This window comes from Ceratotherium simum, chromosome 35 (genome assembly GCF_057802395.1).
Source record: "Ceratotherium simum simum isolate JZ-2026a chromosome 35, ASM5780239v1, whole genome shotgun sequence".
NCBI lineage: Eukaryota > Metazoa > Chordata > Mammalia > Perissodactyla > Rhinocerotidae > Ceratotherium > Ceratotherium simum.
The window spans coordinates 27954666-28026754 of record NC_141934.1 but is presented as its reverse complement, the minus strand read 5'-3'; the positions used below and the strand labels follow the sequence as shown (position 1 = coordinate 28026754).

The 72089-nt window shown below is 43.2% G+C and overlaps 1 protein-coding gene across 1 annotated transcript; it reads right to left on the bottom strand.

Moving 5' to 3' along the window:
* Positions 1-54016: 54016 nt before the first annotated feature.
* On the bottom strand, positions 54017-65313 carry LOC106801750 (transmembrane protein 132B-like). Its single transcript, XM_087423599.1, is given in 8 exon segments — positions 54017-54533; positions 55433-55629; positions 56372-56375; positions 58050-58316; positions 58403-58524; positions 60548-60642; positions 65152-65218; positions 65257-65313. Coding segments are annotated over 8 exon segments (1326 nt in total).
* Between the last annotated feature and the right edge of the window lie 6776 nt (positions 65314-72089).

Sequence of the window (72089 nt, the reverse complement as noted above, 5' to 3'; positions counted from 1 at the left end):
ATGCGTGGCTCCTTCCATTTTCCTCGCAGGCGTTTACATAAAAACCACCTAGCGCGACTGATCCTGCCTGGGCGCCTGCCTCTGGGAGGAAGCTGACTAACGTGAGTGCAACCAGGAGTGGACGGGCTCACCACTGCCTAGGGGTGGGCAGGATGCCATCCTGGATGGCAGGTAGGGCACGGAGAGTCTCTGGCTCAAGATGGTCCCTCATAAGCTAACTATTTCTCCTGTGGTGACGCCACAAAAGGAGGGGGACACTGTGGTTGGTGTGGTGACTCAGGCATTTGAAAGATGTGGGGAGAACTGTGCCTGCTCAGAGTAGAGTCATCTGACCAGTACTGAGCTGTGTTTGTGTCCTGTGGAGGGAACATGAGGGACTGAGGGCCACTAACACGAGCAGTCATGGGCTAAGTCTGCGTGATAAAGGACCTCTGAGCTAGCAGACCTGTCAAGCAGCGGGTTAAAGACCTGATTGCTAGAGTAGCAGAGATCCAGAGACGTTTGAATGCTCAGCCCAGGCAGGTCTGTTGTGCAAAGGTCAGGACCCTGTGGATGGAATCCTGGGCCCTGCAGCCAGGGCTAGAGACATCTGAGTGGAGGCCCCTGACGCTGTCGACTCTGAAGCGCACCCCTAAACTGTCTGGGATTTTAGAGGTGGTCCACTGTCCCCTCCTGAGAGGTAGCACTTTCACTGCTGTGCTGGAAAATGCTTCTCCTGCCAGGAAACAAGTGCCCCATCGGGCACTGCCCCACCTCCTCTCCCGACCGCCAGACTGTTAACTAGCATTAAATCCTGGCGTAACCCAGTGGGTATGTGCTGTGATTGATGAGGAAATACGGAGATTATGCACTGAAAACATGGCAAGAATTAGCCAGCATGTATTAGCAGGAGCTAGGGGAGTGCTTCTCGGGTTGGATTTTAAGAGTGATTAATCAAGGGGGCTGGGTGTTAAGACTAGATAAACAAACATCCGTTGTTGCCTGGGGGCACTTTCCCTCATGGGACTTACACCCTAGAAACGTCCCCAGGTAATGGGATAGATTCACTGCTGGGAAGGTTTTCGGGTGGCCTGGACAATACCTGGTTGATGGCAGAGAACAGAGGCTGGGGGACATGAACATGCTAGAAGGAATGTATTACATCCAGAAGACTCAGCAGAAGGTGACGTTTCTTGGGAAGGCCTACAGGATGGACCACGGAGATGAGAAATGTGCTGGTGTGAATATATTGGCATCACTGAGGAGGTCAGTGGCAGGCTCCTCTGCCAGCCAGGGCTGACACTAGGAGAGCTGGCCACACCAGGATCATTGGCACCCGTAAGGATGTGGAGTTGACCGCATAGGGGTGTGGAGTTGACACTTATAGGGTTGTAGAGTTGACACCCTTCGGGGTGTGGAGTTGACACTCACAGGGTTGTAGAGTTGACACCCTTCGGGGTGTGGAGTTGACACTCATAGGGTTGTAGAGTTGACACCCTTAGGGGTGTGGAGTTGACACCCTTAGGGGTGCGGAGTTGACACCCATAGGGATGTGAGGTTGACACCCACAGGGATGTGGAGTTGATACCCATGGGATGTGAGGTTGACACCCACAGGGATGTAGAGTTGACACCCATAAGGGTGCGGAGTTGACACCCATAGGGATTTGGAGTTTACACCTGTAGGGATGTGGATGCCTGGAAGTTGCACAGGTGGCTGCACTTTATCCCAGAAGCCAGAGGCTGCAGTTACCATAAAACCACCAGCAAGAGCGGAGGCCCAGCCCAGGGAGCCTGACCCACAGGGAGTTGTGGAGTGGATAGCAGAGCCTGGCATCCCCAGGGACAGAATAAATGGGCAGCCAACAAAACTGCTGCTTAACATCCATATCCCCAAAAGGCAAGAATAACGGAGCAGGAGTTGGAGGGTGGTTCCCCTCAAAAAGGCCGTAACCTCTTACTCAGTTCCCAGACTTGAGCCAGTTTGCAGATCCCGACCCCACTGAGTGAAGTTTGCCAGGTCCCCAGGAGAAAGAGAAAGGACCTTGTGGCGTTGAGGCAAATGTATGTCGTGAGATTCCTCCAACTCTCCAAAAGCATCATGACCATTTCCTCATGTGAGGGCAAAATGAGAAAGGGGATAGCCACATCTTTTGAAAACCATTGGGCACGGGGTCTGAATTGGCATTGATGCCCGAAGACCCAGAGTGTCATCATGGTCCAACCGTTAGAGGGGGTCCTGTGGGTGCCTGGTCGTACATGGATTCCTGGATGAAGTGTGGCTCACAGTCAGCCCACTGGGCCCCTAGACCTGCCCACTGGTCACTTCTCCAGTGTCTGAGTGTGTCATTGAAACTGGTGTCACTGGTATTGGGAGTAACCCCCACAGTGTGTCCCTGTCCTGTGTGGTAAGTGGGAACCTCTGAAGCTGCCTGCCTAGTCAGGGTGACAAATAAAAAGCAGAATCTCATCCTGGTGGGGGGGGGGTGTTACAAAAATGAATGACAGCAATAAAGATGTGAAGGAAGCACAGGTGGCCCCTTTCATACCACCGTTTGGTTTACCAGGAGCCAGCAGAGAGGAAGAGAATTCACTGCATAGGGAGGGTCCTGCTGATCGGCTGCACCCACCAGCAGTGTGACACAGGGCTGCTTTCACACACAGGGCAGGGAGGAATGCGTATGGCACCCAGGGATCCACACGGGTGCCTCTTGACACTCCCTGTCCCCTTGTGCCTGGGAATGGGCATGTGCCGCAGCCCCAGCCCAGACGTTCTAGTCATACTGACAGTGAGACCAAGGCCTGCCAAGGTGACAGCTGAAGGAGGCAGAGATTCAGGGTGGAGGGTGGAGGATGGAGAGGCTGCAGCTGCAGCTCTGCGACCAACAACAGCCGCTGGGGCTGCGGTTCGTCCCACTAACCTCCCTTCTGGGTTTTCCGCAGGAGAAAGTCCCGTGGGGACGAGGAGGAGACGCGCCCACATGTGCGTGGAGCAGCGGGTCTGTGCAGTGGAAAGGGCGGATTGTGGTGGCCGCGAGAAGCGCCTCAGCTGTCCGAATGTGGAAGGTGAGATAGAGCAGGGCCTTGCTGCTGTCCCCTGGACGTCACCACCAGGTCTGTGCTAACCACGCCTCCCAGGGGCCTCCCCTAAGGCAGGCTGCCTGGAGACTGGGGCTGTGATGGTGACTTTGGCTTAAGGCTTCCAGTTGACCTTTACCAACGTCCCAAACCTCATGGAACTCTAAGGCGCCTCCACCCACAGGTGCTTCCTTCCTTTTCTCACAGGCAATTGGACCTGCATCGAGGTTTGATGGCTTTTCCCACCTTCCGGGGTCCCTGCTGATTCTTCTCAACATTGGTTCCCCCAATCAACCTCTTGCTTGTCCAATCCCTTCTTGATTTCTCTCTCAGAAGACCCAGACTTACACACCAATGTCGGACGTTATAACACAGTTACGGACACCTAGGTACACTCCCAGATTCCCAAATCCTTCCTCTCCACTTGGAGATAACCACTTTTCCAAATCTGGTTTATCATTCTTGGTGGCTGTTTTAATTTGCAGCCAAGGGTTGTCTGCAGCACGAGAGTTTAAACACATCATCCACAACTCAAAGTGAGTATCCATAAAGAGGATAATTCACATTTAGACTTAGAGTTACTTGATATAATGGGTACCATTATTTCACACAAAAAAAACCTAATCTATTTCATTCCGTTTTACGTTACTTAGTCTAATAAACCCTATGCCACCAGCAGTGTTGACACATTGAACAGAAATCATATATAATTGGTCAATATTAAATTGTTCATGCATTTATTCTAAGTTTGGAAGCAGGCCTAGTAGCTACTTTTGTGTGGCCTTCTTGCGAATAATCCACCACTTGTAATTGTCATTGACTTCAGATGTGACAAGGTCTTTAATTCTATCACATGGCAAGGTTTGCCAAACACATAAAACTGAGTTTTCCTCCAATGACTGGGCTTGACAATCCTAACGTCAGTTACTGTTCTCCAGTGACAGACCATTGCCAGCAACACTTTTAATATGATCAAAGAATTAAAGACGTTATACAGAAATGAGCAGAGCTCAGAGGAAACACTAACATGCACGTTGGAGTCGCAGAAAGCTGCAAGTAGAATTTACATTGCTTAGTGCAACAAAAAATATGTTAGTTTGATTTCAGGTGTCATGAGCCTCACGCAACGATAATATTTTGGTGAACACTTTAAGTTTATTTTGTATCCAGGAAAGTGAATTGGAAAGTCTGGGTATTTAATTATTATAGTCTAAGCTTTTTGATGCATCTTCAGGGTTAACGGGCTGTGATAGCTTCTAGCCTTTCCTTCTAACGGGGGAGTCTTCAAGCCACCTTTGGGAGAGAGGCACTAACACCAGGGGTGCAGTCAGCGCTGGCGGACGTGCTGCAATTATACCACTAGGGGGCGCTGCAGTTCTTTGAAGTTTTGTGTAAACATCTTTAAAGTATTTGGCTGTCATATCAGCTCAGAGGGAAACATTTACTTAATCCTCAGAGAATGCTCGCAGCATTTCCTTAGGAAAACATTAGAAACTAACGCCGCTATTCTTTAGAAAACAGAATGTGCTCTGCTAGGATGTTTCGCTCGGAGAAACACCATTTTGCAGTAATTGAGGGACAGAGAATGTTTTCTCTTGGCCGTATTTGAATCCAACAATGATAAACTTATAAAATGCTTTTCACATTCGGTTTTAAGACGGACATGGGGGCTGGGAGGAGTTAATATCACCAGTAGTAACAGTCAGGCAATATGAGGCGGTTAGTAAATGACTCAACTTACTCATCTCCCACTGGAACAATGAATTCTAAGGTGATTTATATATGGCTTCTCATAGGGTCTCAGCTTTCCCCTTCAGTAACCAGCTCAGATACTCATCATGATTAGCCTTTTCCCTGACTTCTACTTTCTGAAATGACCTTCCAGAAAAACGAGCAGCATCCAAGTCCTTTCTCAGGCCCTGCCTTCTGGTAAACTAAGACCCAGCAAATTCAAGTTCTTTTCTCTGAATACCGATGCAAGGGCTGATTAGTGGGTCGGTGCCATTTTCAACATAAACCACTTGCACCGACTATAATTCCCAGCTTCAATTTCTTTAAAGTGGCAAGAAATAAAAGAATTTTGTGAAGCAATCTGAGTAAAGATTCCTTCTGCAATTTTATGATTTTTTAAAAAAAATTATGATCATCTATGTATATCTCAGTTGACAAAATAATTTTTTTGACAGTTTGTCTTTAGTTTTTCCAGTGCAGTCAATTTGGTTTTCAAAGAAATGAAATCCCTTATTCTTTTCACACTCATTCTTCATATCTGTGTACTATCTAATTATTTTATGCAATATGTAAATAACAAGTAGGCATCCCGAAACGTGTCTTCTACGTAGAGGAGATGAATGTGGGGGTGAGTGCAGGAAGAATTAGAGCAGATGAATAATCACAGAAGAGCAGCGAGGAGCCCTCACAATCACCCGGGTTCCAGGTAAAGGGAGGTAATTCGTCCCAGGAGGAAAGGAAAAGAACAGGTCAGGTTAGCTTCTGGAGCTAGATGAGAGGAGAGGGAATATGATTTTGTCCTCAGGGCAGGTGAAGGGGATGAGCCCCCTGGAGGATGACAACAAGCTTAAAATAAGCTGGCAATTTCCCTGGCAATAGGAGCAAACTGTGTGCATATTTATTTTCAAGTGAGCAATTGGGAATTTGGTTTCTTGTCTGAGTAGGAAAGCTGAGGCAGAGTTAAACTGATCCTCATCTAGAGAAGGGAAGTGTGAGCATTTCCCAGGTTTTTCCCTTTGTTAATAACCAAAACCTATTGAACAAAATCGCATGCATTTCCCCAGCTCAGACTCTCAGCTAAACGTGCCAGAGGAACACTCGTGGGTTGACGCCCGAATGTGTCTCTGGGGTCTTGTTTGCAGCAAGGGATATTTATGCTGAAACTACAATTTCTAAAACAGTGAAAAACAGAGGCTTGACTCAGGCTTGGGGTTTTTATTATGTTTAAAATTATCATAGTTTTAATAAATGAAACTGATACCTTTAGCTCTTCGTAGTGATTGCCTTAATCTGATAGACTTCTACTTGAATTCAGAGAGAATAACAACAGATTGCAAATTAGTAGTGTTGACAGATTAGCTGTTTTCCGCCTTTGAACTAACATGGTGATGTTGGAAAGTGTCTATGTAATGATGGGCAACGCCAATATCAAATAGCAAATTAGCAAAGAGAGGCCAGATTCCTTTGGCAGGTTCCACACTCAGGGTTGACAAGAGTCTTGTTATGCAAATAGTGCCCATCCCTGAGGGGGCTTCTGCTTTGAGCTGAGAAGGGAGCAAGGTAAGGGCACCTGTAGTTCCTGCTTTGTTTTCCTTGTGACTCCTCAGTATAACTTCTCTTTTCCAACAGCCCCTCAATTTCCTATACCGGAACTAACGATGGGAACTCTCAGTGCAACTGTCATGGCGCTAATACTCGTCTGTGCTTGGTGCACGGGCCCATGACCCTCGAGATGCTCCTGTAGGACAGGACCAAGCAGCTGAACATCATCCATTCCATTCCACGTACAAGGTCGTTCCTCTTTAGATGGTTCCTGGAATGGGATCTCTGTCGAGGTTCCAGCTTCCTGGACGGCCATGGTCTACACGTGCCTCACCTACATTCATGCTTCCTTCCAACTCTAAATCCCCTATATCCACCCAACAGAACCAAGAATTCCAACCACTATTACACACCTAAAGATGTATTTATTTTAATACATATAACTCTCAAGTACCGGTTAGTTGCCTGGAATTGGGCTGGATAGCTTAAGGAAAAATTTCCATCAAAATCCTCAAAAACTTCTCTCCCCACATATTATTTACCATGACTCTCTCCTTTAATTTTAAAACATAATTATAATAGATGGCAAAAATATTATAAATCAGAAACACAATCAAATGCTTAATATGAATGTTTTATATATTCAGTGATTGGATATGGATTGAGAATGTTTCAGTGAAGAAAAAAAAGAAATAATTTTGTACCCTAGAAAAGAATCTACCAGGCCAACTATATGTTTTTAAACTTTGAAAAAATAGGGATTCTGTTGCATTACACACACACGCGCGCGCACACGCGCACACGCGCACACACAGTGGCCAAGATGGCAGGCTGTCCACCAAACATTGCGATTTCCCTTCCACAGTATGGCGCTGTCACTGGAAGCAGCCACCAGGCAGGGACTGTATTGTCCTGTGTCTTGTTCTCAGTGATGTAGCGTGAGATGAGGAAGGTGCAGCATGGACCTCACATGCCAGGGTGCCAGGTCTCCGCACCCTCTCTGCTGGGGTGACAAGAATGAGCACGGGCATCACATGTTGAAGATGCAGAGCACACGCCACTTGGAGGAGAGCCACCTGATGATCGGAACAACTGATTTTGGTTTCACAGAAGCAAGAAATACACTTTTATCACGTTAGAGTCATTACATGGTTCTGGATTTGTTATAGCAGCCAGCATTGTCTCACCTAACACCCACACACACACACACACACACACACACACGCACACACGTTGGACATTTCTGTATTCCATAGGCCTAGGGAAGTCTAATGATCCATCTGTCTACCTATCTATCTACACACATACATATGCATATTTATATTTACCTATCCAGCAAATATTCACTGGATATTTGCTAGAAGCTGTGAATAAGACAGACGAGCTTTGGGAAAAGTCAGATCTAACCTTAGTAATAGCACTTGCTTTCATTGATATAACACCTGAAATATTTTAAGCCACTTTTGCTATCAACTTTTACTATTAATATTAACTATTTTTATTTTCACCTATTAGCTCATTGCTTCCCACAGCTCTCCTGTGAGCTTCTCAAGACTGGGATGGTTAATCGCATTTCCAGGTGTGCAACCTGAGCCCCGACAACTTGCCTGTGGTCACTCAGCTAGTGGTGGCTAAAGAGGAACCAGAGCCCAGAGATGCCGTGCTGTCTCCCCTACCCTGCTGCCTCCTGGAGTTTATCAAGCCCAAAGGAGACAGCATGTGCCAGACAGGACTGCACGATCTTAATCCAGACTGAGAATGTATCAAGGAAGCCATAGCAACAAATAAGTCAATAATAAAAATACAACCAATAGATATTAACTTTATTTCTCTTCTTTTTCCCCTACTGTAAATAAAAATCTTTATTTTCCTTTCTAATCTCTCACAGGGCTAGCTTAGTGTTCTGACACATCTGAAGGCTCCCTGCGTTTGTCCAATACCTCAAGTCATTTCTTTTCCCCCGCACCCTCTCCCCAACCCCCTCCAACCACAAGTTTCTCCCCTCCTCGGTCTGTGAAGTGTGAGCACGGCATCTGCATATTCATTCCCTTCTACTTCATGTTTTTCTTAGTTCTTTGAGTTGTCAATCTACAGTGAATGAGATGCAAAGAGAAGATATTTTAAATAACACCCTCTCATAACTGTCATCTGTCACCTTTAACTCAATGAAAAATAAATCAAACATGAAGCTTATGCATAATTGAAACTGCAGTGTAAAATCATATTGAAGGTCTTTAATGAATGTCAGTTTTGGAAACTAGAATTTATAAGAAGGTCCTATTAATAACCTGGTATTCCCATGAATGGTTTTACATTTTCAAATGTTTCAAGTAAATATCTTATAGGACATAAATAAAGTAGCATATTTTGGGAGAACTAAATAGTCAGAAACACTTATTGCTAGAACTCCCTTTCAAATAAAGGCTATTAAGACATTCAGTATACACTTCCAAACGTAAAGGCTTTTGGGGTGGGCATGGGGTTATTTGGTAACTTTAAGGAGATTTCTGAAAGTTGTAAAATTAAATTGAGAAAAATAAATCATTAGAATTTCATTAGGCAAATACATTTGAAAAAGAGCCTTCCTTTTAGCAATGCAAATTGCCATCCTATAGTGTTTTATCATTGCAATCCAGCTGTGGATTACCTGGGTCTATTTTCCATAATACAATGAGTCATATGAAAAAGTCATTATCCACCAAATGGAAACGAGTGGGCAAAGTAGCGTGTCTTCTTCGTCCTTGTACTGTGAGTGCTCTATTTCTGGAAGAAATGATGCACAGGGTGCAGAAAAAGAACCCCAGCACTGGACTCTCAAATTTTTCGTAGCCTTCACCCCTGCGTCCATCAATGACCAGTGAAATAACAAGTGGCCTCTGTTAATTTGGAGACGTAAGTGAGTGCAAACAGCTGCAGTGAGGCTGGAGCGCGTCAAGGGATTTCAGGAGGAGACAGGTAACCAAGTGTTCGCCGTGGAGCAAGGATGTGAGGAGTCACGGCGGTGAGAATACATGCAGGGTTCTCAGCATTGTGGCCACACGGCAAACCCCAGGGACATGCCTGACTGGGGATTTCCCGAAGGTTGATCCACAAAGGGCTGTCTAGAAGACCTGTCTGGATGAGGAGGATGGAGAACATCCCAAAATAAATGGATAAGAATCCGTAAGCAAAAAATCAAAAACAGATGTCTCCGGCGTGCAGTGGTGCATTCACAAATTACACTGTCAACAACTAGGAATGTTTTTGTTTTCTTTTAAGCTTCTTAGAAGGCATGATGGACCCACTGAGTCTACGTGTTTATATTCAGGTACTTTAGGAAAATGGAAGCCCTTTGGATTCTACAAATGATTTCCTTCTACCTATGTTAAGGGAAATACCTTCAGTTACTTGTGGAACAAACGCTGAATGGGCCCTTCTACAGCACAGCCGTATGCTCGGCACAGGGTGACCACGACAAACAGGCCCCTTCCCTCCTTAAAGAAGAGGTCATCTGTTTTCCTAGGCAAGCGCTGCACAAGATGCATCCGATGGCCCGGGACCTGCCAAGGAGCACGCTGAGAACAGTGAAGGAGAGAGCATGTAGTGGAAAGAATGACCAGGAAAAAAATTAAAAAAAAAAAAAAAAAGATTTTTTAAAAGCTTGTCAGTAGGAAGTCATGTAAAAAGGGAACAAATAGGTTTAGAGAGTAGCTCCATAGGCCAACACTGTGCACAAATAATAATAATAATAATTAATTAAATAACCAATGCTCCCCATGACATTTCACACACACACACACACAGGGACAGGTCTCCATTGAGCTCTACTTTAGATACTAAAAATGCAGAACTCATTTTGGAAGGATACCATGCAAAACAGCTAAAACAATGTTGTGATGTTCAAAAAGAACATAACACAAGTTTAGACACACAAAAGAATTATCCATTTTAACAGTGAAGAAATCATATATCAATATATGATATCACCTGGCAACTGTTTGCGTGTTTAGCTGCCACAGCATCCTACAGATGGCTGCTGTTTGTTGTTGTTGTTGTTTTGTTTTGCTTTGTTTTTAACCCAGAAGCGACTCTCTTCCCATCCAACGTGGCCCCTGGCTGTGGTGTGCAGAGACATCCAGACGGGCTTACCAGTGCCTACGAAGCCTGGCTGGGAAATCAGAAACAAGGTGCAGTGTGGGAACTAACAGAGTAACTAACAAGGAAACGATATTTCATTCCTGGGGGTAGGGCTGAAGAGATAAGGCTCCAATCTCAGCCTGCATCCAGATCAAATACTCTGAGAGACAAAACCCAGTGGTTCTGGCTGTGGAATCAGTTGGCTCCATCCTGTCTCAAGGCCCATCAGCCATGGCTTTGGTGCCTCTGCCTCCCCTACCCCCTTCTTGGAACCAAGGGAAGACATGTTTGGAAGGGTCCTCTCCCTAAGGTGCACCATATTCAGTATCTGATGGCATTTCAGAGCTTGCTTATGAATGGGAAACATTTCCCAGAAACAGAAGGGATTGTCTCTAGGAACAGATTTCCAATGGAAAAGAAATTAGAACTTTATTAATAGTCCAGAACAGAGAGATCTCATGCAGAACTTAAAGGCACCAGCTCTAGTTATAGGAATGGAGCTATTAACTTATTACATGAGAACTTTAGGAAAAAACTTGCAGCCTGGGGTGAGTTAAATACCAAAATTGAGATTCAGAAAGGAGTTCTGGATTCATAAAGCATAGGCAACTGCAGAGCAGAGAGAGGCCCCCACTGCAATTTCTAAAATACCATCCAATTTTCTGTATCGTTTCTTGCTGCTTTTAAAAACCAGAAAAATGAGCAAGGCTGGAGATTATCTCTATGACACTCCTAAATTGTGAACCGTATGAATAGTGTAAATTTCATCCACACAACCAGATGGCTGGTCTAATTGACCCATCCCAGGGAGAGGATGCTGGCAGATGCCCAGATGTCTGACATCATAACACGGGTCACGTCGGTGGACCTGCATCCCCGAGGTCGCTCGTCTCACACTTGGCTCCTGTCGTCCAGGTGGGTCACAATTAGACTTCTTTCTGTGTAATTCTATTAGGTCCTCTTAGTCATCTGGTATTTCCTTTAACTCCAACTGCGCAATCACTGTAAAATTAAGATAAAGCTTTCACTTTCTAGTAAAGTACAAAAGGTAATTCTCAGAAAAGATAAAGTTAAGGTGATGGCATTGGGGAAACAGTAAGGTTGATGGAGTGAAACAGTGTATGACTTCAGGAAAATCAAATCCTGATACAAAATTAACGATGTCTACCATGTAATTCACAAAGGTGAATTATCTATGTCTAATGGTAAATTTTCCCTGCCACTTGGCTCACTTACTTTATCTCTCCCTCTTAATCTTCTTATAAAAGACACCAACAACTAAAGATTATGAGCTAAAAATGCAACAAAGAGAGAAATATTTCCTATAATGTTGTTCTTGATATCTCCTCAATAGAAAGAGTATTATCTCTTATGTGGAATTCACTTAGCATTGAGCTTTCAGATTATACCAGAAATCTACCATCTTGAAGGAAATGTATCATTTTACATGAATAGAGCAACAGCTATTAGGAATATCATAGTAAATAGTAACAGAAATAGTAAGACAGAAAAAAGGCAGAGGGAATTATAGTACACAGTCATCATTTGAAATGTCAAGGTAAAAAGATAGTTTTTTGATTGCCAAACCACATATCCAGTGCTCTCTTTTATTTCTCTGCTGAGTTGATTCTGTATAGAAAATGCATATTTTACCCATTTTCTAAACTGGGTCATCAATCATCACAAGATATTACCCTCTTGTGATTAATTATCATTAGATTGGCCCAGAATCCCATCGATCAATGCAGATTCAGAAGGGGACATACACATTTTAAATCTGCTCTGATCCTTGCCTCTGCCACATTGGACCACAGGAAACAAAACTATGAAGGTGCCTTAAGGTGTAGATGTTCAAGGTCCATCCATGTTGTCACAAACGGCTGGATTTCATCGTTTCTTATGGCTGAGTAGTATTCCATTGTGTGTATATACCACATCGTCTTTATCCATTCGTCCCTTGATGGGCAGCGAGGTTGCTTCCAAGCCTTGGCTATTACGAATAATGCTGCAATGAATACAGAGGTGCATGTATCTTTATGCATTCGTGTTTTCATGTTCTTTGGATAAATACCCAGCAGTGGAATAGCTGGATCATATGGTAGTTCTACCTTTAATTTTTTGAGGAATTTCCATACTATTTTCCATATACAGATTGAAGGGTAGAGGGAAACATTGCTGCAGCAAGTCTGGGCAGAGAGAAAAAGTGACAGGTCAAGATTTTCTTGCTTGGTCTTTTTAAAATTTGTTTTCATCATTTTTCACAAAAACCTTGGCTCTCTTTCAAACTTTTCCCAACTTGGGGGAAAAGGTGACGTTATCATCTTGGATGGACACTGCTGACTTTGTATGTCTTTGTGTTCCTGAATAGAAGGCACTAGAAGTGAGAGAATTCAGCATTCAGGATGAATCAAGAGACAGACAATAAATCCAGGGGCTTCAAGTAACTGTGAAATGAATGGAATTCTATCAACATTTTGAATTTTGCACTAAATTATAATGTTGCCTATGGAAGTTAAATGAATTCAGAGTTTTCTTTTCTAAATTCAGGAGATCCGTGTCTGGTAAAGATGGCAGCACGAATCTATGAATGTAAGTAGTTCTTTTCATGTGTTCCTCAAATGCCACTAAAATAGCAGTAAGTTCATTTTATTTTTAAGGTATTGACACACAAGGACAAAGAGATGATACAAGAGAAAACAGGAGCGACCTACAAAGGTGTTAAGCAGTGAGAGACAGAGAGAGAGAGGGAGAGGGAGAGAGAGAGATACGGGGTGGGGAGAAAGAAAGAGAGAGAGACAGAGAGAAGGAGAGAGAGAGAGGGAGAGAGACAGACAGACAGACAGAAGGAGAGAGACAGAGAGGAGAGAGAGAAAGGGGGAGAAAGAGAGAGCTGGGTCTCGCGCCAGCAGCCTGTAGGACGCACTGTAATCCAGTGCGGTTTATTCCACAGATCCTCACTCCCACTCCAGAACTGGTGGCCCAGTTCTCTGTGGGTGAGGAGCACACTCATGTTGGTTTAAGATGTTTGATTCCCAGGTATGAGACCATTAAAATGTATCTAGATAAACAGTTCATTTTATGTTTTCCACTGTGTATGTAAAGTCATAATTGCAGTGTTTGTATCAAAAGCAGTGTCTCCAAGTAGGCTTTTTAAAAAGAATCTTTAAGGTTTATGATGAGCAATAATGCTGACGCCTTTCTCTGACTCACACGTTCTCAGAGGTTCAACAACAGGAATCTTCGAGGGACTTCTTAGAAAGAGGAATCCTCAGGCCCCACCCCAGACCCATGGAATCAGAACCTTCTGGCATGTGGCTCATTAGTGGTGGTTAACAAGGTGCCTCTGAGGCTAATGTTTGGGAACCTCCACTCTGGATGGTTTCTCAGCCTTGTGGAAGGGTGTGGACCTCGGCCCAGCTGGGTATAATCAAGAAACAAACTGAGACGAGTGTGGAAGGGAGAAAGAACTGAGAATGGGCTTCCAAAAAGAGTAGACTCTTCGGTTGACCGCACCTGGTGGAAAACCCCTGGACATCTCCCTGCTTCCTCAGGAATTCAGGAGCCCTTTTCAGTGGTATTGATAATCAGTAATTTACATTCAGAAAGACCATTAACAATTAGGCACAAGAAAGTGAAATTTCACCAACTAAAATAATAGAAATGGAATGTCAAGTTTCCAAACCAGTAAGTTGGAGGGGGATAAAAAAAGCAACTTTGAAGAAGTTAAGAAAGAGAAAAAATAAGAATTGAAAAGAAAATGTTTACAAAGTGAAATTTGTATCATCTTAACAGTGGACAATAAAAATCTTCTGAACAGTGAATTTTGGTTCCCCTGCTAGGCAGGGGGTCCTGGGGAAAGTCTCTAGGACTGAGGGAAAAAAGGCATTTTAAGAGCAGGTTTAGGCATAGATTTGCCTGATGTTCAGTTCGAAGCTGTTCACATTGCACAATGAGACTATTTCTTTCTTCTTTGCCTGGCCAGCCCCCTCCCTACTGTAGGCAAGTCTACTGACCTCACAAAAATCATCGTCCAAATGAAGCTTTTGCAGAAATCAAGGTATATATTATATTTTATGCCTGAGTTTATGGGGTGCAAAACAGAAACAGCAGCTTAGAAAAAAGGATCTGGAAGCAGAAGTGACTGTATGAACATAAGCCTCAAAATTCTGCCAAAATTTGGAGGAGGACTTTGGTCTCCCAGAGAAGAGAAAGGAGATTAAACCAACCTTGCCCCCAGATCCCAGGGGTTCAGGAGACCTCTGCCCACACCTGGTAACATGTGATAGACCCAGGACACATAAATGGCAATAAAATACTGGAAAACCAAGTTGATCATATTTGCAAATCAAAATGCAAGACTTGTGAGATTTTTTTTCAGTTTTGTGAATTTATATCTATGAAAATATTTGCAGTCTTATCATGATCGAATCACATTTTGCTACATATTTACTAAATTACCATTGTTGAAAGGAATAAAATTCCACAAGATGAGAACAGTCCTTAAAAAATAAGGAGGGACATAGAGCTAAAGATGAATCTTTTGAAGTGCATTTATATTGATTAATTTCCATCTCTTACTTTTATTTGGTTGTGATATCACACAATTCTGGAATATATGAACACTAACCTCTAAAATATGAAGGGCTGTTTATTTTGAACTGAATGACTGATAAACTGTAATTAGTTTGGAAACACTTAAAAAACATCATACCCGGGGTCTAATTCCCACTAAAGAGAACCAATATTTATCAATGTGATTTTTTTTCCAGTAATAAAAGCATTAAGATTAGAACATAAGAATCCTTAAGACTAAAATCTATATACTCAAAAAAAAAGTTTCCAGGCAGATCAACTGAGTCACAAGAGTTAATGCCTTGGAAGAGAATGATCATGAAAAAAAGAGTCACTCTGAAGGTAACTGTGAGATATGGTCATGCATACAGCTTTGCTAGGTTAATGAATGAATGAATAAATGCATTTTTTATGGCTTTCCATACACCTATTCTTAAAGTGACCAAATCTTCTCATTTCTCAAGAGAAGCCAAATAACAGTATTTGGGGAATGAAAAACTTTACTTTTTAAAAAATTAGCAAAAATTCCAATTTAGAAAAATATATTGATTAGTCCAAATAAAAACCTTCTGTTGCCAAATTGTAGCCTCTTTATTAAGGGTTTGTGTCTCATTCTGTTTGTTTTGGTTTTTCTCAATAGTAAAGGGGGTATAAGGGTCAGCATCTTTAGTTGCAAACAACTAAACTTAGTCTAGTTAAATAGGAAGGGATTTATTAAGGAGTATTGGAATATTTGCCCAGTTATTGGGAATAGGGGAAAAAGAAGTTTTAGAATGAACTTCCATGAACAGCTCTCAGAGGACTTCCAGGAAACAGCCTGGTTAAGGAACCACAGTTATTCAGCTATAATTGGGAAGAAGCCACCACCACCAACAACGGCCCCAGAAATATGCTCCTACTTCCACCACTTGCATCCACAAAATAGATTTCTTGCATCCCACCTGTCTGTTTCCTTATGTAGCCGGCATCCACATAGTCTCACACAGAAGTGCATGGTTGATAGACACTAAGTCCCACGTCTTCTCCCTCCTGGCAGTGACTCTGGTAAACATATTTGTTGTGGTGGTGGTTGTTGCATTCTGCATTGAGAAGATGGGTTCACCATGCAGGGAATTAGCAATGTACGTGGATTTACGAAATCAAATTCCCCTTCTCATGGACACACTTCTCAGTCTTCATTGCTGTTGGGTGGGATCATGTGAATGGGTTCTAGTCAGTACAATCTGGAAATAGGTTCTATATGCCACGGTTGGCCCACACAATTCTCCCATAGAGTCCCATTCTTGCTCTCACTCCCTGTTTGCTGATCAATACAGAAGACCTTGCCAATTTCACAGAGGATGGTGGAGCCTTACAATGGGAGGGGTTTGGGGCCCTGAGTGACTTTCTGGAGCAGAGCATCAAGCCACTCATGCAGGCAATTAGATTTTACCTTGGCTAAAAATATACCTGTTTAGTTTTAACAGCTAATATTGTAAGACTTAGCTGTTACTGTAGCTAGCATTAATAGAAGGCAGCTGTGAATATGCGATAGTTGTTCCCAGTGGGAGAAATACGCTTTCAAATTTGAATTACAGCTCTTACCTTGAAAGAGAGAGAGAGAGAGAGGGAGAGAGAGAGAGAGAAACAAACTCCAGACATATTTAAAAAGATAACTTCAGAATCCCCAAATTCTGGCCATCAAAGTTTGTCTTAATCATGACATCCATTTATGAAGATGTCAGTGTTACGTAATGTGAATTAGTAAAAACAGAGGTTACAGAATTTGATAAAATAAAACTTTTAAAACCACTCACCAGCCAAAATTCCTACAAAAGCATTATAAACCCTCCATCAAGGGAATGCGCCAAACTCATTTTATTGTCTGCCCTATTATGTATTCAAATGTTTGCGTATTCAATGCATTTCTTGTTAGAGAAAATGTTTTCTTTGCTCTGTGGGTAATTTACTTTACTCTCCGTTAAGCTATAAAGAGCAAATCATCTGTCGCATTAGTACAGAATGTGAACATCAAAATATTTCTCCCCTGCAATCCCTGCCTCTCAATAATTGACCTTTCCTCCCAATTGAATCTTTTAGTTCAATTGTTCTCTCTAATGTTCTCCAGATACTAATCACTTACTACCTTTCACACACTAAGAATTATCACAGGAGTTTAAAAAACTGTAGAAACGTTGCCCATCCAGTTGATAATAATATTTTCTAAAATGGGATCAAATACAATCTGCAAAACCCCTAGATCTGATTGCTTCTGCTCCCTGATTCTGTGTGTCTGCTGGTGAGAGGAGGAAGGTGGTGTTTTGGACTTATTTTAGTTGACATCCAGGTTTAAAAGGTTCTGGACTTCCACAAGGTGGGTATCCCTTCTGGCTCCATCACTCACATGCTCTGTGACCTTGGGGAATTCACTTCCCATCTCTAAGCCTGAGTTTTCTCATCTACAAAATGGTAATCATAATAGTACATTACTCCAAAGGGCTATTGGGTGGTCTCAAGATGAAACATATAAGGCATGGGGTAGAGTAATTGTATCATAATGTGCCAAATGGTTAATAATGGCAGTGTTTCTTGTTATTCTGGCAATAAATGGCTTTCAGATATCTCTGTGCAGTTAAACAGCTCCATTTGTGTGAATCTGCGAGGGAAAAAAACACTTAGAGCACTTGAACTTTCCTGTTGTAGATTTCCTGTCTTTATCCTCCCTACAAATCGTGCTGTGGATGGCTGCTGTGTACCAGGGACGGAAGTAAGGCAAGTATGCAGAAACGTTGCCCTGTCCCAGAGGAGGGGGATGGAGAGGCGGGAGAGGGAGTTCCTCTCCTTATCCTTTTCCTTTCACAAGGCTCTTTCTTCCCAAATTCCCCACCAAAGTCCACCCTTCTGTGGCTACTCTTCCTCTGGTTTCTCACAGAGCAAATGAATCGTGTTTTCAGCTAAATATCACGTGGAAAAAGATCTCATGGACTCTGAAATTTTAAAGATTTGTTAATGTGATCTTCTCAGGGGTATTTTCTTTTCCATATGAACATTGACTTGGTACCAAAGCAGGCAGAAGTCACCACTGATGGTAGCATCTCAAGCATTTGGGGATAAAGGAATTTTGTGGAGGTCCTCAAATTAAACTCCCAAGGAGACTACAACTTTAGCTGGTAAAGCAAGTCCCCGGACCAAAGACCTTCCTGCACAGGAAGGCAAAGTTGAACTAGAGACCTTCAAAGGGTCTTAGCTCTCTCTTGAAAGGGTGATGTAAGGTCTGGCGTCTAATTTTCAGGTGGTGATCTTTGAGATGATCAGAGGACTAGAAAAAGAGCCATTCTTTCCTGTCTGGAAAACTCTTACACATACCTCAGGACCCACTCAGTGCTGCTCCATTAGGGAGTTTCCAGTTAGAAGCTAAATACCCTGGTCTTAGATGAACAGAACTGTTCTGTGTAGAAGAAAAGGAGAATTTAGCCATTGTTTCAGTGAAATAAGGGAAGAAGAAGGAAAGATGTCATTGGTAAGACAATGGAAGTCCATTCATTAAGCGAAGTGAGAGAAGGAGAAATGCTGTGCCCACACGCCCTCTGCATCACGATTCTAACTGTACAGATGGCTTTCCAGTGCAAGGACATCTCTGCCTGGGAAGCGTCTGTGCCGGAGAAGCGTGCTAATCCACCCAGCAGTCTGCTCTTGTACAGCCTGTGAGGCGGGAAAGCTTACTATTATTATTAAAATTTTAAATACTTAGAGGATGAAGAAAGAGAAGAAAAAGGAAAAGAAGAAGGAGAAGGAGATGATGCTGACAACGACGGGGGATGGGGAGGAAGAGGAGTAGGAGAAGGAAGGGGAAGAGGAAGACGAGGAGGAAGAGGAAGAGCTGGCCCCCTGCTGGAGTAGTAAAGTTCGATGTGCTCTGCTGAGGTCACCCAGGTCTGCGGGTTCAGATCCCGGGCACAGACCTACACCACTCGTCAGCCATGCTGGAGCAGTGTCCCACATACAAAATAGAGGAAGATTGGCACAGATGTTAGCTCAAGGCCAATCGTCCTCAGCAAGAAAAGAAAAAAGAGAAGACGAGGAAGAGGGGGAAGGGGAACAGAAGACAACTATGCCTACAGAGGAGGCTAACGAAGAGGTGGGAGGAGAAAAAGTAAGAAAAGCCATGTGTGGCCTGCAAAGCCTAACATACATACCATCTGGCCCTTTAGGGAAGACGTTTGCTGACTCCTGCCCTAGATCAAGTAGGCTGTCCTGGGGCACTAACATCCTGTTTGCAGCCCTCAACCAGCAAGAGCAAGTGTTTCAAGCAAGAAACAGTTGAAGCTCCTCCTCAACTGATAGGCAGTCTCTTTACGCCTAGATCAGGAAACTGATACAGAGTGACTTTCACCAGATCCTACAGGTCAAAGAGCCAGAGTCAGCCACGATTTAACACTAGGGGACATAGACCCCACTTCTCCATGGGAGCAGTGGGAAGGAATTTGAAACCACCTTTAATTAATCATATGGAATGAGGACTAAATCTCAGCCCCCATTTGCCCCCTCACCTGGATGCTTCCATTCAGTGAACAACCTGAACTGCTGTACATGGCAGACCTGCCAGAAATCCACAAATGCAACTCTCTCTTCCCAATTGAACATTCATCCTTTGCAAGTGATTTCTTAATGCGGGAACAGGGAGAACAACTGGTTCACTGCTAAACACACTTTACCGATTTCCCAATTGACAAGATCTACAGACATTTAGAGTTGTTTAAGTAGTTTCCCAAATATATGCCAGTAGAGTTCACACTTGGTACATGCCTTAGACGTATCCAGGAAATCATTTCAGATAAGGCCATCTAATGCACCAGATGATGTCATTAAGTCCCAGTTACTGAGCGCCCATCCCACTTACCCCATGAACAGGTGCCAATTTGAAGTTTAAATCACTCATGAGAAACCAAGGAAGACACATCTCTTTGATAAAACAGTGCAACTGGGACTTTCAGTGACATTATATTCAGCAACATAAATTCAACATCAATAGCTGGGCATGGAGTAGATGTACGCACATCTCCTGGTAAATAGTACCCAGACTGCGCTGGGTCACTGCTCACTCAATCAGAATCTCTCTGTAGTTCTGCAGAACTTGATGTTCTAAGGACAATCTTGATAGGATTTTTCTAGATATTGTGATACATGGAGAATAAATATTACGGAGCCCAGAGCTCAAATATTTTGCATTCCACAGACCCCCAAATGGTTCCTGAGGAAATAACTCATGCACAAACTCCTGCGTGTGAGTTCTCAAGGGATAAATGACGGAGAGGGGGCGTGGAGACAGAAGAGAGGATTCAATTCAAATGAAGTACAATTTTGAAGTTATCATAATGTCTCATTATTCAGAAGACATCTGTAACTAGGATTTCATCTTAAAAGTACATGCTCACTAAAAGCCCAGAGTGGGACAAAGATATATTTTTTTCAGATCCCAAAGATGGAGAAAGTGATTGAAAAGGCTGGTAGTGCCCAGAGCTATCGCCAGAAAAAAAATTTAAAAAGAATTTTAATTTATCATCAGGTTTGGCTCCAATTCTTTATTGATATAATTTTTTTTCAAATTTTTCATTCACTTCAGTGAATGGTAGTTATTAGATAAAAATGTCTCACGTGTTCTTATACTAGAAAGAGTGTCTATTTCACCCCATTTTAGGTGGTTAAGTTGTTCATGGACTAAAAGCCTTTTAAGAATTCCTGCAGAAAGGATGTCTCTCTGTGCTCAGTCCTGGCCTCTCCACTCCATTTGCGACCATCATCTGTGGTCGCGACCACCTTTTAGAGGTAGCATGGTGACAGAGGCCACCCCAAAGTTGTGACAATTCTGCTCAAATCAGCAAGAGAAGCTCAGGTGTTTGACTGATTTGAATAACTGTTCTCAGGCATGCACCCCATTCCTACTCCTCCTTTTTTATGTAACCAGCAAATATTTGGGAAGGAAGTGGATGAATGAATGAAGAATCAGGCAAATTTAAAAGGTTTCCTTATAAAGGAAAGGGCTTCTCAGAATCGTTAATATTTCGTCACATCTCACGAAACTCCAAGACGAGTTGAGTTTGCACAATCCCCCAGCGTTGCTGTGGGAGAGCCGTGGTTTGACCAGGACACTATTTTATGCATATTTCACACTCCACACTGGAGATATGGTTCTGACCAGCCCTCTCATTTCACAGATGATGGAAAGTGAGGTTGAGAGAAGGGAGGGAACATGTCCGGGCTTTCACCTTGTTGCAGTAAGAAGTATGTTCACTTAAATCTCTTACGTTTTATTTCATTTGGCAGTCTCAGTGATTCTCTTAGAGGATCAAAAACAGTGACTTTTAGAGAGCAACGCCTTCACATGGGTCTGCTGTTGCATCAAAACCACAATTCACAAGACACTGAGGACCAGCTCTTACTCAATCCTTAGCAGAACACTAAGACAGCCACTCTCCAGGGCTGGACCTCTTCCAGCTTTGTGATTGAACACTGGGGACCTTCTTCTTCTCATTTTTTTCTTTGTTTGCTGAGAAAGATTAGCCATGAGCTAACATCTGTGCCAATCCTCCTCCACTTTGTACGTAGGTCACCACCACATCATGGCCAACGAGTGGTGCAGGTCTGCACCTGGGACCCTAACCCACGAACCCGGGCCACCGAAGTGGAGCGCACCAAACTTACCCACTATGCCAGGGGACTAGGTCCCTTCTTCTCATTTTTTAAGTACAACTTTGCACTTCAAAGTAAAACAGCGTTTCTTTGTGCCTGAAGGCACTCTGGCATTTATCCCAATGATAATTAATATTATGCCCATGCCCAGGTCAATGTTCACCTAATTGTCTCCTTTTTGTGTTGGAGTAATAGACCATAATCAAGAAATAAAATTTTGCCTGGTACAGGAGGGAAAAAAGGCTTGCAAGTCCTAAGAGTGATAATTAGAATTTTCACACAAAGACCCATTCCAGGAGGTCTCCGGTGGAAGAGAAGGGAAGGAAATTCATAATAAAATAAATAGAGAATCCGACAGAAAAGGCTTCTATTATTTATTATCTTTATAATGGATGCCTTGGTTTTAAGAGCTGTAATTAATTATGAGCAATGACAAATGGTCAAGAAAAAGCCAATGGCAATGGTCCTGGTGGTTGACAGTCTACTGTGATTTGAGGACATCTTGTCACATCAAGGCTGGCTAATTTATTAGACACTCATTCTTACCCAATTGAGCCTCCAGAGAGAAATTACTAGAAATATAGAAAAACATCAGGGAAATTCATCCCAGTGAAGTGAAAAGCCAGTGACAATCCCACGCAGAGTGGATTTTGCAAGTTTGGGGGGCTTCCCTCTCTACATGGCCATCTCTTCCCCTGGACCGGGAGCACATGGGGGCCAAGCCTTGTCCCTCTGTCCCCAGCACCAAACACAAAGCTGGGCAAGCGTTGGTGCTAATTAACCATTTATAAGTCATTATTTGAATTGACCTGAGCAAAATAGAATATAAGCAAATTGTAGGAAAAATAATAGGAAGCCAATGTCCCTAAATCCTGAGTGGAAGGAAATGGTCCCAAATTCCCAGCTGATCGAGGTGCACATTTATTTAGCCCAGGTGCTGCGATGATGGTGAGGAACTGGGGGGGTTCTTGTGCCCACCATACAGATGGCCTGAAGACTGAATATCCCAAAGAGTTCATGTCTGCTCCAGAATCAGGGAAACAGAGTAGAAACAGATTATTCTTCACTGGTTTTTGAAGCACAGAACAAAGATCTGTCTGATAGGATGTTACTTCCTTTAAAACTCGAAGGATGGCTTCCCACAAATGGGCTTAGTTCTTCGTAGGATATTCAGAGAGGTGAATAGGGAAGGCGGTGTGTTTGCCCACCCTCCTCGGATCACTGCAGACCCCAGGACATTCCTCTGGTCCTTGAACCCAAGCAAGCTTTTACTGCAGACGAATGCAGAGACGGCACCTCAGCCCCATGTGAATTATCCAGTGAGAGTCTATGAAGGGCCGATCTCAACTATATGAGCCAAAGGCCACCTTCTTGGCAATGGAAGGGGGAATTGCTTTTAAACTTTGAATATTTAACCCAGGTCTTCACTCAGACTTGGCAGAGCCGCAGCCACTTGGGAAAGAGGAGACGGATGAGCCGTGATTAAGTGGGGAGGTCTCGGTCAGAAGCTGGGTGGCTGGGAGGGGCTCTGCACAAAGGGATGATCCTCCGTATGCTCCAGAGACCCCTTCTCCCCATCCTGGGATACAGAAGGGGAGAGGGGAAGAAAGACACACCTGTAACACCAGGTTCTCAAAAAAAAAATGGGGGAGCTGGGACAGGTAGTTGCTGAGGGGAATAATAAGCCTGTGAGGACAACACTGACTTATTCTTAACACCACTTAACCTGGCAGAAAGCAGTGTAGACTGAGGCGTTCTGTGTACACGATGAAAACTGGCCCAAAACAGCACACACGGTTACTTCTACAGGAACGGAAACGCCTGGTAAACGCAAGAAATGGCCCACCCCGAACCCCCTCAGTTTCCCTCAGAGGGAGGTGCTGAGGTTGTTGGGGGGAGAAGAGGGAAGTTCAGGTTAGAATCTTAAGGAGATGTAGTCACATATTGAAAGTTTAATTTTATACTAAATCATTCAGGTAGTTCCAAAGCAATTAAACATTAATTTAAACAGATTTAACATAATAAAAGGGTTATTTATAACCAGGAGCAGTAAAATATTTTTTTAAATGTTTAGAAAGTCATTTGCAAGTGGTCCAAAAAACCCACATGTCTACATGCCACACTTCAAGCCAGCAATCATCACTAATTATTTTTCAAAATCAATAAAACTCCATTAATTTGGAATCCATTATTTATGCAGAATCTAGGAAGAATTAATTTAATTTAGGATCAACAATATCTTTGTCTTGTCTAAGATGAAAGGGTTTGCTGAGCCAGAAAATAAAGTGTGTGGATATTTACATTAAGATGGAAGCATTTTTTTTTCAATGGCATATTATTTGTATATAAATTATAGTAATAATAATATCTACAAAAGCAAGTGGTTCTGCTAATCTTTCTCCCAAAAAGCATCATATAGTCTCTCCTTGGACATCACTGTTAAATCTTGATGCAAGTTCAGAGTAGACCTCTAAAACGCACCATTTATATTTATTTTGTGCATTCCCTATAATTCAGGCTTTTTTACTCATTCAATGGGCCTTTTGATTCTATTAGTGCAAATTTGATATTCAAAACCCAGTCTCCTCAATGGGGCAGTTCAGGGCAGTGGTTAAGATCATGGGGTCTGGAGCCAGACAACCTGAGTCAGATTCCCTCCGCTCCTGCCAGCTGTGTGACCTGGGGCCACGTGCTGAGTCTCTGGGTCTCAGTCTGTTCATTTGTCAAGTGGGGGTGATGATAATGCCCAGCTCGAGTGTGCTATGAGGACTACACATAAGTGCTGTGGCAGCGCCTAGCTCCAGGGGAAGCGCCACGTGGATGAGCTTTTTATTGTGGTCATTACCTTGTTCCACAAAAATGCTGTTAACGGCTGTACTCCTGGTCATTCTGCCAGTGAACAATGCTAATACTCAGCTCGCTCTCTAGCCTCCAGGGGGCAACGTGCTTGGGCACTGCGTTCATTTCCTATTGCTGCTCTAACAAACCACCATAAACTCAGCAGCTTTAAAAAATAACCACAAATTTATTATTTTACAGTTCTGGAGATCCAAAGCCCTAAAGTCAGGTGTGGGCAGGGGTCATTCCTTCCTGAGGCTCTAGAGGAGAATCCACTTTGGCGCCTTCTGAGCGTTTAGAGACTGCCCGCATTTCTTGGCTCCTGTTCTATCATCATTGTGCCCTCTGCTTCCATCGTCACATCCTCTCTGCCTCTGACCTCCTGCCTCCCTCTTATAACGACCCTTGTGATTACATTGGTCCCATCAGGACAAACCAGGATGATTGCTCCATCTCATGAGTCTTAGTTTAGTCACATTTGCAGAGTCCCATCTCCTACGTGAGGTAACAGATCCACAGGTCCTGGTTTGGGGGATCAGCAAGTGGCCATCTTTACGGGTTCATTATTCTGCCTACCACAAGGACACCTTTCTAAGCCCTTAAATTCACCCTTTTCTCCTAAACCTGCTCCTCTATCCCTCAATCTTCCTCCACCCTGTAAACAGCAGCGGTTTTACTAAACCCGTGTTTGATGACAAAAAAATGGCCATGATTCTGATAAATTCCCCAAAGACATGGCACCCTTGCTTGGCATTTAAAAAAAGTGCCTATTAAGCAAATGCACATTTACTCCAAAAAAAGGAATAAACAGATGTCTCTCATTAGCAAAAGAAGGGCTTTCATTTTTACTTAACTTTAATTTTCTTTCTTAATGTTCATCAATAGATGTGATGAAACAAAGGCTTTAGCGAAATAGTCAAATTTTGCAAGCTTGCAGACACGGGAAACTCTGTGGAGTTGAGACAAAGGACACGCCAGCTTGGCCAGACTCTGGACTGGGAGACGGCCCATTTTTAACTTGTTCTGGGGTCATATGACCTTCCAACTTCGTATTCAAACAAAATGAATTCCCTACAGGAGACTTTATTGATTCGTGCAGGGTTAGAAGAGCAGCAAGAGCAAGCAAGGCACAGCATTGACCTTGACCTGACCTTGTGTGCTCCACCATGTCTGTGCCTGGTGACTAGGCTCAGGGAATTTGGAATGACCTCTGTCCTCTCGCTGGGCTGGAGACAGTACCCAGGCCATGGTTTCTGGTCTTCCAATTTTACATGTTGTCAAATAATTCAATTTTTGAAAACACCCTGAATAGTTTGGAATCTCTGTTGGACTGATGGGAAAGACCAGCTTGTTAGGTTGGCTCTCTGAGAAACAGATGCTGAGAGAGAATTAGGAGCACAAGCAATTTTGGAGGGCAATGCCTGTGGGAGATAAAAGAGGAAGGAAGCGGGATTGGGCAGAGAGGATTCGGGGCAGGAATCTAACAAAGTTTCAGCCTGCACAGTGAGGAGGTCCAGAGCAGAGGTTGCCCGCTGGAGGAGCCCTGCATTGGACAGAGTTGGCCAGACCCTAGCGTCCCTGCTGTGATGTTCTCGGTCACTGGATGGTTGCCTGGGAAGAGTGAAAACTGAGGCAGATCGAGAAGGAACAGGTGCAGCCTGTCAGCTACCTGGACCACTTGCAGGTAAATGGCAACCTATGGAAATCCAGGTGTCACACAGGCACGGCAGCCACAAAAATGTTCCTGTAGTGGAGCCACTTCCTCTTGTGAACAGGGCTTGTTTACTTGATAAGTCTCTATTGGAGAAGTAGATTTCATTCACACATTCGCTCATTCAGTGATTCCTTCCTTCACTTAACAGATATTTGCAGGCGATAACTTTCACCCAGCCCTGTGCCAGCGAGAGCATCACTGCCCTCCAGGAGCTCATGCTGGGTGGGCAGTCAGACCACTAACCAGGCCTCCACAGTGGGGCACAAGGCCACTACTGCAGTAGTCACGAGGCACTGAAGCATGCAATGGGGGTGTGCAATGGGAGTGTACAGTGTGGGTGTGCAGTGGGGTATACAATGGGAGTGTGCAATGGGGGTGTGCAATGGAGGTGTGCAATGGGGGTGCCATGGGAGGGTATTCACTGATTCTCTTGGGGCCAGGACTGACCTTCCAGCAACATGCATAACCAATCTGTCCATCTGACCTTCCCGGTGGTTAAAATCCTGGATTTCTGGAAATACGTGGTATTACAACTGACCTGCCCACAAACATTTGCCCTAAAACACATGGCTGACTACTCAGATGGATCTCATCCCAGTGTCAGGTGGGACCCGAGACTAGACAAGCAGTTTCCTTCTCCTTTGGAATCTGTGCAGCGGTCAGCTGTGGGGAGCTGAGCTCCCAGGTCAGGCGGACAGGGGGTCAGAGACTATGCAGGAGACCCCAAAGCCATAGCAAAGAGAGAAATCAGGCAGATGGAGGGCAGAGCCAACAGAGAGGGGAGCTAGAAATAAACCACAAAGATAATAGCCCAGATTTAGATGCTTAATTACAAGCCAGAACCTAATCTAAGCACGATGTCGTAAGACATTTAATAGTGATGCTAATAATAACAGATGCCATTATTATCTCTCTTTTACAAATGAGGAAGCTGAGAAATAAAATGAAAACGAGGAAATTCGAAAACGCAGCAGAAACACAGAGAGAGGCAGGGCAAGATGGCACTCAGCTCCAGGGACGGGGCCTGAGAGACTGGCTGCTGATAACCCCAAGCCGCAGTAAGATAAACTCCTGTGTAGGATAAGGTGCGTCTGGACTCCCACATGTCCCATTGGGAGAGGAGGTCACATCCCTTCTCGCACCCCCTCCATCCTGGCCTGTGAAGGCATTGGTCGATTGGCGGGCAGACCTTTCCACTCCCCGCTGGGCATCAGGCACGGTTTACATGCATCAGCCACCGCGGGGTTGTCCTTCTCATCACGTTGGGAAGCCTCCGCGCCTGAGTCTTTAATGGACACACAGTTCATTTCTCTAGGATATGCGAGTCACCAATCGGCTGTCCAGAAACTGCAGAAATGCCATCTCAGTCACACATTTCACAAGCTGCCACTTGCGTTGATTCTGATTCCGGAGCACCTAATGCAGAGAAATCCTACCGCAGATGGGAACCCGGGTGAAATTTTAGACCAGCAGGCCCCAAATGCAGGCAACGTGATTAATAGGTGGAAGCAAAATGGTCATTTTGCAGGTAGCTGGATGTAATAAAGAGATGTACGAGGGTCAGCCAGGGAGCTTTTTCTAGGAGGGAAGGTGGGTTTTTGAGGAGGAACAGGCTCCATCAAAACGCTCCTCCCCTCTCAGGCTTGAGGGATTGTTTGGCCTGAGGTTGACAGTTAGCTATGTGAATTAAGAGGACAACAGCCCTACCCTGAGCACCTGCTGTGCGTCAGGTACCGCCTAGGGCCTGGGTATAAAACATGGAAAGAGGCAGATGAGAATCCCTGCTCTCATGGGACTTAACGTTCCAGTGGGGGAAGCCAGACAATAAACAGGTGGATTAGTGAAATGCACCTTATATCAGAGGAATGTCAGGGCCATTGACAAGGCAGAGCAGGGAAGAGGAAGAGAGGGAGCAATGCGTGGGTAGGGTACAATCTTAGGAAAACGGTTAGGAACTCCTCACTGAGAAAGTGACCCCACTGGAACAACTCAGTGTAGCAACTGAAAGGCAGAATAAAAAAATGACAATGATAAAAACTAACAACACTTAGAAAGCCCTTATTGTGTGCCAGGTACTGTCCTCACAGTTTACCTGATCGATTCTTCATTTACAGATAAACTAAGGAGCAAAGAGTTAAGACCTGGCCCAAGGTCACAGGGCGATAAGATGCAGAGACGGGCGTTGACCCAGCCAGTCCGGCTCAGGCGTCCATGCTCTGAAGCACAGGGTCCCTCTGTCTTCCCCATAATACAGCGGAGAGTGGACAAGGCCGTGAGTCTGCAGCCGTGTAGACGGGGATCGAGAGTCCTGCCTCTGCTGCCTGCTGGCCAGGTGACGTGGGAGGTCACTTCTCCTCGCTCCACATCAGTGTATCAGTGACAATAACAGGGCCCACCTCACAGGGTTGTGGTCTAGTTAAGGGAGTTATGGATATAAGGCTCTTAAAGGGGTTCCTGGCACAGGGTAAGTGCTCAACAAAGAATGTTAGTTATTCTTGTTAATATCATCATTAGGGTTAGTACCTTTTAAATTGTGGGTAGGATGCAAGGCAGAGGATCAAAGTCAGCCTCGGTGGAGAGGAAGTCAGAAACTACTCACCTGTCATCTCTGTGGAGCTTCTCAGGAGCATCTATGTGGCCACGTTTCTCAGTGTTTCAACCGATCCAACCATGTCCAGGCAGGTTGTCCTCAGTGGTCCTTCTGTTCCCGACCATCAACAGGGATTGATGGGATGTGCAAACTGGAGGAGAGTGATTGACACCCCTGATTACCCTGGCAGGTCCAGTGGGATGCCCTGTACCTTCAGCACATGGGTGGGAAGAGAAGGGGTTGAGGAACGAATCTGAGGGCACAGACCTGCTGTAGGATCATGCCAGGAATAGCAGCTGTTTAGTGACACCTCTGTGGGAGGTCACGCTCTTGTCACCTTCATTCTTTTGGTTCTCGCTCTTTTTTTCCATATATTAATTTATTTGAACACCTACAATAAGCCATCCATCCACCATGATGGATGCCCCATAAGGTAATAGAACTGTTTTTTTTATTTTTATTTTTTAAATAGTGGAACCAAGTCTACTTGTCTACAGGATGATGTTTGATATTAGAGTGGGTTAGTTTCCTATATAAAATGATATATTCATAGCATGTTTTATGAAAATGAAGGTTACTCTTCTCTTTATTCTGTTACTTGAGCTGAAAATTACCCCTTTAAATTCTTCATCCAATTATCAAATCCCATAGTAATACACAGAAGGGCACTCCCAAGAGGAGACCCCCCAACCCCACCCCGGACTGGTGTGTAAATATTTAGGAAGAGTTATGGAAATTGCTGCTATTTTATGTATCAAAGGAGACTTTTAAAAGCTTCAGTTTTAGAAATGCCTTCGAAGTGAAAATTTTAATTTTCCCTAAGTTTATTCTAGGGGTCCAAACATGGGAAAAGCAATACAAGAAAGGAAAAAGATAAATTGAGGACCGAAAGAGAAAGGATGAGAGTCCAATTAACACCATTAACTTTTCATTTTATAGGAAGTATGATGAATTGAAAAGCTAATATAATAAATGAGAGCAGCTATAAGAAAGGGCAAAAGTTGCAATTATGACTACACCCCCACACACACACAGAGGACACCTGGGGCCCTTGACAATGCCGTATAAATCACCAGCCACCCCCTCTGGAGCTCCTGGACCTGGGTTTCTCCAGTACAAAGTTCTTATTTTAGGACAGAGTTTATGGGAAAATTAAAGTCAGAAAGGAGTTACAAGTAGCATCAAAAGTGAACTGCATACATTTACATTATTCAAAGGCAAGACTTCATTATAACTGCTTCAAAAGGGCCTTGTTAATTTGTGTTTTCAGAAATAATAGTTTAGTGTAGGGTCATGTGATGGTCAAAAGTCACTTTTGAGCACTTAAATGGCCTCATTTGTCTTTTGTCAGACATGTCCATCCTTACCTGAGCGAGGACCTTGGTTCCCATCACTTTTATCCTCAGGTGGTAACAGTGGGCAGTCCCATCACCCAGGGGCCATGCTCCACGGAACAGGGCTCACACCACTGGTGGGAGGAGAGCAGGTTTCAGCTGCTGTCACAGTCCGAGGCTTAAAAAAGAACCATTCAGTTCATTTGATTTTCAATTCTCTTTCCATTCCTTTCATTACATTAAAATAAATTCTCAGTTTGATGCTGATACATCCTGAATACCTTTCTAATACCAGCAAATCTTCCTTTTTAATGAAGAGAAAACTTGTCTCAGTCAGAGCCTTTGTCAGTCAACTGAATTTAACTGGAATTTAGTAACATTATTTTGCATCCATTACATATTTGGAGAGGAATGATTTTTTTTGGTGGCAAATGACCCATATTTCCTTTTCTGGTAGAGATATAAAATTCCCTTTATAAATGTATTCATCTAAATATGATTGTAGATCGTGCTTTCTTTGGTGCCTAGTGTCCTTCCTTCAGCATGTTGACGTGATCCATCCATTGTTGCACACGACAGCGTCCACCATTCTCAGTGCTGTATAGTATTCCCTTGAGTGAATAGACCAGTTTATTTATCCATTCTACTATTGGATGCTTCCCCATTTGGGGCTGTGACAAACAGAGGTGCCATGGATATATTATGCTGTGTCTCTGGGGGGATTGTATGTGCATTTCTAGGGTCTGTGTAAACCCTGGAGTCACAGAGTATGCACATGTGCAGCTTTGATACATATTTCGAAAGAATTTGTCAAAGGGCTGGTACCAATTTACTCTCCATCAGCAGAATACAAGAGGTCTGGTCACTCCACATCCTTGCCAACACTTGGCTTGTTTCTCTTACTCATTGGAGCCATGTTGGTGAGTATATGTGGTACTGCATTGAATTCCTTGGGGAAGCTTGAGATATTTCACAGGTCCCCTGGCCACTCAGCCTCTTCAATGAGGTGCCTGTTCAAGCCACATGCTCACCTTTCTACTGGGTTTTAGCGTGTTAGACCTGAGGGCAGTTGTTACCTTTGGGGGGAAGTAGTGACTGGAAGGGGACATGAGGGGCTTTCTGGAGCCCTGGTAAAGGTCTGGATTTTTTTCTGGTGTGTGGAGTTTGTAAAGTTCAAGTTTTGCACATTTTCTGTATAAATTTACAAAAAGTTTAAAAGAAAATTCCAAAAAAATTTTAAGAAAATAATAATGGAAGATGTTCACAGATATGTCCAAACCCACATAGGGTGTAGACAAGGGACTGAGAGTGGGGAGCGCTGGCTGGTGCAGTTGACGGGGGTCAGAGCCGAGATGAGATCCTGACCTCACGGCCACACGTCAGCAATACGATGTCTACATGTCTGTGCCGCCTAGCCTGGGTTGGAGGGACGGTGGCACAACTCCATGTGTCCAGGACCTCCCTATCCTTGCCCCATGAGCCACAATGGATGCCTTTCCAATCACTAAAATGTCTATGTCACTCATCTGCTTGAAAACCCTTTATAGCTCCCAGGATCCACTGGATAAAGACCAATAGGTCAGTAGTAATCCAGCAGACACTTCAGTGTCTGCCTCCCACCAACCAGACCCATCACACGTCTCTGCTCCCCATGCATCCTTTGTTCAGCCCTCCAGGTTGACCTGGCATTTTGGGAACACACACTATGCTTTGTATGACTTTCCCAATAATAATAAATTAATTGAGATAAACATAGATCATTTATTCAGCATTTTATGTCTGGTTATTTGCAATATGTTGTTTCCTGTGGCCTAACATTGTGAGGTAGGCATCTACCATGATTCTCCCTGGTTCTTAAGGAACTTGGGACAATGGGCCAGACAGGAAAGGCTGGATTTTGCTAAGGCAATAAACAACCTCAAGTTTTCCAAGAGTTAAAAAAAAAATGCATTTCACAGTCTCATAACATGCAAGGTCACAGGGCTCTGTTCCAGCTTGTTCTCGCTCAGGAACCAGGCTGAACGAAGCACCCCCAGCCCCCCTATCATAGGACTCTGACATCTCAACCTGAGGCTTCATGATCCGCCACAGCAGAAGGGAGACAGCTGGAGCGTCCTGCCTCTGCAGGGAAGTGCTTTGGCCTCAAGTGACTTCTGTCATGTCTATTGGCTAAACTAGTCCCATGTCCATGCCTGCCTACAGGGAATGGGGATGTGGAGTCCTGCTTTTACCTGAAGGAGATAAGAATTGAATACTGGTCCACATTAGTAATGTCTAACACCAGATAGAGAAAAGGCAGCAACTTCTCAGGTTTACACAGGTCATCACTAGTGGATCCAAAACTCAAATCCAGTCTTCTGCTCCTCTTCTTCACCTGAGAAGCCTTTGCCCCTTGCTCTTGGAAGCAAATTTATGAGCACTGGTTCGAGGCACAGCTCACAGCTCACCTCCTCTATAAAGCCGTCTTTGTTACTTTTTCCTTCAGCTCTTCCCTTGAAAATTAATGTCACTTCCTCTGTTCTCTCTTTTCCTTTGTTCCTATCATTGACTGTCAGCAGTTGACATGTTTTATTAATTGGCTATGTTCACGACTGCATTTGCTGTCTGACTGCAAGTGTCTGCAGGCCTGGGACAGATCTTGCTCCTCTCTGTCTCCCAGCGCTGATGCAAAGTGAACGATCAAAAAGTGTACATTGGAGGAAAACTAAACGAGTCACTCACTATTTGTTTTTATAATTGCTGCTATTACTCCAAATGAACTTCTCACCCAGGCAGTGGATGCGTTAGTAGGGTGCCATCAGGAGAACAGAAGCTGTGCCACGTGGCTCAAAGGAGATAATTTTACATGAGAACTAGTCACAGAGGTAAGAACTCAGATCACAGAGAAGTGAGGCGACCTTGAGATTAACAGCTGCAAACAACGAGAAAACTGCTGGTACCTCAGGGCTGCAGGGGCCAAGCCAAGGATCCAGGACCCTGAGGAAGGGCTAAAACCTGAAAGAATGGCAGGTGGTGCCCCAGAGCTGGAGCCAAGGTGGGAAATCTCCCAGGTGGAGTTGGGACCACGGGGGATGTGGTCTCCCTGGGGGGAACTGAACCACAGAGAGAACAAGGTCAATGCTGGAAATAACCCTAAAGTGGGGACAGGATGTGGAGATAAATGCTTTGGTTTCTTCCCTACCCTCATTCTTCAACTTTCCATCATGGAACCTGCTGGTCAAACCCATCCAGAGGTGGATACAGAAACCTGGGAAACAGAGTCTGCCAGGATCAGCCCCTGCCATGCAGACCAGAGCAGAAGAGCAGGGAATGGATCTGAGAACAAGCAGGGAAAGATCCAACACATGGGAAAACCAAAGATCATAATTTTGTCATTTCCAGAGGCTGGTCAATTTTAAGAGCTCCCAAGATTTGAAATTTCTGCAGTGACGTTCACCCACCCCAGTTCTGCCTTCTACTCCACAGAGCAGGATTGCAGGCATGCCCCGCCCCACGAAAGTGCATGCACATCCCTCCACCCTCGTTGTTCTAAGCCATGTGAAATATCTCTTGGGTTGTCGGAAATGGTGGGATTCAGTGCAGAACAGGTTAGGGTAGAGCGATGGTTGTGATGGGACTGCAGCCAAAACACACGTTGGCTTTCATCCCACTCTTCTCTGGTGGGAAAGCAGGGCTGGGATGCGGAGCACATGTGAAGACCTCACAGGAGAGCTTCAGAAGCTCTCCTAATTGGCCTCCAAGTCCCTGGACAACACCAGCGCTGATTTCGTTCCCTGGACTTACAGCGGTGTCAGCTTACGCTGAAGAAGCTCTCTTCTCCCATTTTGAGTGTGAGTCTTAAGAACTAAAACCAACAAACAAAACCGTATCCTTAATAGGAATGTTAAACTTCTCCAAGTTATTTATGTTAAAGGAGGGGTCATAAGTTATCTGGTTCTAAAGTTTACCAGCATCTCCACTCCCTCCAAATTACATATGGGATAATTTGGTACATGTGAGAAGGAAGTAGCCAGCCTAAAATGGGGAGAAAGCTAGAAACATATTACCTTTCTTTTTATCATTGAAAGACAATAAGGACATTTATTCTATTATCCAGGAAAATATTCTTTATTTCACCTGTCCATGTACTCTGAATATACTCTTCTCTTAGCAGCAGATCCTGGATAAACAAGCAAACCACAGATCCCAACCCCATATGAGCACACAGAGAAGATGAGAAGTGTGTGATGCATGGAGGGAGTGAGTGTGGCTGCCCTAATGAGGGGAGAAGAGGACTGTCTCTGTTGTATGAATGTAGTTCATGTGGCCTGTTTTCTGTTCTTCAATTTACAAGTCTCAGTTTCTACTCTTTGAGACACAGAATATGTTACTTGAGTCAATTACCCATGTGCATTTTCTTCTTCGTCTCTCTCTTAGGCAAAATACTGACTTAAATCCAACCCGGAGGTATGCCATCATATCTCAAGGCCATGGGCCCATCACATTGGAGAGGATGTTGTTAGACAGATGTGAGATGGCACCATCCCAGATGCCTCCTTTGATGCTATTATAGAAGTATTATTGGAGCTATTTGTGATTCTCAGCAAATGTCCTCAAATTCCCCCCAGGAACACATATGGACTCACTAGCTGGCTTTCCACCCACACAGAGTAAGCAACTGAAATTCTATCCTCAGTTACAAATTAACTTGGGGACGTTGAAAATATCCCACAATATCTGTGAGCTGGAGATGTCTATGAATTTCAAGCTGTCAATACCCACAAACAATTGTGGGACACTCAAAATGCACAGACCCGGGAATGCGAGACATCTGGTTTACCCGCCTCTCTCCCTCTAGCTCAGCTGCTGCGCATGCTCCCATTTGGGGTTGGGAGCCGTGATAATTTCAGCAGGTGGACGTCTTTCTGCCTGAGTCAAACACATTTAACTCAATCAATGGAGTTATTGTTCTGAGGCCAAAATGTCTCCATCTCATATCCTTACTTTTGTCTCTCCTATTATTTGAGGGTGATATTCATGTCTAGCTCTGAGAGGCAGATTCCTCCCAGCACCATAAAAAAGATGGAAGAAATAAGAGGAACGTCTGCCCAGCACTCCCCTGACGTATCTTTTCATTTCACCCCTTACACCACAGCAGCAGAACAATATTACAGGCTTCTGTAAAGTTCTCTAACTAGTCCAATAAATGACAGGGGCCTCCTATCCTCAGCCATTCTCATTTAGGAAGTGTTTCTCCTCTAATGTGTTTATTCCCCAATTCTTTGTGCCATGAATCCACTAGGTAAAAACCTTAAAGAACCTGAAATTCATTAGGATACGTCCTCTATTCACGGCACAGGAATTGCCGGCTGTAGTAATCTTCCCTCTCTCAGTTTAAGCTGAATCTAAATACAGGTATTTGCTGCAAGAGTCACCAATGTGAAAACGTAAAGTTGTCAAATCAAAGTCAGAAATCCCGCTTGAGAATCGTGTTCAGTTTCCTTCTCCTGTAGCACTGGGAGGAATAACTAAGTCTGGTTACCACCTTTCTTCTTGAAAGGAGTGTGCATTTTCTCTTGGCGAATAACCATTCAAGCCTGGATCCCGGGCCGTCTCAACACAGCTAGCTCATGGCCAATGGAAACCGACACCTTACAGAGGAGAAAAATTCACACATTAGGTGATGTCTCCAAATTCCATCACACTGAATCCATAAACACTGAGGTTGACACTAACAGCTGTGCATCTCTTACCATCCTGATGAGGATTTCCCGAATCTAGGGGGACACTGATGCCACAAAAATCAATTTCTAGGAAAAAAATAAGGAAGGAAAAAAGAAACAAGAATGTATGTTGTTTTGTTTCTTTTATTGTACTTTCTTCTTCTTTTTTAAACTATCTTACCCCTTCCAAGCTCCCACCTAGCTTGGGATCAGACAGAATTTTGCATTTAAATGGTCCAAAATACGCTTCATGAACAGTAGACACCTATAAAAGGGTCATGTAGTTTGTTCTGCAGAGAAATAAAAGGTACCCATAAGCCTTTGACAACAATGACAGCAATGAGACCTCATCATCAACATCATCATCATCTTCATCATCATCAAGTAACTATAAAAGCAATGATAAATAAGGGTCATCTGTCCTTTATTCACTCTTCTCTTAGATAGCTCGGGCTGCCACAAAAAAATACCATAGACTGGGTGTCTTAGATAATAGAAATTTGTGTCTCACAGGTCTGGAGCCTGGAAGTCCAAGAACAAGGTTCTAGCCAATTCAGTTTCTGGTGAGGATTCTCTTCTTGACTTGCAGACAGCCGATCCTTGCTGTGTCCTCACGAGGCAGGGAGAGAGTGGGCAAGCTCTCTGCCACCTCTTCTTATAAGGGCACTAATCCCATCATGAGAGCCCTCCCTCAGGACCTCATTTAAACCTAATTACCCCCAAGGGCCCCATCTCCAAATACCATCACACTGGGGAATAGAGCTCCGATATGAATTTTGGGGGGATTAGGGCTTCAACATGAATTTAGGGGGGAAACAATTCAGTCCACAGCACCTGTCATCCCAAATACAGAACAGTGACTGTTGTATAGTAGATGATTGGCCAACATTTTGTGAAAGGAAGAAAGAAAGAAAAGAAGGAAGGAAGGAAGGAAGGAAGGAAGGAAACAAAAAAAGAAAGAAAGAAAGAAAAAGAAGGTTCCAAACTTCTTTTTTCTCTTCCCTTGGTACATGCAAATCTGTGTTGGATTTTTTGCGAACTTAACCCCACCACTGCTCCCTTCTAAGCCTGGAGACCACTTTCCAGAAATGTCTTCCAATGAGAGGAAATCCAATGAGATTTGGAAGGCAAAAAGGAAGCAAAAGCCATTTCACCGGGAGGCCACGGCAGGCAATGCGGGGCTTCACGGTGCCGTGGACAAGCTCAAAGCCACTCATCATACTCCTCTGCGACCTCGGTCTTTTCCGTTGCTTCAGGCTGAAGTCATTTTCCTGTGATCCTCTAGCTGCAGCCTCCAGACCTTCCCTCTTCCAGCTCCACCCATGGCCTAATTCCAATCCTAAACCTATTAGACCTCTAACACTGGAACAATGGCGGTGGCTCTGTTTGCTTGATCCAGACTGATATAACATCCAGACTGATACAATAACCTGAAGGATGTTTTCTGCATTTGTTGTGTAATATTTTTGTTCTATCAGAGTCTCCTCCCAAAATATTTTCGCCCATACACGTCTTTCTTGCACCTGCTTTTTGAAGCTGGAAGGATGGCTAGGGTTTGTATAGGTTAACGCGAGGAAGATTATGCTGGTGGCAAGCACAGGATGCACAGAGTCAGACGCTGGGAACGACCGTGGCATAAGCAGGTATGAATAAGAGACAAGAGTATCAGTTGGGAACATGTCCAGGTGCAAGGCACAGAAGACTCAGCCAACAGTTCCCTAAACCATAGGAACATGTATTATTTTTTACTTTAGAAATCTGGAGGTGAGTTCAGAAGTGGTTTTGTTATTCAAGAGCCCAGACTCCTGCCGTCTTTCTGACCCTCCTTTCCAGAACTCTAAAGCAGGATGGGAAGACAGGGGCCAGTAGGACCTTTCTAGCATTACAGTTATTATCAAGAGGAAAATATTTCCCAGAAGGCCCCAGAAGACATCTCCTAATGTCTGATTGGCCCCAACTGGGTCACGTACCCCATCTCTGGCCCGTTCCCTGGCAGGGGAATGGGATCACCTCCACTGGATTAGGCCATTCATGATCCATCCCCTGGGAGGGGGAAAGGGGCTAATGTTGTTCTGGACTCCCAACCCGGTCTGCCACAGAGGGGGAGATCTCTGCTCCAGGGGATCAGGCGTGATTCTGGGCGACAGACAGGTGGAGCTGAAATTACATTCAATCACGTGGTGACTAAGTGATTCCTTTTCCCCAACCCTTGGGTTCTTCTGGCTGCATCCAGGGCAAGTCGTCCGTTTGATGCGTATAGATCTGTAAATCCCTTCTGATACTCGAGAATTTCCCTTTCTGATGTAAAGGAAGCAGAACTCAGACTCAAAGCCTAACGTGGGCAGCAGCGTCTACGTCATGACGTTTTGTATTTATTTCATTTACTTCCATAATTACCTATTATTTTTGCCAAGTGATAATGACTTTCCATTCAGAGTATTGATGCAGTTTCCTATATCTAAACTATCCTTTTTAAATACACTTATTTGTGTAAAACAAGACTTTTAAAGTAAATATTACACAGATAATAGTACAGATATTATTGTAATTATGGGAAAAATTATAAGAATGTTCAACAAAAGACTGAAATTGCAGAATGTTGTTGAAAGAATAGTCTGGGAGAAGGTTTGGGAGAGAAATAGGCTTACAATGCAACTAGACAGACCCATAAGGAAAATCTGAAAGCTGCCACTAGGTTAATTTCTAAGGCAAAATATGCAAAACCGGAAGCTCTGTGTCAAGTCTTCCTTCCTTCTGACAGCGTCTTGCCACTCCACAATAAATCTCCAAACACACAAACTGTTGTTGATTTAAACACCAAAATATTGGGTTGTTTCAAAACTCATGGCGTCTGTCAATAACTGCTGTCACAATTACTGCTATTTCTGAAAACAGCCTGATATATTCCAGGTCATTATTAACCAACTATTGATTTCTTGTTATTAAATTTGGAACTAAAATGACAGAAGACTTCATAAGCTGATGTCATCCTCAGCTAACACACACAGTGTTTAATAGTGTTTCTTAATCTCTGGTGCATACGAATAAAAACTATTTTAAAAATCATGGTGGGTAACATCAATGTTTCCTACCCAGAGAAATCTGATTCACCCTATATATGTGAAACAGGCTCAGAGGCATGTACATAGTGATTCCGGACATACTGTTTTACCAGTGTTTTCCAGAGGGTAGACTGGCCCACTGGTGATGCGTACAATGACGTGAGGTGATGCCCAGAGAGCGTTAACATAGGGTCACACAATGAGAAATTTCATTTTATTTTCAATTTTCATTTTAATTCTCTTTCAATCGTCAGCATGACATTGAGGAGAAAGTCTCATTTTGTGGACGGAATGTCTTCAGCACCCCAGCCTTGTCTGGTTTTCCTTTCAATCAAAGACCGCACGAGCATCACGCCCAGCAGCCTGGTGAGAATCAGATCTGACTAGAAAGTGGCCTTTCTCTGTGCCAATTGGAATGTTTGGCTACAATTAACACCTGAGTGATGCTGATGATGAGTTAGCTGGCACAACAAGCAGCCTGGAGGAACGCCGGTCCGTCTGCGCCTGCAACAGCCTGTTGGTTTGTCTTACTCACACACACGTGGCTGCCTCGCTCCACACGTGAAATGCTTACACACCAGCCTCCCAACCAGGAAGGAGGTGAACAAGGAAAAAAACATCTTTCTTTTTGAAAGGCTCCATTTTCTTGAAAAGTTTTTGGTTTTTTCTTTTTCCTATTTTGGCTTGTCTCTGTATTTTCTTTCACTTCTACTCATTTCCCCAGAAGTTGCATCTCTGACTCCCCTTTCTGCCTCTCTGGCCCCCACCAGGTCACACGCTCCTCCTTAGACCAATCCCAGGCAACGGAGAGTGGTCACATGTCTGGCTCAGACCAATCAAACACCATTCCTCAGGATTGGGGGCGGGATGTTGGGCCACGCAGTACAACATGGGGACTGGTTGGCAGGGAAAGAGGAAAAGTGGCGTTTGGCTGGGCAGTGAATAGATTGGGTCACAGTTTTTATTGGCACAATGTTTTTCTGTTTAAGTTCTATCTATAACAGTGATATAAAATAGAAAAACTGTGAGATAATCAGAAGAAACACTACATTGTGCAAACGTGGTGTGTGGGGATGTGTGGCAATGAGTGGACATGGCAAAAGTCTTAATGTGATTCTTGAATGTCTGACGCTTGGAAAATAGATAGATTAGATAGATAGATAGATAGATAGATAGATAGATAGATAGATAGATAGATGATAGATTGATTGATTTGTGCAGAGCTACAGAGACACCCAGGACCTAGAAGAGATGGTAAAATAACACTGTTTTTCTTAGAGTATATCCTGTTTCCATCATAAAGACGCTTAATCCATCCTAGGTGGAGAAGAGTCTCTGCATCCTAGGCATAATGTTGTGTATCTGAGGTGACAATTATTTGCATAGTGCAGCAAAAGTTAAGCTGTTCCCCAGGGCAAAACATACGCAGGTGCTCATCCTTCTGGTTGGGAGGGGCTGGCCCACAGCTCTTCTCCTTTTCAAACTTGTTTTTGTTTTTCTCTTCTTGGACCTAAGATTTTATGCAAAAGACTGCAGCTCTAGAAGCATTGGCAAACTCTGGGTAAAACAGAGTATGACCAAGTGCAAAGTAGTGAAATAAACTTAAATTTCTCACTTTATGGTTTTTTGTTTTCTTCCTTTTCAAATAAAACTCTGCTGAGAATTCAGATTAGAAGTGCAGCAAAATTTCATAACACTCTAACTGAAGAAGCATTAATTGTCCATTAGTTACAATTTGAATTATTAAAGATTTGAAATCAAATATAATATAATTACTGTCAAATATGGTACCAATGGTATTTCAAATAAGATTAAAAAGCGTTAAGCCCCAATTTTATTTTTTCTCCAACTTTTTTAATGACTAGAAAAGACTAAATTGACACACGCTTCTCAAGTGGATATAAATGTGGGCTTGTTTGTTTAGCCCTCGGAAGAGGTCGTGGTTTTTCTATACTTTTGTGATTTTACATTATTATTTTAGACTCCTTTTCTTTGCTTACCAGATATTTTCTTAATTTATAACTTTTCCTTGTCCTAATTACCATGAATTTCAAATTAAAGGTTTTCGAATTAATGAGGTTTATGGGTCATAAAGGGTTTTCTCAGAGCAAAGGCTGCCTTACTTACGTGTAGAAATATGCGGAAGGTGCTCTGTTGTGTATCCTCAGCTAGTCTCCTTCTCCTCAATTTTGTTGATTCGCTGCATTGAGGGTCTTTCTGACCTCCTTTGTCAATAGCACGTGACTGAATCTTTGCCAAAGTTACCCGTGGGAAATCTGATTGAGGGCTTCTATAAAGATATTTTTCATTAATTAAAGAGACATCTGACTTTGTCCTGCTTTTAAATATGGTTGTATGAGGATGTGATACTAGGAGCTCTGACAGCCATTTTAGGGCACAAGGTGACAAACGTAAATATCAAGCCAATAGAATGAAGAAACTAGAGTGGATGAATGGGAAAATCCTGGGTGTCTGAAGACATCTGAGAACTTCTGAACCAACCATGTGGTCACTCAGCTTTAGACCTCAGGTGGTACAAAATAATAAAACTCTATTTTGTAAGTCCTTCTCCTTGAGTGTTTGTTAGTGGGCACTGATCCAAAGTTGCTTTGGAGGATTCCCAGTGAAACTGAGTTTCTAATGGTGAAATTCCATAAACCATAATACATAGGTGAAGAATATGTTCTGGGCTGTCATGCAACTTTCCCAGAGGTCCTAGAAAAATGCAGAACATTCCCTATTGCTTTAGCATGAAATTGACCCTAGCACAACTACCCTCTCTTTGCCAGTGCAAATTTCAAACACCTTTCCATGCATTGTGTGTATTGACTTATTTCCTGGCACAAATTCAGCAAAGTGTGCAAACCCCTCCATGCTTCTATTCAACATTTCAGAGCTCTGACCTAGATATGTGAGGCAGACAGTTTCAATAAAGAAAAATTGCTAAATGCAGTCAAAACCACAGGGATGTGGAATTGAGTTACGGGGGTCAGGGAGTCTGGCTTATTTCTTTCTATTTTCAGCAAAAAACCACTACTTCCCAATACCACAGTCTATTGGAATATCTCATAAGAAAAATATAAAAGTAGAACTCTTTTTGTCAGCTTGATAAGTGGCCCTGTAAAAATCCCCAAACTCTGTTGGCAGACTGAAAATATGAAAATTATTTTCCAGTTCAAATATATTTATTCTTCCAAAAAGAAATCCAATCTGAAGCTGAGCTGCCCCCAATAGTTTCCATGATTTTACTAGGTTTATAAAAAGTAATGATTTTATTGAACTGTAAGACCATGGCAGATGGAGAAACTGTAATTTAGAGAGATTAAATGAGCTGAATTTTATATGCCTCTAGCATTTAAGGCATTGAAAAATATCAAAATAATTGGAAAACGATGCATTGTAGACACCAGGCTGTATCTCAGCTGAACAGCTAATGATCACTCTTCACAAGACGCCAGATGTGTGTGTTTCCTCTAATAATGGGAGTTAAAAATAACACTCCTAATTCTTTCTCCAATTGATGATCAGCTGTCCCTCTGCTGCCAGACATTCTACACGAGGGAGCGTTGTTGGGCATCTTGAAGCTGCTCAACAATAAATAAATAAGTGCGTTCATCACGTTATTCAAATGCCATCAAATTCAGCACTTGCTCCAAACTTTTCCAAGTCGGCTCATGGTAATGAGCTCTTGGGCTTTTGTCTTCCAGCTCACAGCGTCATGCTAAATGGACTGCAACCGGACAGGCTGCCGGCTGAGTATGCATCAGCGCTGGGCTGTTGTTTGATTCTGAGTCTCGAGACCTACTGGCATAGCTCCGTTCCCCGCTCTCCTTCCCACCCAGTGCCTCTTCTCTTCTCCGTCTTTGCGGGGGATAAGCATGATGCCGGCATAAACTTTTGGTGCTACACTGAAAGTTTCTTAGCTCAAGGGCTTGACTGTGTGGTGTTCTTTACTTTATACATATGGAAATGACTCCAGCCCTTAGTCCAGCCAGAGCACTGCACGGATGGCACAGAGAAAGATGCTGAATGGTCTCTTGTGCTAAACTTCAGAGAGATAGCAGCCTCACAGTGTCCCAAGGGCACTCGTGGGCTTCTGATACAGGGTTACTGGAATGGGCCATGGAATGGGAGGAATCTTGGATGTTAGTTCTGCTTCTTCCACCAACACACTGGGCTGGTGGGCGAGTTCTAACTGCTGGGGTTCCCATCTGTAAAATGAAATAGCAATATTCTGACCCACCTTCCTCCAAGGTTCTTGAAAAGATCAAGTTAGGAGATGGCGGGAAGGCATTTCACAATGTAAGAAGCACCTGTAAGTTGAAGTCAACCCCTACCTCCAGCCAGATTCTCCTCCTGCGGCTGTGGCCCCTGCGGTTGGGATATCACACTGTGAAGACAGAGCCCAAACCCACATGGTGCCTTGACCTCCCTGGGGTCACAAGGGATGAGAGAAGAAAACACGATCGTGATGTCAAACTGTGACATTGTCCAGAGCACAGTATCTACTCCAGTCTCCCCTCAATTCCACGTTCGACTGACAAGAGTGCACTGCATGTGACATGGGGCCAGAACACAAATGCTCTTCTGTCTCCCACCGTCCTTTTCAAGTTTATTCAGGGCAGACATTCCCCTGCCTCTCTGTAAATTCACTTCTATGTTCATGTTTTTTTTTAATAATTTTATTTACTTATTTCTTTTTCCCCCAAAGTCCCAGTAGATAGTTGTATGTCATAGTTGCACATCCTTCTAGTTGCTGTACGCGGGACGCGGCCTCAGCATGGCCGGAGAAGCAGTGCGTCGGTGCGCGCCCGGGATCCAAACCCGGGCCGCCAGCAGCGGAGCGCACGCACTTAACTTCTAAGCCACGGGGCCGGCCCTATGTTCATGTTTAAATAACAGACTATTGTGTAGTGAAGACTTCACTTTATCCAAAGTGAGGTCTGTCCTTTGCCATGGCTCCAGGGAGGGAACATCTAAGGCCCTGCGATTCCCTGAAGAATGGCCGTGTCTTTGTTTTTCATTGGGCCCGCAGACCACACCTGAGAGTTTAGGCTGATGAGCTGACACAGGGCAGGTTCAGCCAGGCCAGAACCAACCAGGTGCTTAGAAGCTGGGGGATTTGAGCCCGGTGATATCAGCCCGACCTCCAGTGAGGAGAGGGGCATGGTTCCATGAATCCTTTGTACATGTGTAATGAAGCCCCAGTGTAGACTCTGGACACAAACCTCGGGGGACCTTAACTCTTTACAGCCATCCATGGACAGTGTCGGTAATGAATACAATCTCAGTTCATTCATTAAAATATCCCGTCCAAGATACAGACCAACACTGTGTTCTTGAGTTAACTGCAAACCTTCTCCCCTCCCCAGCGTGGATCTGCCTCTGGCTGGAGCTGTGGTGGGAGAGTTTCTCACTTCATCTCTCCTGCTTTTGCCAACCCTCAGCCTTCGGCTGTTTGGTGACTCCCTAGCACCTGAGGGATCCTGGGGAGACACGGGGCCTGGTGAAAGTTTCCCTTGAACTGTTAACTTTGTAAGAGACCGTCATTGTCTCTGGATCCAACACGCGTTCATGCTGCATCTTTGCTCTCTTCGGAAGTTCTCCGCTGGGCTCATCCCTCCTGCAGCTGCCATGACCAAGATGAGCCATCGCTGGTCCAGCTGGCCACTTGCCCCTCCTTCGCTGACCTGTGGAAAGCTCTACTCATTCTCTTCCAGAGAGTTGCTGCATTTGCACGGTCGTTTTATCAGACAATCCCCTAGAGGACCTCGCCCCGATTCTCTCTCAAACCCACGTCTGGCCTTAGGAGCCCAGTTCCTACTCATTGCCTGGAGACAGGAGTCTGTGGCTGGGGACTAATGTTGGCATACACATTAATATGTGAAAAAACACACATTATTTAAATACGTATTATAGATAAGCAATGTCGACATTAATTTGCCATTGGTATGGAAACACCCTTTTCCTCCATGAGCACGAGTCGTCTGTAAAATATTAAGCAACAGGAAAGAGTGTGTCTTTCAGAGTGTTTTGTAACCACCTCTTTCCTCCCGGGTTTGACCATTGCTTTGTTATTTGATTCTCCACTCCAGCGTCTGCTCTTCCTATGTCTCAGAGTTTGCCTAAACCCCCAATGGGGTGTGATGCTCACCAAGAATATCATGCATAAGGACTGATCGTTCTTCCATTTGTTTCTGGAATTCAAGCTGTAGCTTACAGTGATGACACATCTAGAAGTCAAAAACAAGGCTCCCCCTGGAGGATAAGTATTAAAAGGGTATGGATGCAGGAGAAACCAGCAGAGGCCACCCTGTGCTTCTGTGTCCTGTGCCAGGAAGGGGCAGCTCAGTCCTTCCACGTGCAAATCCTGGCATCTTTTGGTGCATCCTTTGGCTGTGGGTCTGGCACAATTCATGCCTGAGTGCAGCTGCGAGGGGGTCGGTCCAGTGGGGTTGTACAGAGGTGCAAGTGGAATCTTCAAAACAAAAGAATGAAATAGAAGGACCGAGTGATGGGAGATGTGGGCCCACAGATGCCATCTGTGGTTTCCCCACATCCACCTAAAATGGTTATACAATTGGGAAGTGACTGCCCTGCATAGGAGGGTCCATGGAACCCGGAATAAAAAGGATATTCTGAAGTGGAACTGAAATGAGAAAGAAAACCCTCTGTGAAGAAGAAAGAAAGGTGTGAACTGAGTACCTTTTATAGGCAGTGTCTATACCTATAATTATGGGTTATTTCCTTCATTGGATCAGATTTTATCATAAAAGTAATGGGTTGTTTAATTCTAAATTTGCAATAAAATATCAAAGTTGTGAGTGACCCCCCCCCATTTTATACATGATTTCAGAAAGAAGAAGCAAAGGGGGTAGTGACAGGTCATTAGCCCCCTAAGCCACCCTAAACATGTCAAACATTTTTCAATGGGCAGAAAAGTCAGCCTCACACAGACCTCAGATTCCAAAACAGCACCCATTCCATCAAAAAGTTCTTTATCCCAATGAACAAAAGGTGGCCTGTACCCTCAGCCTCTGCAATATCTGAAGAGATTATCCTTAACCTAAAATAAAATGCAATAAAAAACAAATTTCATCCAAACAAACGACCAGACCAACAATTAAAGCCACACACATTTTCACACTTCTCCTAAAACACAAACACCAGCTGGTTGTATCTACTGATGACATCTCAGCCTTTTTCAGTGAGAGGAAAGTTTCCCCAGTGGACTTGAAAGCCCCTGGATTGTCATTTCCCATCTAGAGAGTTAACAGTGTCCACTCACCTCCAGCTGGGGAAGAGTTTACATTAAACTTTTCTCTGCATTTTCCTATACATCTTAAGATTTCTAAAAACAAACACCCCCTCACCATAACACATATACATTTTATAAATTCAGGAAGAAATCTTCAGTAGGTACTAAGAACTTCAATACAAAAAAAAAATATTAAATGCAGTAATTGTACTTTGCACATAAACTTCTAAAAAAAAAAGTATTTGTTCCTTTATGAATCTCATTTCAAACTTTCTCTGTTCCCTCTATTTTTAAACCCAATTATCCTAGAAGTTACACATCCATACTGAGATCTGGGAAAACTCTCAGTGGCCAGTGGCTCAGCTCTGCTGTTTTCCATTAGAAAAAGAACTGGATGAAGCTATTCGTAAAAAATATTTTTTTTGTTTGGAAATAGTGTTGGTGCAAAAGAATGGACTTGGAAAGATGGGAGAGCATTTTGATTCATGTTCCGCCAACTCTTTTGAAGCGGGAAAGCACTCTGCCTCACAGACTCAGTGTCACAAAGACCCTCCACATCTCCGCCCATTTACTCACAGGCTCCCGCGGGGCTTGGCAAAAGAGCAGGCCCGGCCGAGGGGAATTATTCAGACATATCAAGCTATTCAAACCCTGGATTTCCAAGGAGATTTCTCTTTTCACCTTGAAAGCAAAATGTGGCATTTGCCAAAATGGCCAAGATGATGCTGGCAGTCTCGAAAAGTGGTGCACAGCTAACGGAGGGGCTGGAGGGTTCTTGGCACACGCGTCCACCAGTGTTCCAGCTGAAACATCTGCGGAACTCTTCAGAGATCCCACCAGAATCCCCAGTCAGCCCGCATTTTCCTTATGTCTTTAGAGCTCTGCCGGTTCCGCAGCATCAGCACCCTGGGGATCTCAGACCCAAACAAGCCCCTGCCCCCAACGCAAACACATACACACATGAACACACACAAACATGCATGCACACAAACACACACATACATGAATACACAGAGACACACAGGCACGCACACACACAAACATACTTACACACATACATGAGCAAACATGCACATACACACAAACATACACACATATACATACATGCGTACCACACACACACAGAAAAATACCCCCACATAGTTACATAAACGCACACAAACACATACATACATGTAAATACTCACACACATAGATACACATACACAAACACACATGCACATAAACAGCCACCCACATACATACACCACACACACATATAAATACCCACACACACACATAAACACTCACAAACATACATCTACATACACACATCAACATATACACACACACACCATACACAGCACACACATAAACACAACTACACACATACACATGCACACATCCAAGCTGTTAACAAATATAGCTCAAAAGAGGTGCAGAGACAGCCGTTGGATAAACAGTTAGCACTCACTTCATCTGAGTGTTGGTTTGGTTTGGCCCCTGAGAGGATGTGAGGGACCTTTGACCTCTCCCTGTCTTCACCACACTGGGTCATCTCTCTACAAATAACTTTTGTCTGGGCTGCTACAAGAATAAATAAAATGTTTCTTAGAGGTGAGATTTCCCAGTACTTTTAAGACTCTTATGTTAAGTTTGCATTTATCTTTTCGGATTTGCTAAAAAGCACCAAATTCTTTAGATAGAAATGTTGTTAAATGAGAGCTGTATGTTTTTGCCCCCAAGCGGACCAGCTGGATAACTAGAAACGCAGGACCAGTTTATCCGCCTTTGAAAACCTGCGTCCAATCAATGCAGTCACTCCTGTTTGCCAAAACCTTGGGGGAAACCAGGTGTGTGTACAGCCCTGAAAAGAATCCTGGGAGACTGCATCAAACTTAGTGTGGGAGCCAGCACACACGACTGAAGGAACCACTTCTTTTCGTCTGAATGTCTGAACGTGGCCCCTAACCCCTTCTTCTGAGTCCTACGTTCGTCCCGGATGGCCATTCACCATTCACCATTGTGAATGGTGGAGAGTGAAGAGCTAAAGTGCATGCATAAAAGACTGGAATGGCATCGAAGAACATTTAAACATGCCACGTTTAAATAGGTGACACCCTGTGGTTAGTAGATATCTTTATGCAGGAAAATGAAGTCATTTTATTTCTGAAGCAATTCTAGGGAAACAAAATTCAAAAGGAATGAGGAGAGAGACTAGAATGTGCCAGTGGTACCATCAACCGTCCCAAACGTGTGCCAGGTTTTCAATTCAGTGCATCTCACCGGTTCTCTCTAAATGCCTTCTCTCCTCCAGGTTGAATATTTCAGAGCAGTTTGGCTGTATATTTAAAATTGACAGTTTTGCATGCTTTTACTGTATAATGTACTTGTTCCAATCTACCTTTTAGTGTTTCAATATGTCTACATTGCATACATGAACCCCTGCAGTCAATATTTTATCATATCTTTCCCCCATTGTTTTAAAGGAGGATTCTTTGTGACATAGAGAGTATGTATTATATTAGTCAGTAGAGTTTTGGTTGGGGAGAGGGCTGTTTCGTTCAGAAGGCGCTTATGGGGTATTTACACAGAGAGAGAAATGGAGAATTGAAGCTATTGAGTGGAGGAAAAAAAAAAAACAGTTTCACTGCTGTATTCAGATGGGACTTTCAAGTCACCTAACATCGTCAAAATAATAACAGGCTACCGATGTGGCAGTGGAACAAATAATGCATCTTTCCACCTGCTTTGATGTTTTCAATTTTCCAAATGTGGTTTGATTTAAGGATGATTCCAGCCTGGGAACTTTATCCTGCCCGTTTGCATAATAAAAGCTAAGAAGTCAATTTCACCCCTGTGTTTCCTGGGGTTGGCGAGGTGCCGTTTATTCCCAAGGAAAACTTCAAGTGTCTTCTCTTCTTGCTTTCTCCCGGCTTAATGCACCTACGGATTTAAACTCATCCTTTCTTGTGGCCGCTGCTTCTGCATCCCCGTGTTTGGGCCTCTAAAACAGCATATCCAGACCATGGGGATCGACATCTCACATTCTCAAAAGTTGTGGGTGGTGTGGTCTTATTGAAGCGTCCACACCTTCTGTACCTCAGAGTGTTTGCAAAACTGACTGTGCTCAAGAGGAATTCTAGAGCCTGTCTGAGGATTAATCTAAGCCTTTCCATCCCGCAGTGAAGGAAAGGACTTTACCTATACCACATTTTGGATGAAATTGTTTTTTCAGATCAACAATTTGGATATCTCATTCACTAAAATTCTGCTCCATTCAGGCAAACGTCATATGACTCCCAGGGAGCTGCATTTCAGAATCTAATAAAGCAGGTCCATTTTCCCACTGGTTTATGTCTTTTAGGATGCAACGCCTGCTATGGAGATGAAAACCAAGGGTGAACATAACTCATGCTTTCTAATCAGCAAGAAAATTTTAGAGCAGATATGACACCAATGAGATTTTGTTAAGCTGATGAGGGTCAAGACCAAAGCTCAGAAAAATTTAGAGTCAACATTGTTTCACACTAAAATGTTTATTCTTTAGCTTTTCAGTAAATATCACACACACACACACACACACACACACACACAAGAGAGGGAGGTGGTTTGGAAAATTTGGAAAAGGGATCCCAGCCCTGTGTTCGGCTCTTCACTTTGAGTCGACTGAGTTTTAGCTCAAGGAACAAACGTCCTGCCCGGGAGTGACAGTGTCTCCCTGACAGACTCTAGGTCACCTCTCTTCACAAAGCCCTCTTCAGGGAGGCGGTGGTTTCCGGCTCTAATGAGAACCTCTGCCACATTTCATTCTCTGAGTTTGCTTCTTGGACAAAGCCAAGCACTCTTGCCGCGGGAACTGTGTATTTTGCACACTGCTGGAAACAGGCTCCTCATCACTACGCTGATATCCGTCATCTCCCCACCCACAGTGAAGCCCCCTCACCCCCCCCCAAACTCTACAGTGTTTTTTTCGGGGGAAGAGGCCTGGCTGACTGTGTGACTCATCCTGTAATTGAGTTATGATGCTTCTATTTCAGAAATGAATTCCCATTACGCCTGGGCCAAATGTCAAGTATCAAATGGAGATAACATTGAAAGTAACTTTGAGAAGGAGCAGACTTCATTTAAATAATTATGTTTGAATTAGCATGTACTTCTCTCTACAACATGGGGCCCCCTCTCCACTGAACACTGTGGAAATCCTTGGAGTTATCTCCTGGCTCACAGAAAAGCTCTTCCTACACCAGCTAGCCGTCTTTTAAATAATCTTTGTCGTTGTTGTTGTTCGTGGTTATTTCTGGCCATTTTATTTTTTTGTTTATATATGCACACGTTTTCTAGATATTTTACAATAAGCTCCCATTTCTGTTCTAATGGTGAAAACAGTGAATAAGATAGACAGATGTTGCAAAGGAAGCAGGACTTTGGAACGGACCACAATTTGAGTCCAGGGTCTGGAGGGTGGAAGTGGCCTGGGAAGTACCCATATTTGGACTTGCCATCACCTGGGAAGTACCCATATTTGGACTTGCCATCACCTGTGTCTATTACAGCAGTCATTTCCACGGTGGCTCTGCACAATCACTGGTGATTCCCCTAATAAAACAAGGGGCTCCTTCCTCTCTCATGGGACCCATTGGGCCACGTGCAGCAGAGATGACAGGTAGTGGTTTCAGAAAGATAACATAAATTTCCTCCTCTTTCCTAACAGAACACTTCAGAGGTAAATGAGTCCTTTTTTTTGAAGTCACCATGCTCACACCTTCAGGGCAACGTCTTAGAGGCCCTTACAGGAGGACTTGATTCTATGTCCTCACTGTGGTGTCTTTTATTTTTATGTCAAATGATGCGGGTGTCTTGGTTTCATTCTACTGTCAAATTGAAAAGAAACAAATCAAGCTTTCCCAGACTCACTTCTCAACCTTTAGGATAACATGCACCATCCATGGGACTTGGAAGACCAGCTTCCGGGGATACGCCCACATCACCAGGGATTTTCACCCCGTCCACAAACAGACCACAGTCGCAGGGACAAGAGATCCAGGGAGAATGCTTAGGCTGCTAATGTAATGAGAACTTAGAGGAAGCTGGCGGGGATGCTCCCCCACGGACAGCGGTGACAAGAGGATAGCTGTGCTGTCTTTGGAATACCTGAGTCCTCAGCCATTGGGAGTCAAGGACCTTCCAACTCCTGCTCCTTAAAGTTCCATTTCTTAGATCTGGTCCTCAGACATGCAAGTTCTACCCTTGAGGTTATGTGAGCTAGCTGTGAGCAGCCAGGATAGAAGTTTCCATAAACTGAGTCAAAAAGAATAAGACATCCCCCACATTGTTAAGAGAACAGAGCCAGGAGAGAGAGCATTGTCCAGGTAAGGGTGTGGCATGGGAGGACAGCGTCAGAATAGTAGCTGACAGTTCTGGAGGAGTCATTGGATGCTGGGCGCTGTGCTAAGATCTATCTTTCATATTAAAATTTGTATTATGAAATAAATTTGAAATTATAGAATAATAATGAGATGCCAACGTACAGACCACAGAAATGTAAGACGCTAGCTTTGCCATTTTTGCTTAAGATCTGTCTCTTTTAAAGAAATAAAACATTATAGATCCAGCTTAAAAATAAAAAAGTAAAAAAATCATAATTCCTCCCTCCTGTCCCTTGTTTCACTGCTGTCATTCATCTCAGTTATCCATAGCGTGCATAATCGGATACATTATTGATACTATTATTTTGAACAACTTATCTGTTCTATCACTGAGAATAAGAAAAATGAAAGTTTTTATTTTATCTTCCAAAAAAGCTTATTTCTTAGAGACGAAATGGCTCAGCAGAGACGAGGATGGGCCATTCTAGCCCGATATCCATTTCAGCAGCTGTTCCATCTTAATACAATAAAAATTGTATTAAACCTTCCTATCCTTGAATTCTTGCTTTGCTTCAGACCATGCCCGTGGTTCACCCAGTAGCATTTTATATTTTATAAGTTATACAAGAATCATGTCACGTGCAATTTCTTTCTTCTTTGCCACTGATTTACCGTCTCTGTGTTTCTCCTAACGATGGCTTCTTGATCTTGGAAGAGCCATCTCCCGTTGTGGTTGTGTGTGTGCATGAGTGTGAACACCAGTTGTTTCTCCCTTAGTGTGCATTCCATGAATGTTTTGTTTCTGCCAGAAAAACAACTGTGAATGTTTTACTGGTCATCGTATAGATGGGTGTCTACATACTGTTAGACTGACATATCGTTCTGTTTATTTCTCTTTCCTTTTATTCAGGCAAGTGGCAAGCCTCATCTACAGCTGTTTCCTAGGCAATTTTATTTCTGTGCATGTTAACCCATTTTTAAATTATTTAGGATGGATACTAAAAAATGATGCTCATACAATGCTTGCATAAATACAGATAAAAATAGTTTAATTGACACATTGTACCCCCAGAAATGAACCCCATTAGTTCCCCATGAAGTTACAACTACCAGAGGAAAAAAAAAAGCATGTCGGTGGCTCTCAACATTTCCCCAAAATTCATATAAAAAAAAAGTTCCATGTAAAACTTATTTGTTAAATAGCATTCTTTTATAGATACTCGTATGTTAAATAAAACCTCTTGTCCAATTCAGTTACAAGATATTTCAATAAGGAAAACTTGGAAAGACAAAGTAGGGATAAGAATTGAGGGGCCACCCCTAAACACTCAAGTGAGGAGAAGTGGGGAAAACCAACACCTAGCATGGACTCCAACAAGTGACACGACACGACAGATCCCAGGGAATAAAACTTACGCCATCAAACTGATCTTGAAAAAAATACTTTTTTTTTCCTATTTATGTTTCCAAAAGAATTCCAGAAGCCAAAGAAACTAGCTGTTGATGCATATGTAGGGCAGGGACTAGGATGAGGGGAATGAGGAGCCAAGGGCACAAAATTTAAGGAGGCACTTGCTTTCAGTCTTGTGCAGTGCACACCCCTGGCACCCAGCTGCACCTCAGTCTCAGCGTTTTCCATATGTGCATCAAAGCAAGAGCAGTGCTCACCACAAATGAGGGCGGCTACATCCATGTTTTACATATGTCTGCTCTCAGGCCACGGATGAGTAACTGTGCTTCACAAAGGACTAAGAACAGAAAACCAGCTCCCAAATCCTTTCTAATTCTACGTGGCTATTTACCCTGAGTAACATCCATGAGTTCTAGGTTCATGGTAATAGCGCTGGGCTGCTCCCAGTAAGTGTGTAAAAACATTGTTCTACAACCTTCCCAGTCCCTACTTGCAGTTGTCTAGGGACACATCCTGGCTTATAACCCAGCTGCTATAGCCCTCCAGACCTCTGATACCCACTTAGAAAGAGATCCCCAGACCTCCACAAATGAAGCTTTGTTAAGTCATCCCCTATTGCTGATCAAACTCACTGCTCCCCCACTCAGAAAACAGAAGGCATAAAGGTGAATAGGAACATAAGAAGGAGTTTACTTCTGGTCCTGCAGTCTCTCCATATAGTCTCTAAAGTCCTGGGAGTCCCCCAGCCCCATGTCTTGGCAGACCCACTTGATGTTGTCATCACTGTCAAACAGGATGGAGTTGGTGTATGGGCCGCTATCCTCGGGGAGGATGGTGGTGTAGGAAGTAAACCTGACTCTCTTCCTCTTTGGGCCCGATGGATTTATAGGTTCATTTTTAATTTCTTTCTCATAGACGTAGTCAGAAGGTCTGAGCAGTTGACTATGAAAGGCTTCTTGGAAACGCCGTTCAGAAGGAAGTTCCTCTCCTCGAAATGCAGCCCCCTGTCTATCATGGTTGTGCACTCCTCCGATGGAAGTGTAATGTCCACGGGGTTCTCCAAAAGTTCCACTTCATTCCCGAGCCACTGGACCACCACTCTTGAGCAATTTCTTATCCTTTCCTTCCATGGGAGACTGTGGGATTGTGCTTTTGTTGGTAGCTTCCTCTTGGCCAACAGAGGTGCCATGTTGGAACCATTCCTGAACCGCTCTCTCCTGGTTTCCTTCACCCTCTGTGGAGTGACTGAGGTGGTCTTTATATTCACGATTTATGCCCTAAATATCACTGGTGCCTCCTTGGTGATCATCAATATTTGGTTCAAATTTGACCTTGACATTTCCTTTACCCATGGCAAGAACACTCTTCCTCTTGGTCTTCTGACAAGGTTCACTAATCATCACTTCTAATTTAATCAAGGGTCCTTGCTCTTCACCCTCTGCCACCACAACTGACCATTTGGACTGGAAGTTTGCTTGCACAGACACCATCATTTCATCCCATGATGAGGTAGTATAGTAATGGAAAAAATTCTTAGGATCATAAATGTCTAAGGGTGTCATTGAACCATCACTGAACAAATTCCAAGAACTAAGAAAAGAACGAAACCAAAGCATTGTGTTATAATTTGTTTTCTTCAAATTTCTAAGCATGTTCACAAACGTGGTTTCCTATAAAATATGTTTCCAATGCACAAGCCAAGAAAAATAAACTCCTGTGTTTTAAAATCTGGAGCAGTTTCTGTCATACATTAAACTGCCATAATAATGTGCTGTAACCCCACTGGTGTGAGGAACAAATTTATACACTTTAATGAGTGCAGTCCTGAGTATATTAACTTATTGAATGTCATATAACAGAATTTGACTTTGAATTTTCCAAAAAGATTTTGAAAGATCTCAAGATGCATCTGAATCAATTTCAGGTGCAGCTAATCAAGCTAGTGCTCGAGATAATATCACTCCAAGCATGTTTCATTAGAAAGACAGGCTCGGCTTGAAGTATCCGAGAAAAGATGCATTATGGGGACTGGCATGCTTGAAAGACACAATGACTTTGATATAATTTAAACAGATTTGTTACAAATTTAAAGATGGAGCAGAGGTTTAAAGTTGCCCATAGTTAATGTAAACCGCTCTCTGTTGCCTGTTAGCCATACTTGGTTGAATAGCTACAATAGTATTTTCAAGTATAATATTACTTTTTTTAGAAAAACGGAAACATGCGATCCTTCAGTGGTGGATAACCACTGCAAAATGGCATTTGGACACGTGGTCAATATATAAAAGCATATATTGTACATGAAATGTATCTAAGGAAAATGTATCTAAGCCACTGAGCACTTTTCTCAGAGACAGGACTGGATAAGAAGCAGGAAGAAGCCTCAAGAATCGCCAGTCCTAGCTGTGAGGGCTCTACTGATCTCCTTTGCAGGATGTGAGGGAGAGACAAGCTGTCTCAACTGAGCAGGGACAAAAGGACTCTGGAACCTCACCTGCTGTCGGGCTTGGAGAACGTTCTGGGCGGCTGCCATTGAGACGATGGCTCTTTTGTCCACTCTCTGAGGCTGCAGGGAAAGGGACATGCCAGTCACCAGCTGCACGCCCAGGTCCACGATGGTGACACGGTCGTCCAGAACGATCACGGTCTTCTCAGCCAGGATGGAGTCAGAGAGAGGCGAGAGGACCTTCCAAGGAAGAGAGAAAGCTTCAAAAGAAAATGGATCTTTATAATGAGATGAATGTTTTCTCTTCAATCATAACTTTGCCACAATCACTTTAAACCCCTAAAGTGTGCTCTCAGTTTGCTACTGAATGAACGCCTCGAGAAGGTAGAACCTAGCTCAGACCACGAAGCAAATACCTGCCCTCCCCTTCATCAGGCTGCAGTAACAGATCCAGGTGAAGCTGCCTGTGAAGTTAGCAGGAAATGATCTTCCTCCCAAGGACAAGCTACAGCTGTCATGTCAGGACAACCCCTTTCTTCGGGTGACTACCACCATTTTTACTCACTGAGAAACACTGCTCTCTAAAAGCAAAGATGATCAAAAACCTTGCTCTTTGAAATCATGTCGGGAAGAATGAACATTCCTCTCTTGCCCTAAGGCTCTAACTCACTTGGACACAGAGAAACAAGTCTGATTTCCAACTCAAGTGCAGGATTCCAGATAAGAGGTTTCTGTCACAGCATCACCATCCCTGTGAATTTTGTGTGTCACAAGCAAGCAGGACCCTGGGTCCACTTCACACTCCAGACTGATGCTGGCTGCCCTGCGTCACTATGAGCTACCCACACTCTGCTTTACTAAAATCTTACCTACACTCAACCCTTCCCAAGATCCTGTAGTAACTCTGTCTCTTCTTTTGTTTGTTATGATGTCCCATAGTTCCTCCGGGTGTGGCCTCCCCAATAGCAACAGGTCAGTGAACCTGACTGTCAGACAATAGATTTGTATCCGGTGGTGTTAGGACAGATGGTCTTAGGCGAGGATAACTTGTTGAAATGGTTTAGAAAAAACACTTTTTTAAATGGTCAATTACAACCACCAATTAAAAACACAAGGAATTATAAATATATATCAGCCTAATATATTTTATTTCCTTTGATTTATACATGTTAATTATTTATTTTCTTCAAAGGGTTTGATTTAATATAGTGACGATACTTAAAAATCAAAGAAAATTATCTCCCTGATGATGTTGGCCTATTAAAGCACATTAAACATAACATCTTTCTCAAAACTAATATTTACATTTTGACAATTGCAGGATTTTACTACAAACATTTAGAGAAATGGTGTTGTAGGGAAGCAAAATTTTCCACCCCAAAATGTGTCTTTCCGGCATGAGAATTATTTTAAGCTGATTATTTTTAAGAAACAGAAAGACTCAGAAAGTTTTTCTTTTATCTCTCCCTTAACTGCCTAAAAGAATTTAGATAAAGGGCGTGTTCCAGGAAGAAGAGCCATCACAGAGATGTCTACAAAGCATACGAGCCAGGTGTGGTGCTGGAGGGGAATCTTAGCAAGGCCTGTTGGATCACAGTCCTCTCCATGTCCCATTGTCTCTGTGTGGCATGGCAAACATTGTGTTTCTGGCAAACACTTACTCTTTTCATTCTTCCTGTGAATTGCCTTCCTCCCCTCTGAAATCCCAGACCCTTGCCTCCTTCTCCTGAGCTCAGGATAGCATGTAGACCTCAGTTGCCTGACTGTCAAGGAACCTCATATCTTTGGCGTTCCCATATGTGCGAAATTAAATTTAATTTTCTCCCGTTCATCTGTCTCACATCAATTTAATTCTTCGACTAGCCAGAAAGAACCTAGAAGGGTAGAGAAAAATTTCTTCCTCCTCAACACTGTCTAGACTTTCTCCTCTGCTTAAATTCATTCTTTTTGAGTAGTTAGATGTTCATAAAGCAATAATTATAGGTCCATGTGGCATCATTGAGCTCACCAGGAAAACACAGTGGAAAAGGGAATCTTAAGGCCTTGGGAAGCTGTTTCATCTCGTAAAACAGTGATCTGCCACCAGAGATGATGCAGACTGGACTAATGTAGTATCAATAAACCAGCTTTTGTAAAATTACATTTGGGCAAAACCTAAACTGTGATGTGATCAAAATATTTGAACATTTTATAAAGATAATGAATGACCTGTTGTATAATCTCTTCACAGCTGTCCTATTAAAATTAGCTATGAAATATTTTCAATAATAGTATAAGAAAAGAGAAAGCGAGAAATTATGGAAGCAAGTAAAAATGAATATGACAACAAAATGTGTCCAGACATGGCCAAGCGTCCTGGGGTTGAGAACTATGGATGTCAGGGAAATAAGATTGCTTGCATTGTCTGTCTCAACTTAGCATCCACTGGTAAAAAATACTTGATCTCAAGAGTGTCTTTAATTTGCAAAAGCTTTTCTGTGCTTCCTAAATTAAAAATTAATTTCTGAATATGAGGTATGAAGATTGATGAATCCTGTGTCTTGTTTTTCATTACTTTCTCTCTCATGCACACAAACACACACATGCACAGAATTACCTAACACTAACTTGTACCTGGACACATACAAATAATGGGTTGGGTATTTGGAGGAAGTGTCTGCATAGTGGTGATTCCCAGCTCCCAACCCACCAGGGTCCTGCCATCCTGTAACTGGGCAATTTTCGCCTCCTCCACCTTCATGAAATCCGTCACCAGGTCAGTGATGTCAAACTGCCAGTCGGGGCCCAGCATGTAGCTCAGCTGAGCTAGGTTGAGCGACTCTGCCAGGAACTGGGTGAGGACGCGCACCGTGGCGTGCTGGTACTGCAGGGAGCACCCCCTCCCCTTCCTCTGCTCGTCCTCCTCGTCCTCACTCTCCCGGGTGGGCCTGGGAATCAAACAAACCAGAATGAGCGTAACCACCTTTAAGATGTTTTAAACACCCTCAATTTTCCGTCAACTGTGGGTCCGTACAGAGTGAAATGAAAGGACTTGGCTCCTCTGCTGGTCCAACGTGCCCGCTCGCTGACCCATTCACCAATTTCTTCAACCTTCAGCACTAGAGCAGGGTTGACTGGGAGCTGAATTGCTGCTTCCTGCCCAGAACCCAGAAGACAAAGACCATGTCTCTTGCCTTCAACTGGTTTTCACTCAAGTGGAAGATACAGGCTCCAGAGGGGCAGCTACAGGGTCAAGAGGATGAGTCAGTGGTTCCCGAACTTTGCTGCACAGTAGAAGCAACTGGGGAGCTTTTAAGCATCTCAGTGCCCCGTTTCAACCCTTAGCAACTAAATCACAATGCCCTGGAGCTGGAGGCAGGAATCCACATATTTTGAAGAGCCCCTGGTGAATCCCACGTGCAGCTGGGTTTGGGAGCCCCTGGCTGAGCTCCAGGATGAAACAAAGCTAGTTCCGTGGCTCTGCTTCTCCCTGACTTAGACAAGGGTAATCCGCATTTTCCTCACCTGCAAAGCGGGCCGGTGCCCACTCTCGTGTGGTTGGTATGCGCTGAGGGAAATCCCACACGCTGTTTGGCTTGAGGCAGCACACAGTAAGCACTTGTTAGAATTTAGGAGTGATTGTTACTATTAACACAAGAAGAGATCCATGGAATTCAGCACAGCTCTATGGGAGGACAGAGAAAATATGACTCACCAGACTTAGGGAACAAGGCTAGGTTGAAAGGGGCTTGTTATGAATAACAAAACACCCACTTCACCTTCCTGACTCTGAACTGAGGACAAAAGACCAAATATTATAGCAAAAGATGCTCATATTGCTTTTATCACTTAGAAAATTCCAAGAGTTTTGGGAGCTGTGAGCCAGGAACCATAGAGGAGGACCAAATATGTATTTCTTATAAATCACAGTGTCACAAGCAGTCTCCGGCATGCCATCAGCTCTGGGGAGAGCATGGGCTGCTGTCGGCATTGTTGTTATTTCCCACACAGACCTGATTTCTCAGCATGGAGCTACTTCCAGTTGCTCAGTGCCGCAGAAGCCGTCAGAAGCCCCAGCCCTCACGGCCTTGACAATCCTCCATCACCAGGCAGGACTCTGCTCTCTCCAGTCTTGTTAAATCTGAGCAGCTGCCGAGCAGGGAGATGAGCAGAGCGGCCATTAGCAGCAAGGCCCTTCTTCTCAAATAACAGCCTCCACTTCAGCGGCCATTAGACTTCACAGGACATAAACACTTTCCTCTCTAATTCTGTCTGTTTACACGACAGGATAGGCACTTTATCCCCTCATTTCAGCTTTTCTTCTGCCTCAAAAATCAGATAGTCAGCCGCAGGCGGTTATCGCTTCTCTCATTATGCCCCCATGCTGGGGAATTCATTGCCTCAAAAATGCTTGATTCTGTGAGCTGATAACTATTTCTGAAGGCAAAGCAAAACAACAAGAAAAATCACTTATTTGTGATACTGGGGAAAGTTTTTTTTATTTCTTCTTATTTTTTCCCCTGGGAGTGTTTGTCCTGTGTGTCTCTTTATAGACTCTGCAGCACCCATTGTAGGAGAGGTATTATAAAAGCAAATTTATGTTGCTGGAAGTTGCTTTGTGACAACGTTAGCAACCAAGAAGCTGCCAGCACACTGCTCTCATCTGGGCTACTTTGTTTCTGGAGGGAGCATTTTGAGAAAGGGAGTACATAGAGCAGTTTCTAAAAGCAGCAGCCTAGATAATAAGCCAACATCCTGTCCACTCACTCCCACCCTCCACCATCCAGCTATTCAGCCCCCAAGAGGCCAAGTCTCCCAACCCCTCAGCAGAGGCCAGAATTGTGGTCGTCTTTTTTTTTTTTCTTTCAGTTTTATTTTTGTGGTAAGGACACTTGACATGAGCTCTTTCCCCTTACCAAATTTTAAGTGCACAATAGGGTATTGTTGACTACAGGTACAGTGTGGAACTGATTCCTCTTGATTGATTGAAATTTTATGCCTATTCATTAGTAGCTTCCCATTCCTCCCTTCCCCCAGCCCCTGGCAACCACCACTCTACTGTCTGATTCTACGAATTTGACTGTTTTAGATACCTCTGATAAAGTCAATTCATACATCAGGATCCACCAAATAGCAGCCCCTCCCCACCAGTGGCCCAGCCCACGTCACAAATCCACACCTGAGTCCACCCGCACTCACAGGAACACCTGTCAAAGAATCCTAACAGACGCTCATCTGACTTCCGCAGCTCAGGGTCAGCTCGCTCACTGGACGCTAGAGGACAGGGCCTGCTCCCTTACAAGGAAACCCCCGACGTCCTGGCCAGTCAGGCTGTTTCCGAGGTACCTCCTCTAACACTCTACAAAACCTGCTCTCGCCCAAAGTCTGTCAGGAAGAGTGCCCCACTGCTGTGAGGCTCTGCTCTCCCCGGTCCAAGGAGTGTCTGCCCTTGAATAAAGGACATCAAACTCCTTACTAAATTGTATTATTTTTGTCATATGACACCTCCCATCAGTGGATTCATGCAGTATTTGTCCTCATGTGACTGGCTTATTTAACTTAGCATCAAATCCTCAAGGTTCATCCAGGTTGTCCCATACTGCAGAATGCCCTTCTTTTTTAAGGCTGAATAATATTCCATTGCGTGTTTATACCACACTTCTTCATCCGTTTATTTTCTGAGTATGTGTCCAAAAGAATTACAATCCGGGTCTCAAAGAGACATAAGCACTCCTACATTTATCACAGCATTATGTGGAAACAACCGCCAAGATGTGTAAACAACGTAAGTGTCCACCAACAGATGAATGGATGAAGAAATTTGGCTTTCTATATGAAATCTCCTTTTTAAAAATTTAGACTTCTAATTTTCTTTTAAGTATGCATTTTTATGTAAAAATATATAAATAAATATAAATATAAGCATAAATGTATATAAATAGTATAAATATTATGCAAGACCCTCTCCCTCTCTACAGCCTCAGTTGGACATGTCCTGCTGATGCCCACACACCCTGCAGATGGGAGGGGCACACCCATCCTCCATGGGAAGAGCATCCCGGAGTTTTCCTCCATTGCCTCCCAACGGTGTTTATCTACCTGCCCCTCCCCTTCCCCAACAGTAACACAAATACTTACATGACTGTTACTATGTGTGATGTGTTTGCCCCACTGAGGTTCTCTGACCTTCATGGGACATTTGTCTAATCCCAGGCTTTTCTCTCCTTTTGGTCTCTTTTGGTGTCTGGTATCATTCTCCATTGAAAGGAACCAGGGCTTCTTGCAGACATGGGTGTTTCTAGGACTGAGGCAGCAATATACAAGGGGAACCTGGGACATTGTGCAGTGCAGTTAACTAAGAAAATGGTATAAAAAATTACACTGATGGGGGTATGGCAAAGGGACAGAGGAGCCAAGTCAAAGAGCTCCCAGTGGCCATAGCTGGAACAATTTGAGCGACAGAAGAAATTATAGGATTATAACCCTCCAAACAGAATAAATGTTTGTGAGTCCATACTGATGAAATAAGTGATTGAATAAATAAATAATAATAATAGATTGAATAATAAATCATAGTGGAGAAGAGAAAATCTTCCATGTGGAAGCATTTCAAATAATTTATGTAGATACTCCATCCTCAAGGACAGGGTACATACCTAAGCTTTAAATGTGGGCTGTTCGCAGTGATTTCCTTTCAAAGCGTACCGTATAGAAAGGGGTGAAAATGAGTAATTTTCCAATGGAGAAACCAGGCAAACACTGCCTTAGCCAAGTGATCAAAGTCCACATCCACAGTGATAAATCTTGTTGACAGTGTGTCTACTGTGGGTGTGATGTGATGAAAATGGTATTTTACTTCTGTGGTATTCTTCCCCCAAAGCTATAACTCCAGTCAAATATGAATACACACACAAACCAAATTCCATTAGAAGGGTATTCTAGAAAATTCCTGACCTTCAGGGACGGCCCAGTGGTGTAGTGGTTAAGTCCATGTGTTCCACTTTGGCAGCCCAGCGTTCGTGGGTTCGGATCCCAGGCGCAGACCTACATAGCCATGCTGTGGTGGCATCCCATATACAAAACAGAGGAAAATTGACATAGATGTTAGCTCAGGGCCAATCTTCCTCACCAAAAAAAAAAAACAAACAAAAGGAAGAAAGAAAAGAAAAATGAAAATCCCTGACAAGAACCCCTCAAAACAGTCAAGGTCATCAAAAACGAGGCAAGTTTGAGAATCTGTCACAGACAAGAGGTGCCTAACTTACATGAAAACTGAATGTAATGTGGTATCCTGGAACAGAAAAAGAAAATTGAGTAAAAACTGAAGAAATCTGAATAAAATATGGATTTTAGTTAATGATAATATATCAACATGGATTCATTAATTGTAACAAATGTACCATGATAACATAAGATGCAAATAATAGCGGAAATTGGGTGCAGGGGATATCAGAACTCTATGCTATCTTTTCAATTTCTCTGCAAATCTAAAATTATTATAAAAATTAAGTCTGTTTAAAAAATAAGTAACTTTTCAAAATCAGTAGGAAAGGTGCATCTGTTCTAGACCTATGATGATAACCCAATGTTTGCTGAATATCATGCAGCCATAGAAAAGTTATCAGGCAGCACTCTTCTGATGTGGCAAGACTCCAGGCTATGCTGCTAAGTGAAAAAAGCAAGAATGGAACTGTAGATGGAGAATGCTAACTTTTATGTTAAAAAAACCATAGAGGATACGAACATAAATTCCTATCTGCTTATATTTAAATAAATAAACAAAGGAAGGATAAATAGTAAACTAACAAAAATAAATATCTATGGGGTGGAGGGAATAAGGTAGACATGGATGTGGGGTGGAAATGGTACCGTGTATATTTTTTACTATAGTTTTGATTTTTGGACAATGTAGTTATGATATCACCCAAAGATAAGTTATGAATCTTTTTTCCTTCCCTCCTTTAGGTTACGCGGTGCTTTCTCTCCAGGTTTCAGTGTTAGGACATTGAAAAAAAAATACATTTCTGGTCTCATTAGTATTAGGCCAAGATGAAACTATTCTCTTCCACCTTCTTTAAAAGCTTTTCCTCAAGTAAGATTCAACCCCTAAGGTCAAGCCACAAGAATATTTTCTTAAGCATGTTATTGATATACCACCTTGAAGGCAAAGATTGCTGAATAATTTGAAGCTTATTTAGCAGTTACAACACGTTATCCTCAAATTTGTGTTGTATCTTATTTTCCCCCCGAACCCAGAAATTCTTTACCACTGGCACACGCTGAATGCTCCCCCTTAGGGAAATGGCTGCATTTCCTTGTGGCTGTTCAGCTGTACTTCTGGCTTCTGTCCGTGGCATAAAGAATGATCCGTTAAAGACACGCCCATGGTCTGAGCAGAAGCCAAAGGGCAGAGCACTGAAGAGCTTGGGGGGGGGGTCCTGCCCACATATCCTGGACGTGACCTCAGGGAACTGTTTCCCCTGCTGACTCAGGCAGGGCAGCAAATTAGGCACAGAGAGCCCAGAGGACTTTACAATGCACAACAGTAAGGAAATACGCAGCAGACTGGAGGCTGCCCCACAACCCAGTGCCTCATCTACACAGACACTGGATACTGGGGGGCTGCTCTCTAGTCCGGGTCAGATGTCCCAGATGCCCTTGCACCCAGGCACAGCCATGTGATCATTCCACCAACAGAATGCGAGAAAAAAGATGAGCCATTTCCAGGCCAAGATTAAAAATAAACGTATGTGCCTCCTCCCAATTCCCTTTTCCCATCCAGCTGCCAGCAAACAGATTCTGGGTCCCTGAATGGACAAGAATCGACGGCCATGTATATATGTTTTAATATATACATTTATTACATATATATTACATATGTTTTAATGGATTATTATGCATTACATGTATATTTTATATTTATATAACATATAAATAGTTCATATTTATACGCATTGTTTATATATATATATGCTATATATTACATATATAATTTGTATGTATGTTTTATGGATTATTGTGTATTTCATGTATATTTTATATTTATATACCATGTAAACAGTTTATATTTATATGTATTATATATGCATTATATATATTTATATGTTATATATATATATGTATAGCCCTTGAATTATTAGAACAACATAAAGCACCATCATCATCCCCAATCACACACGAGGAAACTGAGGAAGAGGCAGCTTAAGTAACCTGCTTAGGGCCACTGAGCTGTAAGTGGCGTAACTGGGACTAGCACTCAGCCAGGCTGACTCCAGCACCCACGCTCCTCACCATTACACCGTCATCAGTAAAAGGGTGCTGCCTTCCACAAGTAGTAAAGGAAAATTATAGAAGGAGGGACAACTGGGAAACGAGGAATGAATGGCGACCGTCAAGCTGTTCCCGAATGCCCAGCCCATGCAGGATGCTTTATAGGCATGGTTTTATTGAATGTTAACAACCACCCTACAGGTCAGTACTAGGGTTGTTCCTCTTTCCAGGTAAGAGAACTCACCAGAGAAGTTAAGTCATTTTCTCCCGTCAAGTTACCAGTGATGGCAAAGGCTGGCTCCCGAGTCCACGCCCTCACCACCACACTCCGGCCTCTCACCGTGGATGGGTGGCAGAGTCAGAGCCACCTGAACTCCCAGTCCAGGCCACTGTTCCCCACTGCACGTGCTGCTTCTCTGGGCCCTGGGTCCCCGAGGGCCGATTTTACCATCTTTACAAAAAGTTCTGGGTCCAGAGAGGGTGGAATCCACAGTCCTCTTCCTGGTTCCTCACCTTCTGCTGGAGGCACTGGGATCGTCCACCCTTTGATCTGGCTCAGCTCCGTGTCCGAGATCTCAATCTGAGGGGGAGGCAGGTCGCCCAGACAGTGACCTCTACCTGGGAGGTGAAGCGCTGGTGGGTGAAGTTCACCACCGTGTCCACTCTGCTCTTCATTTCCTTCCTGTACACAGAGGCAGAATCACATTTGTTGGAAACCTTGAGGAAGGAGTGGGATCTTGAGATGTGTCAGCAGAAAAAAACAAAACAAACAAAAAAGACCACAAACAAAAATATACAACAAGGACAGTTCTTGAAACCACACCATCTCTGATTCACTGGACGTGAGAGAGCTGGAAGCGTATGCTTGTAGCTAACGTGATTTTCATGCACTAGTTAGTGACAAATGATGATAAATAAATTCCAGAAAAAACATTTTGTGCCAATCAATCCTGACTAGCAAAACTGTAAGGCTCATGTATTGGAATTACATAATCTCTTATGCTGTGTGTGTGTGTGTGTGTGCGCGTGCGCGCGTGCGCGTGTGTGTTCCTCACCACATGTACTCAGTCTTCCATAAATCAAATCTCAGATGCATCGAATTTTATTCTTGGGCCATTTTTGACAATATGTAAGTGTTGGCCATATGGTACCGAGAAACAGTTTTATGCCAACCATAAATAGGATCTTTTAAAAAAATAAAATAGGATCTTTTAAAAAAACTAAACAGTAGAGTTTTATCATAGATTAAAATTCTCCTGCACAAAGTGCTCAACAAAGGCCTTTTTTCCATATCTGAATTTTTATTTTATAAAAAATTAATAATGTTCAAATTTTTTTAAATGGTATACTATTTATCTAGTTTTATAATTTGCTTTTGTAAATTTTATTTATGTTTTTATTGCAGTAATATTGGTTTATAACATTGTATAAATTTCAGGTGCACATCATTATACTTCTATTTCTGCATAGATTACATCATGTTCACCACCCAAAGACTAATTACAACCCATCACCATACATGTGCCTAATAATCCCTTTTTCCCTCCTCCCTCCCCCCTTCCCCTCTGGTAACCATCAATCCAATCTGTCTCTATGTGCCTGTTTGTTGTTGTTTTTATCTTCTACTTATGAGGGAGATCATACGGTATTTGACCTTCTCCCTCTGACTTATTTCGCTTAGCATAATACCCTCAAGGTCCATCCATGTTGTCACAAATGGCCGGATTTCATCGTTTCTTATGGCTGAGTAGTATTCCATTGTGTATATATACCACATCTTCTTTACCCATTCGTCCCTTGATGGGCACTTAGGTTGCTTCCAGGTCTTGGCTATTGTGAATAACGCTGCAATGAACACAGGGGTGCATGTATCTTTACGCATTGGTGTTTTCAAGTTCTTTGGATAAATACCCAGCAGTGGAATAGCTGGATCATATGGTAGTTCTATCCTTAACTTTTTGAGGAATCTCCATACTGTTTTCCATAGAGGCTGCACCAGTTTGCACTCCCACCAGCAGTGTGTGAGTGGTCGCTTCTCTCCACATCCTCTCCAACACTTGTTGTTTCCTGTGTGGTTAATTATAGCCATTCTGATGGGTGTGAGGTGATATCCCCTTGTAGTTTTGATTTACATTTCCCTGATAGTTAATGATGTTGAACATCTTTTCATTTGCCTGTTGGTCATCTGTATATCTTCTTTGGAGAAATGTCTGTTCAGGTCTTTTGCCCATTTTTTAATTGGGTTGTTAGTTATTTTGTTGTTGAGATCTATGAGTTCTTCATATTTTGGAGATTAACCCCTTATCAGATATATGGTTTGCAAATACCTCCTCCCAACTGTTAGGTTGTCTTTTCGTTTTGTTGATGGTTTCCTTTGCTGTGCAGAAGATTTTTAGTTTGACATAGTCCCATTCGTTTATTTTTTCTATTGTTTCCCTTTCCCGGTCAGACAAGATACTTGAAAATATGTTGCTAAGACCAATGTCGAAGAGCGTACTTCCTATATTCTCTTCTAGAAGTTTCATAGTTTCAGATCTTACATTCAAGTCTTTAATCCATTTTGAGTTAATTTTTGTGTATGGTGTAAGATAATCATCTTACATCAACAAAGGCTTTAAAAAAAAAGTATAAATATTTTTCACTCCTTTAAACCGCAATTTTGGAGAATGCAAGTGATGGATAGCATTTTCATTACAGGCTTTGTCTTCAGCCTTCTGAGGGAGCTGTCTAATTAGCAGGTTAGAAGGAGTTTTCCTTCACATCGTCCTATTTAGCAAATAGTCACTTAATGACTTTCTCCCCTAGGCCTGCAGAACATCTCACACGTGTACATAGGTGGAGGATAAGCATGAACAAGTATAACTGCATATCAAAAAGATACCATGCCTAAGAAAAGTTCTCCCCAGAATCACAAGCAAAAATGGGTCCTACAATCTCCTTTTTCAGATGCAGAAACTAAGGCCTAGCAAAGTGACAAGGCTGGCCCAAGATTACCTGACTACTTTTGGAGACAACATCAGGTTTGGGCTGCTCACAGGGCTCCCCATTGCTCCAAACCTACAGTTATTCCACATCTCTCTCCAAAGGCTGTGAAACCTCTAACAGACAAGTAAGGTCCAGTATCTTCCCTGGAGTAGGGATTTTGTCCACTTTGGTCACTGGTGTGTGCCAGGGACACAAAACATCACCTAGCAGAGATGGCAATCAACACATGCTTATTGAGTAATGCGTTTTAAAGGAAGAAACAGAAGAAGATGATTCCCAGAGGATGGAATACCACAGACACAAGAGCACCAGTGAGAAAGCAGAAATAGCAGGTGATCCATTCAAATGCTCCCTTTGCATCTCTGCCTGTGTTTGCACATTTCAGCACCAATCCCAGGTATTCGAATGTTAGTATTTAGCACAGATATCGCTACAGTGTATTGAAGGTATCTAATCCCCACAGCACTTTTTGGTTAATCCCACACCTTTGGTTGTTCCGTCAAAATTAGGAGCTAGAATGAGCCAATCTCTTACTTTCCTCTTATTTACTCCTACATCACCTTTGAGAGTCAGATCTACTAAAATAATATGAAGATTCCAGTTTTTTTTAAGACAAAACAGTAAAGGAACATTTAATAAAGAGGAAATACAAAGCATTTTAATCATATCAAAAGATACTTAATCTCATTTCTATCCAAAAACATGCAAATAAAACACAACTGAGATACCATTTTCCAAATTTACAAAACGTATGCATTGATAATCTAGGTTGGCATAAGCAGTGGTGTAATTGTAGAAGCGAAGCTGGCTCATTCTGGTTCGTAAGAGGCAACAGTCAAATTTTCAGAAATAATATAATTGCTGGATTTCCCTAAAGCAAAATAATTCTTGTCAGCTTCTGAAGTGTTAACCTGTTTATTTTCCAATTGAATATCCCATAAGCTATAATTAAATCCTTTAAAGTATATGGTATTTAAACGGTAATCTCCAGACATTTAAAATAAACAAACAACAAATATATTTTTTACATATATGTTTGTTTTAATTATAGATATATATGAACATTAACTGAGACTACCAAACAGAGAATTTAGCCTCCCTCTTAGTAAAACTGTATCAATGAGGACAAAATGTTTGAGGAACACAGGCTGTGTGTTTTTCTGCTCCTGCGGTTATCTCTGTCCTGGAGCATCCCACAGCCAGTGCATCCTGGTTCAGCCATTTAACATCAGAAGTCTGTTAGGAAGGAGCAGACGGGCGTTTTGTTAACTGTTCACATCGCCTGTGAGATGGCCCACCTCATCCCTCCTGCTTGCTATTTCCAAGGTAACCAGCCACATAAATTATACCACACTGAAAAGGTCACACCGACAGAGCCATTAACTGTTTTTAGAGCATGTTTGAGGGATTTAAAACCTCATTATCATGCCCAGGTTTGTAGAAAGAACAATCGTCGGAGGATTTTCAATAAGAGTGAAAATGGAGTAGATGAGCATCTTTTGTTATCTTAATAACGTACGATGCTGACAGTGCTGAGCCTGACGGCTGTTCCTCCAGGTTCCTAGGGAGACCAGAGAAGCCCCAAGACAGAAGCCTCTCTGCAGAACACTTCCCTCCAGGACACAGGCTGGGAGACATGGAAGGTAAGTAGGTGCTACACCAGCCCCTGGGCCCAGGGATTGCCGTAGCCTATAGCATGCCAGCTCACCTATAAGAGATAAAGTTCTGATATGATGAACAATTCTACAATAGATGCATAATAGGAGGATGTCTCTCACCTCCTCCTGTGTTTAAAGTGTTCATCATGCATTTCTAGAACCCCTTCCTTCTTAAAACCAAGTTATATATTGTTTTACTTCATTTGTACAAAATTCTGCTAATTTTTCCACTCCATATGTTCTTTATCTGTTCCTTTTCTTCCCACTGATTCCTCATGCAAAACTTTATGAATAGCACCCTACCATCAGAATAAGAATCATCTTTAGAAACCATAAGGAATTTTGTATTCATAAGAAGGGAAACACTGAAATTATACAAATAGCATTCAGAACCATCGTCCATCTTTTGAGACAGGCTTTTAGAGGATCCTATGTTAGGTGGGAATGGTTAGACTCTGCAACCATCACCTTGCTGGTCATTGGTTGATGACATTCTGAGAGGAGCATGACCTTGGCTACCGCATCTTACTCACCCATTAGCCAGAAGCTACCTCAAAAAGTGTGTGACCTCAGTTAGACCACCTTCTTCAGTCACTGAGTGAGGACTCACCAAGAAAAGCAGAATCTTGGGGCAAACGCTGAGGTGGACCCCGGGGTTCACAGCTGGAGAGCTCTATCTAGCCACACCTCTGGCAAATGTGTAGCAAGTCCTCTGTTGAAGGAAAATCACAGTGACACAACTCTCTATTGGACCCAGTCCACCCTCGAGCCACACAGACACAATTCTCCATTCAACCGGGAGTGGGTGGATGAGAAGCTCTTCCAGACCTCTGGTGTACCTCCACTCCTGCTGACAAACTTAGAAGAGAGGTTTGTGGGATCAACAGTCCGCCCACTACACAGACTGTCCATCAAAACAGATAGTCACTGTCTGTCTTTTCTATTATCTCTTCTAGATTTCCATCACCCTTACCTACATCCTGTTCAGGCAGTGTGATATCACCAAAGTAATGGATCAATACAATGTTCTGGGGTATGCCCAGATGGTCCAGATCTCTTCTGAAGATATTCTGGAAAAGAACAGAAAATTCAGCAGAGGCCTGGGTGAAAACTGTAAATGTATACTGTTGTCTGTCTCACATGAATGCAAACTGTCTCTGGACTTGTTTCCTGAGTGGGACAGAAAACAATGCACTAAACAAATTAATTCAGCAAATGATGGCCAATGTACTTGAGGCCATGCTCATGTGCCCTAGCAAATATACCACATCCGGCACTGTAGCTGTGACCGGGGCTACCGCTTGCTTGAGCATGCAACTGAGCACAAATGACCAAATAACCGCTGGTCATTTCCAAGGTCTATCTGGTTTCTTCTGGGAGCCATTTTGGTGAATGAAATGCAGATATGAAATGACCTTTGCAATTGCTTCTCTCTCTTCTTGGAATACTCTTTTCCCAGATCTTCCCCAGACTGGAATCTTGTCTTCTACATCAGACACAGATATTATGGGTAGTCTATTGCATGTCTGCTTTTATATGCCCCAATAAACACATGCACTTTATTATTTCCCAAAAGAACCAATAGTTTATTCAGATAATCTGTTCACGTCCATTTGCTGTATGCTTCCAGTCATTTTAATCCCATCTTTCTTGCTAGGGATGGGTTTAGGAACAGAGATATGATGTGATTCAGTCAGATGAGAGAGGGTGCTTCTGGAAAAGTTTTACGTGCTTTATAAAGAGACACAGTAATAGGTGTCCTCCTATATACACAGGAGGATGTGTTATATCATGTGTGATTCCTGGAACTGCGGCAGCCGAAGGACCAAGTTGACAAGAGGAGGATGGAATGAAGAAGGAAGAAAAGAATCGGGTTCTTTGATGACCTCATGTGATCACAGGGTTAACCAGATCTGAAAGAGCCCAGAAAGTTCTCCTTGACTGTGAGCTGATGTGTTAGCACGTCACTGCTGTTTCCTCTCGCCTCACTTCACTCTATGCACTGGGATGACTGGTGTTAAGGAAAGGAGAGGGATCTCTCTTGTTTTCATCACTGAGTAGAGTGAGGATCCTTCCAAACAGTGAGGAAGCTCGCTGAAGAAGAGACAAAGAGCCCAAACTTTACAAGGTTGGCCATAAAGCTGAGAAATATTGGACTTTGCATCCAAAGGGGCAAATTTGACATGGAATTGAGATCTACTTGTATCATATCAAACATTAAATGTGTGTGAAGGGGGAGAGGGAAGAAAATAGAAAGACACAGAAAAAAATGTGAGAATCAATGTTCATCATTGAGATAAATGATACCTGCTGGGATCTCTTGAGTCCCAAGTGGGGCAAGGAGAGACAAATGCCAGGCTTCCAATGTTGTCAGAAAAGAAAGGAAGGTAATGTGGACTTGGATAGAGAAGATGGACGGTTTATGCCATTTTACTTTGTGAACACATGTGAAATGGTTTGCAAATATGATCTAGAAAAAGTCGTGTTTGGAGATTAATCATTTTCCTGCTAATTCTTGCTGCAACATCACTCTAGAGTAACAGTGGCACCAGGAGACTCTTTGGAGGAAAGTACCTTTTATCTGCACATCCCAAAAGAAACACCCATTGCTTTGTGTGAGAAACAAGAGTTTAATCCATGTGCCCACCCCCTGCTGAGTTTGCCACTGTATTGATCTGTCTGTCTCCAGTGAAGGAAGCCTGGCTATGTATTGTAATCTCTCCTGGTGACCCTGCTCTCAACCTGACAAATGTGAAGCTATGCATAAAGACAGAAAAGCTACAGAATCAGGTATGCTTCTCACACAGA